The sequence below is a fragment of the Geospiza fortis genome, unplaced genomic scaffold, assembly GCF_000277835.1.
Source record: "Geospiza fortis unplaced genomic scaffold, GeoFor_1.0 scaffold53, whole genome shotgun sequence".
NCBI classification, from domain to species: Eukaryota; Metazoa; Chordata; class Aves; order Passeriformes; family Thraupidae; genus Geospiza; species Geospiza fortis.
The window spans coordinates 5,511,698-5,582,163 of NW_005054305.1; the positions used below are offsets into that span (position 1 = coordinate 5,511,698).

General features: G+C 38.1%; 1 protein-coding gene across 1 annotated transcript; it reads left to right on the forward strand.

The window, feature by feature from the left end:
• Positions 1–37,596: 37,596 nt before the first annotated feature.
• On the forward strand, positions 37,597–59,612 carry DSG4 (desmoglein 4). Its single transcript, XM_031066619.1, has 16 exons — positions 37,597–37,792; positions 44,407–44,442; positions 44,828–44,956; positions 45,615–45,770; positions 45,904–46,051; positions 47,008–47,171; positions 47,421–47,555; positions 48,127–48,312; positions 48,483–48,742; positions 49,676–49,818; positions 49,967–50,185; positions 51,322–51,816; positions 53,912–54,060; positions 54,550–54,610; positions 56,004–56,212; positions 57,678–59,612. The coding sequence occupies exons 1-16, from the start codon at positions 37,745–37,747 to the stop codon at positions 58,647–58,649; spliced, it is 3,510 nt and encodes a 1,169-aa protein (XP_030922479.1). The 5' UTR covers positions 37,597–37,744; the 3' UTR covers positions 58,650–59,612.
• Positions 59,613–70,466: the final 10,854 nt, after the last annotated feature.

Genomic DNA, 70,466 nt, shown 5'->3' on the forward strand with positions numbered 1-70,466 from the left:
CTTAAGCATTTGCAAGTCTCACATAAGACACAAGACACAAAATAGAAATTATCTCACAACTGAGAGTTTAAAATATTTAAGGTTTTTATTTATTTCAAATAACATTATTTCTCCATCCATTCCAAGGGTATATTTGTTAGGATGAACCCCTGGTCTAATGAATCAAGACAATCTCATGCACCCCTTCCTGAGATCCCAAGTAACTTCAACTTCCTCTTCCAAGATGATCTCACTTACTGAAGTTGTTCTGATGACGTCATGAAGAATCATTTTGAATGTGCTGTTTTCTGTAGGATTTCAAGAAAACTGTACCCTTGCCAAAAGCCCAGATGTAACGCAGTGAGGAGAACATGCATATAAGCACATATGCAAAATGTCAGGAAGAGTAAGCTATTATAATTTGAATTCTTCTACATCATATTGTTGAATTTAAAAAAAATAAAGACACATTCTTCTGCTCAGAATGTGATAGAAAGTGCCATTCAAAATATAGTAATACAATACTTTTCCAATTACGTAGTTCATGCATCAGAACTGAGGAAGGAACTAATTCATTGATTTAGAGCAAAAGAGGAATCTTTCTGGTCTTCTAATCTGATATGAATAGCCAAGATCATGCACAAACTGAACAAAGGGGAGAATCGCACCTGGAATCAGGATCGTCTTAAAATACTTTACTTGATTTATTACAACTTTATTTTTACTCTGCTAAAACATCATACAAATCCTTCTCATTGGTATCAAAAATATTCACTGGATTTACATTTCCACACATATTCCATTATCCTGAAAGGCTGAATCCTGCAAAGCCACAAAACACAGGAACAGTTTCTGTTTACCTATCCGTGGGAGTTACAACCACCCAATAAAGTTAATGGACTAAAATGTTGCTGGAGGCCAGTCTTTGGTGACCTCTGGTTGTGCCAGAGCATCCTGCCCCGTGAGCCTCTCTCCATGCAGTGATAGCCCTTAATAAGCAGATGCAATATTTTATGACAGGTTAATACATTGAACTAGACACAACATCGTTAGCACAACCTTTCTGATCCCAGTAAGAGCTCACATAATCACTCATGCATATTTATCTTTCCTCTACTAAACTATCTGCATCCCAGCTTATGCATAATGACACCTTCCTTACAAATGTATTTTATTGATTTGTTGATGTTTACAATATTAATAGAAGATGATATGTTCTTCAGATTTCCTCTAGTGCAAAATTGTAACTCATTCCTGAGTCAGTTCCTGGAAATTGTATTGTTTTCCAGGAGAATTTTTTACTGAATTTTAATCGCAGCTTTTATTGCCAAATTCAAATATCTATGCAAATAGACTGCTTAGCTTACTTACCTCTTGAAAACCCTAGATGTGATAGATGTTGACACTTTTCAGTACTATCAAGGCATTTCCAAAAAAAAATATAGAAATACCAGAATTAGCAGAGAATAGAAAGAAATCTCTTTTCAAATGAGAGCAAAGATAGGCTGGACAAGTGTCCCCACAATCTCAACTGTTAAAAGAAAAGAACTAATTTGTTTAAAATAAATATTGGTAACCATTTTAGCAAATGGGTTTCTAGTACTGAGAAATAAATTTTATGTTCTCTATAGAGTTAATGCTCAAATAATTGAGTGAGACTCCTGAATGTTTCAGCTGTACTATTAAAAGGAAATTCAGGAGAAAAGATTGAATAGAGCACTGCAAGAAGAAACAGGATTGTCTCTGCTTGTTTAGCTTCAACTCTTCAACTTGGTGCCCAGGACAGACCTATTGTCTCTACAAAAATATCCTTATTTTTCTTTGCTAATCCTCTGTGTAGCTATGACAAGGACAGACAGTTGAAATAAATCTTTTGTCTTTTCTTGATTTAGACTACAGCAGCCTTGATCACAGTTAGTGACTCATAAGTAAATAGAGACCATCCTTAAAAAAAGATCTCTGAAAGTGGTTTTTTAAAAAATGATGATATTTGATGCATTATCAAATAAGTTTTTGTATGTAGCATAATGTTTCACATGTTTTGGTCATGATCAAAATAAATATTTTTGGTAGGCTTGATCATAATGAAGTTAAAACATTGAGCCATCTCTACAGTATTGTGCTTTTGCCTATTCACTGAAATTGGTTTTAATTAGAGCTCAGCATGAGCTCAAGTCCTTGGAAACTCCTCTCTGCTTCTGGGCGCCAAAATTACATTCACATGTAATCTGCAGTTTGTTAAATATCTCATAAAATCTGTGAAATTGTTTTAGATGCTGTAGTGTGTCATACAAAATAGCTGAGCTTAGGTAGTGTCTTCTCTAAAATGTCTACCAACCAAAAGGTAAACCGGCCTGACAGGTCTCTAGGGTGGGGACTTTTTGTGAATAATTAGCCTTGAGCAATGAAACTCCAGAGCCACACCTGGGCTGAATCTTTGATCTGTCTTTATACAGCTAGAACCAAGTTAGAGAGTTTATGCACTATCTTGATGTTGCAGGTGATAAAATCTTTACTCTTGCATACATACTGCAACAAATACACTTGTGTGTATATGTATACATGTGTGTGTATGTATATGTATATCATAGATGTATGTCTCTGTAGAGTAAAAATGGATATTAAGGATTACCATTCAATGGTGTTTCTTCATTGTTCATTCTGGTGTGGCTTAATCACTTTAAGATTTGTTATTTTTTCCTTTTTTCATGTAAAAGATGAGACTTAGTGACACATTCTGTCTTGATAGCATCAGAACAATATGTACAACAATCAGTGTGCTGACAGAGCAGAATCTTTACCTGACCTATTTAGTAGGCACAATTGTCAAAGACTGTAAAGTAAATCAATCATTTGCAACATGTAAAGTTTGCATTTTTTTATAATTTTTTTTTCTTAATAAAAGTTTTATTAAATAAGAGAAAGAGTCAGATTGTTTCATGTATCTGATCTAGCTGCATGTGGTCTTTACTGGACAGTCTACAGGAAGTGTGAACACAATGAACCATTTTTTCCTCCATTTTAATCTTTGATGCACTTCCAGCTCTACCTGAGGCTTTGGGCAAATTTCTGAATTTCTCTGTCTCTCTTACACGTGAAATAAGAAGAAACAACAACAACAACAACAACAACAATAATACTAATACTAATAATAATACTAATACTACTACTAATAATAATAATAATATAATTGGTTATTTGTTTGTCATTTTAAAGATTGTTAGCTGCAGTCTTCTCGTTTATATTAATGCCATATCCCAAGTGAATGAATTTGTGACTGTGTAATTTAGAAAAATTCAAACACAGATTGTACCCTCATGCTTAATGTTGTACATTTCTTATATCATTAGGTTCTGCAATACACATGGGAACTGAACATGTTGTTTTGAAAACTCCCCAGAATAAAAGACTTTACATCTTCCACTCTGTGTAGTTATAATTGCTTCTGATTAAAAAAAGTAGCCCATCAATAAAATCAACATGTATCTGCACACCTGGGCTGTTGAACTTGCTTTAGTCACACTCCTCACACAAATATTTAGATTTACTAAGCTGCTGTGGTTGATACCACTAAGTAACCATCCCAGTAGTGGACATCTCAGTACTGAGATGGTTACTTAGTGGTATCAATCACAGCAGTGGTTGATTTCTACTTAGGAAAGTACCTGGGATTTCTAATTCTTTCATATGTTATGGATGTGCTGAAAAAGGCTAACTTACACAGTCATAGAGAAATTCAAGATGAGGGCACTTTATTTTCATCTTGCTTTCAATATTGACATATTAAAAGAGTAACGCGTTACATACTCTGACTTTTTATTGAAGCTAATCTATTTCAAAAGAAAATATTTATGAGCTGGATTCATTCAGACTAATAAATAACCTTTCCCTTCTATATTTTACAGGAGTTTTAATAAAATAAGTGCTTTACAGGCAGGAAGAAACAGACTTTTAGCAACACTGTCTGAGCATTTTGTAATGACCAAATTAAAATGCCTCTGGTGAAAATACGCTAATATCATTCCTTATAGACAAAACCAGAGTTGCATATACTCCTATTTTCAGGTAAAAATCATTAATATACATGTATTTCTCTTCAACAAAGCTTTTATGTGGCTGTAGCCAAAACATGGCATGGTTTATTCTCTGATGTCAGCTACAGACAGTTCCATACTAGGCTTAGACTAAATATCTAAAAAGGGATTAAAAGCATAAAGCTACTTTAACACATTAACTTTCATCTTCATTTAGTAGCTAATTTCTCAATTGTTCTGTCCATATGCATCTTAAAAAAAAAATCAAAAACCAAAAGACACTATTCTGATGACCAAAAAAAAAAAACACCCTGATTTTCTCCTCCCATTGATCCCCAGACACTCTGATAGACGACTTTCCCTATTTTTAAACTTCAAAAAAGCTGTGAATCCTTCTTCTTGCACCCTTTCCTTAGCAATGATGCCTCTACCACAATGACTCTCAGGTTTGGGGCTTGCCAAGGAAAAGTTGAGCCAGGAGGATATCCTGGGTGGGACCCTTGACTTACATTCTCTCATACCTGGGCTTGTTTTTGTGCTCAGACTCATGGCTGATTCCCTGAGAAAGTCCAACAAATCTCACATCTATGTGAGGTTTTAGTCAAAACCTCAAATAGCATTGGTTAGCAATGTTTACAGTGCTGTGGTTTCAGCTACAGGCTGAGTAAACAAATACTTAATGGGCAATAAAATTTTTAAGATACTTTAAAAGTAGGGGAATGTGGTTTTGCTTGGCTGCATGCTGTGTCTCATGCTGAGATACCAAGCAAAATGTTCACTATGTGGTTTCTTTTTAAGCCCCACGCAAGATGATTTTGGTAAGCTCTTACGGGGTTAAAATTCACTTAATTTGACACTTTAGTTTGGGACTCCTATTCAAGAACTCTAAAAGTTTTACTAACAGCATTGATGGCAACAGAACAGGATGATCAGATGATTTTCCCAGTCTATAGCTCAGAGGCAGAATAGTACCCAGTCTTCTCATTTTCCTTATTTCTAATCACACTGCACAGCTCTTCTGTTAGTCCTCTGTGCTGCTGTGGGTGTGTTGTACTTCCCTGTATCTCAAGGATGGTTTTAAAAGCTGTGACTCCAGCATGATCTTTTCACTGGCATACTTAAAGAATCACTTTTCCTTTATGTTGTTCTTTCCCCCTTATTTGCACTGTTCTGCCTAACCCCAGCCTACTGCGTCAGTAGGACATATGCTATGGCAAGAACCCTGAACAAAACACAATTCCTGCTTTGTTATGGGTTTGAGAATGATGGTGCCCGTCAGCAAAAATTCCCAGTGGTAAAAGATGAGAAACCTCCATAATCTATAAAGAGCAAGATAACAGGTGTAAGAATTCCTTCTCCCCTCAGATTTCTCACAGTCAGCAAGACTGGGCCCATGTTTGGCTGCTGTAATTCACAGTCGGGTGCATTGGCCAACATCCACTTTGGTTGACATTACAGCGCTGGGCTGTGAACTGCCATGCCTGAGGAACTGGTTCACATCCACTTCTGTGACCCAAACAGAAGCAGAAAGGTGGGGCAGACATACCCACTGCTATCCTTCTAAAATGTCTCAGCACCCTTTTTATTTTTTCTTTTTAACATAAGGTCTTGTACTTCTAGAAATGGCCAAAAAAAGAGACCACAATAGCAGTGAGAAAATACAGGAAAAGAGATTAAGGTTTCAGGCTTCAATGTAAATGTTGCCTTTTACTCTAAATAAAACAGAACTAGTTAAACAAGTTAAGCTGTTACTTTGTCCCAGCTGTTTTTTCTCTAAGAGTGTGAAATAAGATTCACTTTAGAAAGGGCAGATTGTACCTGCCCCACTGTGGTTAGTTAGGCCACACTCTATGGCTCCTCTTCGCATATTCCCTTTGGTGCAATGCTGTGATCACCTCTGTAAATAAGCAGACAGAGCTGATTGCAAAGGCTCTGATGATGTCTGCAGATGAAGGCTTCTGACCATTCACAGGAAGCTCAGGTTTCACCTCTGTGGTGGTAAAAGCAATTCAATCTTCCAGCTGACATATTTGTGATGTTTTATTCCTTAGGTGGTTATCACCTTCAGACAGTAAATTCAGCATGTTGGTCACCCGAGTCAGTTAAAATTAGAAATATTTTCATATTTGTTTGAAAATGTGTCTTTTACATATGTCTTTTGTATACTTATGTTGAACATACATGGGATACATGTGAAATACATGGGAATAAAATCACAAATAATATTACAAGTAAAGTATTTCCTGCATACTTAAATACATGCCCATCTGAAAAAAATAATATGCTTTGACTGGTAAGCTGGAATGATTTATTCCAGAAGTATTTCATGCAGTTTCTTCATGAACAGGAAAAATTTCTTCCAGAAATATTTCTCTGCAGTCAGGTGAACAAAAGGTCTTTATTGTTAATACCATTTTATAGGCTATTTAAGACTGATAAGTTGATTGTATATTAACACTCCTCCCACTCCATTCCCCAGGGTAAAAGCAACCTCCAAGTTTTCACCAGGAAAGCGCACAGACCCATGGCCAGCTTTGTCCTAGCCCACCTGAGGTGCCAGAGCAGGGCTCAAGGCATATTAGATGCTCTGTCACCTGATTGCTTAGTGTTGCTTAGTCCTAGGGGAAAAAGCTCTACATTGCATGTGCAGAGAGCTAGAAACCTGGGAGAGAGGGATAGGAAAAATTAAAGAACACTCAGCAAAGCACAGAGCTGCTTTTCTTATCAGTACACTACCTGTTTCTGTAAAAGTTGAAGTTCACAGAAATAGTAAGCAATTTAGTTATTTTTTAAAGAATTAGTAATATAGATAGCAGAATGATTGAGTCCCCCAGCCAGGAAATAAAAATTCAGTGTTTCTACAAATGCAAAGATTATGATACTGCAACTTTTTAATTGTGTTTTGGATTGTGCATGTAGTTCACAAGTGTGGATTTTCTTTCTCAATATAACTGATGTGGAAGCCCATCAAATTCTCTGTGCTTTTCTTGAAAGCAATTGGAATGTGTCTCAAATTGGCAATAAAAACATATGAAGAAATGTTTTATACTCTTTCTGTCGCTAAATAGATAATGGATGTAAAAACGAACTCACAGTTTCAGTCCTTTGTGTAGCATTCTTACTACTTCATATACTTTTTTATGGCATAGTCAATACTAATATTAATCATTGAGAGTATTTTTTTTCTTTAGTACATAGAATAATTTTAATACAATTTTTTGTTGTATTAGAGATTAGTGGTCAAAGTTTTTTACATAAGCTTGTAAGTAATTAATTAAGCTTGCATTTCCTGCAGGAAATCTGACAGTTTCTTTTATGTTTAGTAATTGCTGTGTTCCAGTTATTCAAAAGATAAACATGCCTGTCAAAAATTTATTTTAGTGTTTGTCTGGTTACAGTCCAGTGGTATTTCAGTCCTTATCTGTTGTTTGGTTACTCTTTATTAGCCTTTAAGAACAGTTGTTTCTCAGCTGAGTTTCCTGGGGCAGTTCTGAGGCTCGAGGTGCTGTCTTTTAGTTCCAGTCATATTGCTAAACAGAAGATTTTTTTTTTCTCCAAGTGTGACAGCACACTCACTACAAACTGAAGCCAAAAATGGTTGGTGGCACGAACATGATCAAAGAAGAAGTCTCTCAATGGAAGACTAAGTAGAATAGAATAGAATAGAATAGAATAGAATAGAATAGAATAGAATAGAATAGAATAGTTCAGTTGGAAGGGACCTACGATGATCATCTGGTCCAGCTTCCTGACCACTTCAAGGCTGACCAAAATATAAAGTGTGCTGTTAGTGTCATTGTCCAAAAGTCCCTAAAACACTGTCAGGTTTGGGCTGTCAACCACCTCCCTAGAAAGTCTATTCCAGTGTTTGACCACCCTCTCAGTAAAGAAATGCTTGCTGACATCCAGTCTGAACCTTCCCTGGTGCAGCTTTGAACATTGTATTACAAGATTATAAACTCTTAAAAGTGTTATATTATATGTTTAATGTTTCATTTAATTATGGTTAACAAAGATAGTTTATCTAAGAAATTACTCTTAGGAAATAGTTAATTACATGTAAGATTTTGGTAACATATTTTATATGAACAATACCGGCTATTTTTGACCTCATTTTTAGTATAATTACCCAGGATAATGCATAATGAACAATTCTGAGCCAACCAGCAGCACTGTTCTGCACACCTACTTTATAATCATGATCATGTTGTGTGTCATTTGTCATAGTAGTCTTTCAGGCAAGGAATGTTTTAAAGAATAAAAAGGAAGTTGTCTCCATAAAAATTCAACTCTGTTTGCAGCACTCGAAAATATTTTGATTGACACAAAAGACCTCTAGAATAAAGACCTGTAGATTAGGTGGTCATTTTTTTCCTGTGGAAAGTGCGCAGAAAATAATTGCAGTCATAGAGATTTGTAATATGAAATATATAATTGCTACTTCTCATTTTATAAATGACTCTACCAGGAAAGAGAGAGGAGAGAATAAAGGAGTAGAGAATAACAACTTAATGGCACCTTCAGTGAACAACTGAAAGCACAGTGGGCCTTGTTTCCTAATTGTTTGCTCCTTTTTTCATCTGCATAATACTGTTGATCTTTTTGAAATAGGTCTTGGTAACACTGATAACAATGATGCGAACTGAGAAACAAGCCTACTCACTATCCTTCAAAAACATTAATATGCATGATGGAAAACACTGGATTGCATGCCAGTTAAGTAGAAAGTAACTTGTCAAGACTATTTTTGTGTGTTTTCTTGGACTCTATTATTCAGTCAAACCTAAGCAACAGGCAGTATCTTGTTCTATATTTAAAGTCTGCATACCATAAGCTTCTGCAAAATCTCTGAGGTTCTCCAAAGCTTGCTGACACATTACTTTGCTATTTACCATATTTACACCATATCAAAGCACATGAAACCTGAAGAAGACAACTTTTCCTTTTCACTGCTTATGTTTTCTTTGTGTGTGTAACACTTTCATATAACCATTCCCCCAAAGATCATACAAAATCCAACTTAGATATGAAACACTTGATTGTCCTTTGTGCAGTTAAATGAAGTCCAGGAGGAAAGATTTATTGATAAAATCTACCTCCAGGCACTTTGCTGACCCTTATTTTTATTTTTTCTTCAAAAACCCAAATCAAAACAATATTATGTTTAAACAGTAAATGTATTCCACCTTCAGGAAACTATAAGGACTGAAAACATTTTTTCCTCTTCCTTTTCCTTTCCTTTTTTTTTTAAATGATGTTCAGATGCATTGCACTTCTAAACAAGGTTAATAGGTACTGAAAAGAGCAAGGAATGCTCTGATCCCTATGTAGTGGAATGCTATGAAACCCAAGCTGCAACACGCATGCTGTTGTACAAATGCATGTTATTAACATGATTTGCAATAGCAATTTATTAACATGATTTCCACATACTCAGGTACTCCCACATTCAACTCACATCAATACACACAAACGCAAAATACACACTGAACTTTACTACTAGAAAACGTCTATCTATGGAAACAATTTTGTTTGCGTGTCACAACAGTAAGTGTGGCTTTAATATTATTCAGCAATACATGTAGTTTTAAAATTTTGATAAAGGTAATAATTTGACCCAAGTTATGTAAAAAAATATTCTGCTTTTTCATAAAAAAATACTTAGTTTTACAAATAAGAGATGAACAATGGCAATCTAAGCAACAAAAATGCAGAATAGGTTCCAATTTTTTGAGGACCACAAGCTAATTTGCATCCAAGGCTTTCAACTACTGAAGAAAAACAGCCTGTAGGAACAACAAAATTATCATTATCCTGGTGTCTGTATATATATATATATATATATATATATATATATATATACAGAAGCACTGTTTGTAAGACATAGAACCCAACTTTCTGACTTCCTAATCTCAGAAAAGACTGTGGGATGTTTGTAAGATGCCTACACAAGAGATACAAGATTGATCAAAGGCCTGGGAAACTTGGCATGTGATAACAGCTTGACAGAACTCATGTTAGTCCAAAGAAGAGGAGACCTGGAGGAAGAATCCTAAAGTGTTCAAAACTTCTGCAGGAGGACGAGAATAGAACAGGAGGAAGGTAATTTCAAAACAAGTGAAAATGTGAGTGGATCCATGCAAGTGTCTATATCCAAAGGCAAAGTGGTCTGGAACAAAACAAAGATCTTTTTTTATGATATTTGTATCTCCCAGGTCCTCAACATGGGCAATACACTTGTCCAGCTTTTTTGCCCTACCTTCACCTCCCTGGACCATCCCTCCCATCCCTCCCTAACTGCCAGAGAGGTGGAGCTCTCCAAGGTCACCACTGGCCACACTTGACATGGGAACAGCTTCCTACTTCTAGTCACTTTTCCTGGCCTTGTGCTTTGCTCAGCCAGGCAACAAAATTATCTCTCGGTTTTGGAGAAGAAAAAATCTGCACAAAATATTTCTTCCTATCAGAAGATACTAGAAACGAAATGGTTATTATTCCACAGATTTTACAGCTGATGTATTCCTCTGCCATTTCCATCTTCACTCACACTGCTTTTCTTAAATTCAGTCACTAAAAAGAGTAAAAACAATGCTGTTACACCTGAGGTACAGTACTGCCACAACAGAAGTTGCAGTCAAATGATAAAGGAAAAGACAATATTTGAAAACTTACACTGTAACATATTTGTTTCAGATCCAGAAGGGGAAATATTTGAAGGTGAGGCTGCATTTGTGTATTTACACCATTAAGACTCTTCCCTTTCAGTTGGTAACTGTCCTGTATCTGTCTCAGGTTTCTCTCAAGATGAAGCAGTTGATGCCTGATAGCATCCTCCCTTTCTTTTCTGGATCCAGGAAAATTCCTACTGACGTCACAAGAAAAAAAAATCCCTCTGACTTAAACATGAAGTTAAATTGGGCTTTCTTGTGTTTGTGGTGTAGTCTTGGACAAGACATAAACCCTCTGTCCCGTAATTAACTTAACTGCATGCTGCCTTTCAATACTCTAACAAGCCAAGTCATTAGCACATTTGGAGTGTGCAGTTCTTTTATGCTGCATTTCAAGCAATTCAAAGCAAAGCCTTATTTTAGGTAACCATATATAATTATAAAGCTGTGATCACCAGATGTTAGAAGCAGATAAGATCTGGAGGGTATACAAGGATATTCCAGTGTTGTTGAGGTTTTTTACGATATTATCTGGAAAATTGAGACTATATGATAGGGACTGACTAAAAATCAGTAATAATAATTTTCATTGTATTTACATTTTTTTCCTTTATAATAACTTTAAACTTTATCATACATGGATGCCATAATACTGCTTTACATTAAATTTTTAAAAACTGAAAGCAAGGAAGGATTAATTCTACTTTTGATAAAAGAAAAAATACTTTTCATAAGCTAAAAGCCTTTTTTTCTGACATTCACTAAGTTTCAGACAGGGAAGTTCCAATTTCAAGAAGATTTATAGAAAAATAAGTAATTATATATTTTTATATGTATATCTGCACAATTTTTATTTCAGCTAAAAGACAATTTAAGGGAAAAAATTGGGACAATACTTGTGTCTTGGTTTAGAGCAAAATTTTGGGAGAGAGAGTCTCCAGAGGGGCTCTAGTAGGAAGATAAATTCAATCGGCCCCTCCCCCCCCGCAACCAGTCCGGGAGAAAATACCTCCTTGGAGAAAAGTGGAAAAAAGCTGTTTATTAAACAATAGAACCTAACAATATTAAACAATAAAACCCCTTGCCGCTCTAAAAGAGATGACCAACTGAGAAAACTTCCCGGGTTGCAGCCCAGCTCACTCAGTCTCTTATCAGTCCTTCGGGTGCTGGAATTGTCGCAGGCCCGGCCCGGCCCGGCCCGGGCCGGTGGGCCCAGGGAAAGGAGAGCTCTGTCCCGCTGTCTGTTCATCAACAAACACAGTCCAGGAGGAATGCGGGGGAGTAAGTGCAGTGTCTGAGGGAAAAAAAAAACTGTGTGATTCTTCTCTTTCCCCTTTCACTCTCTGCAACAAGTCTTAAAGGTGCAAAACTTACTATTATTCAGCATAAACAAATGAGACGATTTGGGGATAAAAGCATCATATAGTCAACCCAGGACAACTTGCTTACAAATACAACTTGAAGCTATATCCTATAAAGATCTTATTAATCAAATAGAATCGGGTCTGTTTGATTAGGAGGATGGGAGAAAATTGGTTCAGGAAATACTTAATTCTAGTTCCCAGGCACCAAAGGTAAGTATCATAACCAATCCCTCAAATTTCGGTAATGTGGGTAATTGTCTGAGACTCATCTGACTAAATTAATGTTTACTATAGCAACACGAACATATGAGCTTGGGTTCTTTTATAGTCAGCAGAGATCTGGCCAACAATTGATGGATATCTCATCCTAAACTCAGTCCCTACATTTGGTCAGATTAATATTTCAGTATGTGGCATTGATTGTATTTATTCTACTTTGACTGACTACAGGTGGTGTCTAGGTGACCCTGGGTTACCTGTGTGACTGGCTCAGATGTAGACATCTACACCTCAGACATCAAAAGTTACACAAATGAATATTCGTCTTTTGATACTGCGAGCAGGGTTTTTGTAAGGTTCACTCTTATATCAAACAGAACTAATACCAGAGCAAGGCACAGTTTAAAACAGCCAACTGATTGGGTTATTTGTTGAAATAGGAAAGATTTTGGGACGAATCTGTGTTCTTAAAAACTCAAAACAAGGAATGAAATCAGCATATTTTACATTCTCTCAAAGTCTACTAATTATGGGACTACTATAGTTACTATTCTGATGTAAATGACCTTTAAAATTTTTTTGAAGGATCCCCTTTTCATTCCCATGTGGTACAGGACTCATTTGAAAAGCTCTAATAGTACAAAGGGATGGAAAAATGTGTTTTGTGCATTTTAGTTCCACATCATTTTTTCACTTCAGTGTGTGCCTCCAAGGCATAATTGAACATCTAACCCTTTTGTTCCATCTGGTAGAATATATATACAGAGTGGGACTAATTTAAAAGGGGTTTTGATTGACTGTAATTTACACATTCATATAGCTTTTTGCTGTCTGCTTAACATGGCACACCCTTACCCAGTCCCTTGGCACCCTAATTAAACCAGCCTTAGATTGCCCTAGAATTTCTTACCCTTAGAAGACAACAAAGGATAAATTCAGAGATGGACTATCAGATGAACAGAGGATATAAAGTGGTTTACATGCCTGGCAAATTATCTAAACTGAGATTACCACCAGAATTATTTCATTTTACAGCTGCAGTTACCTTAAATTTACACAAAATTTAATTCTTGAAGGTGGCAGAATCCTGGCTAAACCTATATAAAGCTTATATACATCTTCAATGCATGCAAAACCCTAGAACATGACCATGAAATTATAAGTGTTAGTTTAGCAGTAGTGCCACATATGACCTTTTAACACATATAACTGGGAGTATGCTCTGTGATAGCAGTTTGTTCAAGTATTTCCCATGTTTTTCTCCTGAGTTGTAAAACTTAAAAAGAAAATTTTTTTCCCTTGGATGTCTTTCAGCATTTCATGCTACTGGTCTTCATTCATTACAGTAAGCATTGCATACAAGAAACTATAGATTTGGAATATTTTTGCCTGATTCTTGGTTTTGCAAAGGTTATTTTACATTACACAGGCGCTGTAAAAGGAGCCACAACACAGAAGTTTTGTCTTCTATGCACACTTTAAAACTCTCTTCATAATGTGAAATGAACACTATAGGGAGTCTTTATTTGTCTGCAAGGGGCTTTGGTTATTTTTTGCTGGGTTTTTTTCCTCCACTTTATTCTTTGTAGTTACTACCTATGCCTGTGTAGACTGACTGGTTACAGAAATAGAAGGGACAAGGGTTTCATCCACCCACGTCCCTATACATACAGAGGCATGAATCAACCATTTTTACATAAGAAAATTTTTAAAATTTTTTTAATTGTTAAAAAATTTTTAAAACTGTCTTTAGTAACAAATACTTGAGGTCATGCTGAAATCAGGGGGGAAAGGTTCCATTAAGATTAAAGATCATGGGAAAACTTTTTTTTGGCTAGACTCAGAAAAAGCAGAGAAGGGTTACAGGTTGCTGTTGCAAAGACTGCAAAGACCCTGGGACAGCCAGAGGGAATTTCACTCTGTCCCCAGAGGAAGACAAGCTCTACTTCATCCCCATCTACTCAGAAAAAAACAAGCTTTTCAAAGAGGGTGAGTCCAGCCTTTCACACTTGGGTAAGCAGGGCAAACTACCCCATGCAGGATGGCATTGCTATGGCAAGGTAAAGCAATATGTGGGCACATTCCCTTGTGCTTCCTCCTGGAAGAATTTACATCATTCCTTAGTAACAGCTACACCTAAACGTTGCAAACTACCCTCTAGCTCTTCTTGGCCATTTTCTGGTATGCGAAGCATATTTTCCCGTCTGACAGGACCTTCTCCCTGCTGTAGCACAGACTTTTGGTTGTCAGGTTCCTGGAGCAGAAACCTTCAGACCAGTGTTCTGTATTTGGGTTTCTGCCCCAGGAACCTGACAGCTGGAGTATCCTGAATTCCCTGTACCTCTCCCAGTGTGCTGCTCTCTCAGAGGCACCCAGCAGCTGTCCAGCTCCATAATGCATATACTATTTAACTAGGAAAAAAAAAATCACTTTGCAGAAAATGTCTTAAAAAATGTTTGAAATAGTATGAATAACACTTAGCTTACCTGCTCGTCACGTTTTTTTCCACACCAAAATCCTTTTGAGGGTTTGTCTCTGTCTTGCTCAGTCTTACATCTCTCAGTGATGAGATGGATAAAATGCCTTTTTGGTCATGTCAGAATGGAGATTTACCACATTTTCAGCTTCTCCATCTTCTTACACTTCCCAAACCTGACCAAACTAGTCTAAGCTAGTCCTACAGGGCAATACTTCAAAAGGCATTTTACTGCTTAATTTTAGTATTGCAATTTACCTTCATTATTTTTAGTTCCTACCACAAACATTCTTTGCGTTAACAGATAAGTCAGAAAGACTTTAACCATCAGTAAAAATGTGTATATAACCTCAGTAAAGTCAGGACAGTTGCTATTGAATGTGCTCTGCTCTTATAACATCTGCAATACTAGCACAGATGAAATTACACTGGGGCTAGTGGCCTGATGATTTGTGCTGGGAAGTTTCTTATGCAGGATTTCACTCAAAAAAAATTTTATCAGTTCTCTCTGGCAAAAATGCAGCTGTCAGAGATCCACTGCATTACCCCTGGCCCCAGCCAAGGTAGTATTCTGCCAAGGCAGAATTAGCTCATCCCTCATGCGGTTGCATGACTGTCAGTATTATACCTGTGGTTTAGTCTTCACCTTGGCCACTTTGCCCTCCAGACGTGCTTGGAGACTGAGATATGAAGACAACATGTCAGAATGTGAAGCAAAGAAAACTGGAGTAGCTGAGAAGCATTACCTCAGCTGATGGCAAATGTTACTGACCTGCCATTCTTAGTAATCATCCAGATAAATATAATTATTTCAAGAAGAAAATATTATATATAACAAAGAACAAAATTAAACTGAGTGGAAACGAGGCCTGTGACTTCCTTATGTTTCTGAAATAAGCTGAGACTTGTAGAAGAGCCCTGACTGTAGCAGGGATTATAAACTGGGCTGTGCCCAGACACAGCAGAGTCGATCACTAGAACAAAATCCTTCCTCTGCACCCTTCTGCAGGGGCAGCTTGTCTGTGTCCTGCCTCTGTGTCCACTCATGTGTAATGACTGTCACACAAAGAAGGGGAGAAAGCCCAGCTCTTCTCCTTCCACTCCTTTCTCATTAAAGAGCAATACTTTCAGAAGTCTGTTTTCTCTCTACCTTAAGCTTTCACCGAGACTATGATTAGATAAGCCATAAATACTTTACAGACCGTTCAGATCTAGCTGAGTGATATGAAAGTTTGTCTAGCTAGTTGTGTAAAAGCCATTCCAAAAATTGATTTAAATCTTTGTAATTTTGAATTAAAGTTTTGCCCATTTCACATGCTAGATGAAACTCCGACACTGTGCATGATATGGCTGGGTTAGAGTTAGTGGCTGGGGTGGAGTTAGTGGCTTCATGGTGGCTGGTGTGGAGTGTTTTGGATTTGTGCTCATCACATTTTGATGAGCAGAAATTAATCTGATTTATTGGGAAAAAAAATCAACACAATTGCACAGTGAAGCTTTTCCAGCATTCACAGGTTAAAATATGTCCATGACTGTTTTAAAAAATGGTAAACAGAAATGTACATGATCTCTTAGTTACAAATAGAAAGCTTTACCTTTACACTGGATTGCTGCATCTACAAAAAATATTCACAATATTTTTCTGACAATGTGAAAGCAGCTGGAATTTACCACTGAGGTTTTTCCCTGTTAAAATTATAAATGACATCTTATGAGAAAAGAGACTACAAATACAATGCAATCTTCACATAAAAAAAATTAATGCAGGTGCTTGTTCTTGATGATCTAATACAGATAAACAGATATTATCCATTTGTAAATATTTCCTTTTATTAATTTGGAAGTAACAAAGTGTACTGCATATATATTTGTGTTTAAAAGCATGTCTGTTCTTCTACTATTACAGACTTAGTGAAAACCTCCATAGGAAATGCTTCAGTTGTATCTGAATCTCCAGTATTAAATAGATATTAGTCTTTCATGGGAACTGAGAGCTTCAGAAAATGGCTTTTAAATCAGGGTGACTTGACTTGGGAGTTTACACTGGCTGCCATCCAAGCAGAAATATCCAAAAGAGCAAATTACACCTCCACACCCAGTTAGAAAGTCTTCAGGTATTAAGTTGTTTGTTAAGTAGAGTCATTGCGTTAGTAATTTTAGCTGTGTTTGTTCTTTGTGGAAGGCAACAGGCTCTTCCAGATAGTTTCAAAACACGGCAGGGCAAAACTTGATCTCATTAAAACTAAGTTTCTACATGAACTGTTGTTTCTTGCTTCACAGGTTTCCTCTGCTCATCTCAGCCGAACTTACTGCTAGTGTATCTTCCTCTGTAAAATATTTTTTTCACAAGCATTTGTTTCAGAAATTGCCTTAAAAGTCATTGCTTTAGGGAAAACAAACAAAATCACAATTTTCACAGCAGACTCATTTGTTTGTATTTTTAGCCTTTGTATTTTATGGAAGAAAAACCGTGCCTCTCTCTTGCAGAAAAGTCCTGTTACTTTTTTTCAAATTTAAAATTAAAAGGTCGATAAACCTGATAAATGCTTTTTAAACTTGCTTAGACTTCTAAATATAATGTACTACTTAAAGCTGTAGCTCAGTTCTTATCAATGAATACCTTATTATAGAAGTATGCTAAGAATTATTTTCTGAATATGTTTGTCTTCAGAAAGCAAGGGTGACTTAATGACTACACTAATAAAAATTTGTTTCGCTTGGCCTTTTGCTGTTGTACTCGGAAATTTCTCTTGGAACTGTCATCTTTCCTCTACATCAGCAATGAAACTTCCCAGCTAGTTTCAGTGAAGGGCAAGACTTATTCTAACTCACAGAGGAGCAACTGGAGGTAGAGTTCAGTTCAAAGGCTGATATATACGCACCCTACAAGCCCAACTTGTTCCTCTGGCTGCATGGCACTCCTGGAGGAGGAAAGGTAGGATTGTGTTTTGCAGAGGGAAAAAGTGCTTTAACTCTTAACTGTATGAAACCACAACGCAACCCAAAGGAAGTCTGCTGTGCAGTGCCTGGTGAAGATAACCTTCCCAACAGAGGACTCCAGTGCAATGCCATGCCATCAGTCACCTGTGTATCTGCAGGATGTCTGCAGACTACTGACATAACCTTGTGAGAGACAGAGCTGTGGCAACCAGACATGCAGGAATTGCAGGCACAACTCTTTCACACTTCCTCTGCCTTGCATACTGCTGCAGAATTGCCGTGCAGGCTCCTTTCCCCTCACCAAGGAGCTCAGCTGTCCCTCAGGCTCAGCGACTATTGCTGACATCAGCCAGGCTGGTTTGAACTATGCCAGCTCTCAGGGGTGATTCATCCTTCTCTTGTCCATGTCTCAAAGCATGCTCAATATCAGCATATTTCAACTCACATACAGTTTCTGAGCCAGAAAACTTTCAGCTACCATTGCTCTGGCTCTTATGGTTAATTTCTAAGTTTAAGAGACACGAATGCCTCCTTGTTGGCTGGATTTGTAATCTGCAAATGACAGGATAGGTTTTCTTTTGCCTTCTCAGACCTCTGTGGAATTTATTGTAAATTCAGCTGCAGCATAGACACCAGAGCTTGTTTTGCAAGATATGCAGAAGAGGGCTGGTAGCATAACTAAACACAGTATAAGCCTTGAGGCTTCTTTCCAGCCAGCTGTCAAAGCTTTGAAACTATCGTGTGTTCAAGGCACTGAAAGGACCATGGAGCATGAGCCTGATGGAATGCATGGTATTCTTTTATCTCTGGAAGTTTACATGTCCTGCTTGATGAATTAGAGCTATAAAGTGATGAAGTGATGAAGTGAAAGACGAAAGAAGCTGCAAAAGAGTGAGTTACAGCAGTTATAAAAACTGCTTGAAAACTTGTATTCACCAAGCAAAACTTTTGATTGAAAATACTTTAAGGGATGAACAAGTGATCTTGTACCTGACCAGATTGCACCCTGATGGTTCTTGACTCCAGTATGATTTCTAACAACTGCTCTGGAAAAGGACAGTATTTCCCATTTAATGGATAGTGTGAACTCTGAAGTTGAATCATGAGTAGATGTCTGACCCTGTGTCATAGGGGAAGGTAACAGGAGAGGGAATGAGCCAGAAGTACTCCCTAACCACAAAATCTTCTGCTTTTTTAGTCATCAGCTGTAGCTCTGTGCTAAGTGTCCACAAAGTTTTACAGACGACAAGGCAACCAATTTGCAGCTAATGCTGTCTGTAAACAGCCTATTCTGCAAAGGTCTTAAGATTTAAGTGTGGTTTATGCATTCGTGTATTTGCCAATTTAATTTAGCCAAAATAGCAGTCTGATTCTGCAAGGAGACTGCAAAAGCTGCTGAAGAATTCATTTAAGCACCCAGAAAACAAGGTTTAGCAGTAGATCTGCCATGCAGCCCACTTAAATCATACAACACTGTTTCCATAGTCACACCACGTGGAAAAACTTCTATAAGCTGAGAAATACATGTACAGTGTATTTCTTGAGAGGGATGGAAAGCCAGCTCACTGCAGGTCTCCAGCTGATGCTCTGTCTTGCTGAATGTCATCACCCTGTGATCCCTCTGTAGTCACTGGGAGTAGATAAGCATCTCCAGTAAGTAATTGAGAATTTAGACGCTCTGATTCATCATCTACAGGAGACTTCCTCTCCAGTGGCTGCTCAGGGAGGCAGTGATCCTATTTGCCTTAACCAAGTTAAGTGTTTAAAGTTAAATATGCTAAAGAGTTCTCCAGACTAGCCAGGGAAATCCCAATGCTTTCTTCCATCTTCATTTCCTTTTCTGTCCTGGAAAGTAAGTTACACAGAATTTGTATTTAAAATATGCACATTCCCTTCTGCAAATGAGAAAGGTATATCTAGACTGCCCCAATATCTTTTTCTCACAGAAATAATCAGGTTTATTTTACTTCTTTTTATCCCCAACTGCACAAAGACTTTATCCAAATGACTTTCGGAATGGTTTGGGCCTACTCAGCTCCTTTCCTCTTTAGAGGAAATTAAATTTTATGCTCCTACAGCTGGATGGATTTAGTTTAGGGCGTAGAAGGAGACAAATAAAAACCTACTCCTCCTCAGATATGCATATTGCCTTTCTGGTTACAGCCTCCTGGGAGAAGTAGCTCCTCTGAGGGACCACCTTTCCAGTGAAGGGTTGATTGCATGAGGAAAGGAGAAGGATGAGCAAAGCACACTGTGGCCTTGTGTGCAAGGGATTTATGGTGGGTAGGAAGGGAATAGCATAGGAGTGTTTGGATACCAAGTCCAACATCCCCTCATCAATCACTCTTTGTCACTTACATCAATAACCAGTTACAAAGAGTTTTTGAATGACTGTTGACCACCTCTTTTGCTTCTCTCCTCTCAAAGTCTGTTGTTGGTAGCATGTAATCAGCCATCTATGTATTTAAATCTAATTGCATATTTTAGATGCAAAGAAGAGGAAAACTGGGAGCTCTTGATTAAAAGATGGAGATGGCTTTTGCAAACAGAGACTGAGGAAAATGACTTGCAGCTCATGACTTCCAGGAGGAACAGCAAGTTGCGCCTGTTGCTGGTGTTACAACTTGTGACTGGGGGCAGAAATGTCCATAGATCTTTTCGTGGGCCATAATTATGTACATGAGTAGAAAATTTGGTCATTAGAGGACTCTCTAACTTCAGTAAACTAAGCAAGAATCCAAAGCTGAAAACTGTGTACTAGAAAAACACCAGCTGTAAATGCAGTGCCAATTTTCAGATGGAAGTAAAATAAACATTAAACAAATAACCATGGGGAGCAATGGAATATCCAGCATGCAAAAGCCTTGCATCAGGACCAGATATATTCTGAATTATGTACTTTGTTTCTAATGCATGACAAGTAAAATTATTGTAATGGTCCCCTCTAGCCTTAAAACTATGAACTGCTTCCTCTGGTGCAGCAACTTCACTCAGCAAGCTGACAGGAGAAGGAGTTTATTGCACCAGCCACTGCTCTTAAAACCACACCCCAAAGGAAAGGTGCTTGTGAGGAAATTGGTGTGGTAGGTTAATGAAAGGCAGCAGTGACCAGCACAGAGAGAGGATTCATTCATCCTGCTCTCTGAACAACCACAGTTTGCACCAGCTGGGGCAGGACGACCAAGAGAAGCATCTGGAAAATCACAACTGAGAGTGAAAAGTGAAATTCAAGACTGTTCTTCCACTGGTGTTGGTGTTCCAGCTCTCTAGTTTTGCATTCTGTGTCTGTGCAGAGACTCTATCCAAGTGCCATCTTTCATGAAGGTGGTGCCTTTCTTCCCTAGGAAAAAGTTTCAAGTGCAAACTCAGCTTCCAGCACCCACCAAAAAGATCCCTCAAATTTTCCTTCCTCCTACTCAAAAACTGGTTGAGCATGAACTGTGTACTTTTCTGAAGTAAGAAACAAAATCAGATGTGATTAAGAAAAATATGAAGGTTTTTATTGCCTTTCTTAAAACCATTTAAACTTTACAGTAAAATGTTAATTTTTTCCATAAAATGAGAAACTCCAAGATTGTGCCAAGAGTTATAAATGCATCAGATAAGATTTTTCTAGCCATTTCTGGTGATCAACAGCAAAGAACAGCCAACATAGCATCCATAGTGGGAGCTGGCAGGTTTGGTAGAATTTCTTTTTGAAGTATTGGCCTTTTATTCAAGATAAATCATGGCTGAATTTTAAGAGGATTCTTAGAAACATTGTTCCTCCTCTAATCTATGGATTTGGTATAAGTGGAAAGAGCTGTGCCTGTTAAAGAGAATGACAGTCTGCTTTTTGCTTACTTAGCAATTTCCATACCAAACTACCAACTGCATCACTGTCTTTCTCAGCTGCTTCCTAAATCCAGTTGGACCAGTACAGTGAGGTTGACTTGCTACCCTTCTTTTAGCTTTTTTGACAGCTATTAAGAAGAAGACTATGAATGTATTTTAGATGACCATGTGTTTCACACAGAGGGAGCCAATAACATTCATTATATACAAAGCTCTCCTATAAGCACCTGGTCCCATAATCCAATATATTCAGCATTGCTTTATTCTGACAGAGTTTTTTTAATAGATTCTTTACATTTCTGGTTTTGTTTGCTGTTCCTTTCAAGTCTCAGCAATTTCAAATCCTTTCAAATATCTGAGCAATTGCTTGGAGGGGAAAAAACCCCAAATATTTCTTTTAAAGAAAGAGTCTATTGCACACAACACAAAATATTCATGTTTCCTGGGCCAGAAGTTAGACTCAATGATTCTTGTAGAACCCTGAAGGTGATTTTATGATTTCCCACTGTTATTACCATTATTAACAATATTGCTACTGTTATAAAACAATTATACAACACTGTGATTTTTATGAACATGACTAAACCCAAGTTCTCTTTCAGAAAGAATTAGAAAGAGGAATTAGGGATGTGCATATGTCTTCAGGCTATGGTCTTATTGGCATCATGGAGACCAGAGGTGTGGTGGGATGGCTTCTATGACTGGAGTGTTGGAGGGGAAGGGAAACATGCAGGTGCTTTAGAAAGAGCAAGTAGGAAAGACAAGGAGGTGGTGTTGCACTCTAAGTCAGTGACCAGTTGGAGTGCATGGAGCTCTGCTTGGGGATGGATGAAGAACCAACAAAAAGCTTAATGGTCTGGACTAAAACAAGGGCAGGGATAGGTGGTTTTGTAGTGGGGGGTCTGCTACAGACCATGGGGGCCAGGAAGATTGGTTTTGTAGTTTTGTAGTGTAGTACAGACCATGGGGGCCAGGAAGATTGGAAGATGAGACTCTCTATGAACAGCTAGGAGCAGCCTTACATTCACAATCCTTGGCCCTCATGGGGAGACCTCAGCTGCCAGGATATCTGTTGGAAGGACAGCACAGCAATTCAGGAGGTTCCTGAAATTGCTCCAATAGAGAATTTCTTCTCCAGGTGACAGAGGAGCCAACAAAAAGAGGTGCTGTGCTGTACCTTGCTCTACAAAGAGGGAGGGGCTTGCAGGGAATGTGAAGCTCTGGGGCAGCCATGAACTGGTGGCATTTGAGATCCTCATAGCAGTGAGGAGGGTGCACAGCAAGTTCCCTACCTTGGCCTTCAGGCAGATTTTGGCCTCTTCAGTCAGCTGCTTCATAGAGTGCCAGAGAATAAAGTGCTGGAGGGAAGAGATGTTCCAGAACAATGGTTAATATTCAAGGATAACCTCCTCCAAGCTCAGGAATGATGCATCCCAGTGAAAAGAAAGTCAGGCAAGAGCACCAGAAGGCCTGTGTGGATGAACAAGGAGCTCCTGGACCACTCAAACATAAAAAGGAATGTGGATAGACACAAGGAGGGGTAGTCTGGGAGGAATAAGAGAAATTGTCCCAGCAGCCAGAGATGAGGTTAGGAAAGCTAAATCCCTGAGAGAAGTAAATCTGGCCAGGGACATAAAGGGCAACAAGAAAACCTTCTGAAGGTCAGTTGGAGACAAAAGAAAGACGAGGAAAAATGTGGGTCCTCCCAAGAAGGAAATGAGAGATCTGGTTCCCTGAGATATGAAGAAGACAGGTGTACTCAAGGACTTTTGGTTTAAATCTTCATCAGCAAGTTCTCCATCCACACCACCCAAGGTACTGAAAGTAAAGGCAGGAACTGAGAAAATTAAGAGCTGCCAGCTGTAGGAGAAGATCAGGCTCAAGAACTAATGAACCTGAAGGTGCAGAAATCCATAGGATTTGATGAGATACATCCTCAGCTCCCGAGGGAATTGGACAAGGATGTGGCTAAGTCACTACCCACCATATTTAGAGGTTCTGGCAGTCCAGTGAAGTTGTCACTTATGGGAAAAGGGAAAACATAATCCAAATTTTTAAAGAGGTAAACAAGAAAGACCTAAGGAACTACAGGTCAGTCAATCTTACTTCAGTCCCCAGCAAGACCATGGACCAGATGCTTCTGGAAATTGTGATGAGGGAAATGAAAAATAAGAAGATGATTGATAACAGTCAATGTGGCTTCACTAAGGGTAAATCATGCCTGACAAATCTAGTGGCCTTCTACATCAGGGTTACAAAGCTGGTGGATAAAAGAAGAGCAACAGATGTCATCCACCTGGGCCTGTGCAAAGAATTTGACACTGTCTAGCACAACATCTTTGTCTCTAAACTGGAGAGACATGAATTTCATGGATGGTCAGTTGGTCAATAATGAGTTGGCTGAATGGTCACAAATGAAAAAATTGTGATGAGCTGTGGCTTGATGTCTGCATGGAGGCTGCTGATGAGTGGCATTACTCAGAGTTGATACTGGGAATGGCACTGTTTGACATCTTTGTCAGTGTCATGGGCAGTGGAATCAAGTGCACCCTCAGCAGGTTTGCTGCTGACACCAAGCTGGGTGGTGCAGTCAACAAAGGGAAGGAATGCCATGCAGAGGGACATGGACAGGCTTGAGAGGTGGACTCATGTGCAACAATGCAACATGCAAGGTACTGCAAATTGGATCAGGGCAACTCCAAGCACAAATGCAGGCTTGGCAGAGAATGGATTAAAAGCAGCCCTGAGGAGAAGGACCTGAGGCTGTTAGCTGATTTAACCAGAAATGTGCACTTGTAGTCCAGAAAGCCAACCACAACCTGAGCTGGATCAAAAGCAGCATGGCCAGAAGTTCAAAGGAGATGATTCTGCCCCTCTACCTGCTCTTGTGAGACACCACCTGGAGTGCTGGATCCAGCTCTGGGTCCCCCAGCATGAGAAGGATGTGAACCCATTGGAGAAAGTCCAGAGGAGGGTGATTACTATGATCAGAGGGCCGGAACACCTCTCCCATGAAGACAAGTTGAGACAGTAGGAGTTGTTCAGCCCGGAGAGGAGAAGGCTCCAGAAGCTGACTTATGACTGCCTTTCAGTGCCTGAAGGGGGTCTGCAAGAGAGTTATAGAGGGACTTTTTACAAAGGCATGTAATGATAGGACTAAAGGGAACGACTTTGAACTGAAAGAGGTTAAGTTTAGATTGGATACATAAAAAATTCTTTTCTGTGAGGGTGGTGAGACACTGGAATGTGACTCTGGTTGCCCAGAGAAGTTGTGGATGCCCTATCCCTGGAAGTGTTCAGGGCCAGGCTGGATAAGGCTTTGAGCTACCTGGTCTCATGGTTTCCTATCCATAGCAGGGAGGGTAGAATTAGATGATCTTTCAGGTCCCTTTCAAGTCAAACCATTCTGTGACAAGGCGCTTGTCATTAATTAACAAAAAAAGATAGAATACAGTTACAGTCAGATCATAGTCCAAAGTTGGGAGGGCAAGAAGGGTATAAATGGCTAGCAGAGTTTCCTATTCTTGCAGAACACACAGTACCCTCTGTGCTGCTTCCTGGGGTTGCACTCTCCTAGTCAGCTTGAAGTCAATGCTTGGTTGAAGTAGACTTAGGCTTTACATACCTTTCTAAAGCTAGTTTGGCAGACCTACACTTCTCAGGTACACAGCTGAACCAGTGGATGAAGTGTTCTGCCTTGCTGGAGTTCAGCTTGTCACCTTGGACGCGGGGTACAGAAACTGTTTATCACTCAGTTTCCTGAGTGACTGGTTGTTTTCTTAGGTGTGTGCCAGTAGTCAGTGCACTATAAAGCCACACCTCTCCATTTTCACCACTCTCATTCCTTGTCTAATTACGTGTGCACCGTCATATCTTGTGAAAGCAACTAGATAACTTGCTAATATCATGACAATGCTTCCTTCTTCTATTTTTTGTTGTTGTTGTTGTTGAGGCATCAGTTTTATATTTAACAGTGATTGAGACATTTTTAGCGTTTAATCTTTGCTTCTTCTGATGACATAATCTATGCATCAGAGTCATAAAGATATAAATTGCTGGTAATGATTTACTTTTTACAGAACAAAACACTAGTGTGAGATCCAATATTTGAATACTTATCCTTAATACCTGTTTTTCTTTTGTTGGCTTTACCTACCCACCCCTTTGTGTAAAAGAAACTGAAATCGTTTCGAAGTGCCCTGGAAGCTCAAAGATGACATGTGGGAGGGTTATGTGTTTTTTCTACTTTTGCTACAAGAGGCAGCTTTCTCTCAAGGTCAAAATTCAGAACGTCCCTAGCTGAGAAACAGATGGAGAGGAAGGGCAAGAAGGAGATGACTACAAATTAAGTGAAATGGCAGACAACTTAATTTTGTCTGAAGTTGCATAGGTACCTCAGCATCTTTTGGCAGATGCAAGGTGTTCATACATTCCCACCATGTTGATTAATTTCTGAATGTGTGTTCAAGCACACTGTCATATTTCATTCATGGATTAGATATATCAAATGATCAGAGAATGCACCTGTGCATCTTCCATAGCAGCAAGGGAGCTCTCCTCAGCAATGACACCAGAAGAGTGAGCTGGGGGCTGGGAAGGGTGGAGGGCATGGTAAAGGCCCGGAGAATGAAAATCCCCACTGCAGGTACCAGGGGAGAAGCTATCACAGTGATGAGGTCTTCCCCAAGGGACACCTCTGAGACAGCCCCTAAGATGCCACAGGGCTCAGTACCAGTGCCTGCAAGGACTGAAAATTTGTACTGCCACTGGGGGTGTGTATCAGGTACTAGCAGAAAAATAGAAAAATAATAGATTTATATGGCTCAGGTCTGAAACATGTTAGCCAAAATGGCATGCAAACAAAATTAGGAAAAATCCATATCTGCTGGTTTTAAAGGGTTTTCTAGAGGCAATATTCCCACATAAACCACCAGAAGGGGGGAAATTGCAAAAGTCCCCCAACCAACCAACCAACCAAACAAACAAACAAACAAAAACTAGATTAATCTGCATGGAGAATACCTATTTCCCTAGATTTTCTCATATACCTAGAATGCTTGTTCAAATTATTTAAACTAAGCATGACTTAAAATTTTTCATGTGTCCTTTAGATATCTTACATAGGGTGAGTGAGAACTTGGCATCATCTGCTCCCCCTGTGCTCAGAGGCAGTGCCGTCATCATCATGGGCGTTGGGAGCTGTGGTGTCTGTAAAAACTGTGAGTAAACAACAGAAAGCAGGGAGTTTTCACAGGTGCAGTTAAAGATATGCCAATTAAACTGGAGAGCAGTAGGATCTGAAACTATTTCTTCCATGTGATGGTGACCAAACCAGAAAATTAGTCTCTGAAGATTCAAATCTGGATAAAATGCAGAACTTTATAAGAAATCTAAATCTCTGCACTGTATTCACAATTAAGGCAAATTAATAGACAAATATTTTTGTAAGAAGTATTTTTAAAATGAAGCTTCAATAAATACCAAAGCGGATATTTGCTTGCACAGAATCTTGGTTGTACATGTAATCCCAGTAATTGCTTCCTTTTAATTAGGCTTGTAATTAGGTACCCAGCCCAGTCTAGATGTTCTTCAACAACTTGTCTGAGATGTCCATGGGCCAGATTGCAACAGAAGCTGACAGAGGGACAATGGAATAGCATACCATGAGCCTGCCCATCATCAAGTGACCAGCACAAGGGTTGGTCTTATCTTCAGCTCACACAGAGTTTGGAACTCAGGCATAGATAAATCCCACCTGGCTAACCAAGTGCATGCCCAGTAAAGGCACCACAGAGTGTGATGCTAAAAGCACAGTCAATTTAACTTTCTGAAGAGTCAGAAAGAACCATCTCTGGAGGCTCATCTGTGAGCTGTCTGGAGCATGTGACACTCTATTGACAATAGAAGCATTTGTGATGCTTAACTTAAGCAGGTGACATGAACCCAGGCCTTGGAGGGAGGTAAGGGAAAGCTGGTCCACACAGCAGGTATGATAGGCATGGGAAATAGTAGACAGACAGCTTATTAAATGCTTCTCCTGCCTCAGGTGATCCCCCTTAGGCCCTGGGGGGATTTATTTCTTGGACTTAAAGATGTGAGGAATCTCTACCATCTGCTCTTCAGTGGAGAGTTTGCAAAGCCTAACAAACTAGACAGGTGTTAAAAAGTACCTGTGTCAAGAGAATAAATGAAAAGCCTGACTCACATAATTTAGGACTACAGCTTCATGGATCTGGATTCAAACTTCCTGTAGAGATGCTTCTTTCTATACTGTATATGAGGAAACCCATTTCACCTACAGAAACAGATTTTCTCTCATGGTACCTATTCCAAAGTTCAGGAAAATCAAGGATATCCATTTGCATGAATTAAATAATCTCTGGGTCAGTCACTTCCCAGAGATAAAAGACAGAATCCAGAACAACTGGAGAGATAAGCAAGCTGATCTTTATTTCCAGCAAGGCACCACATTAATCCTTAATGGTACATAATGATGGTTATTTACAGGGGAGGCTTACTCTTGATTAAAAGAGAAGTTTAGTCGTGATTCTTAGAAGGTAGGCTCTTTATTTTATTGTGTAAGGCCCCATCATTCAGTAGGATGCCAGTAAATGACCTGGAGAAGGTGACTAATGAACAGCTCCTTATTGCCCTCATAACAGAGTGCATTCAGTGAAATAATCAGCTTCATGTTTAAAACAACAGAAGGAAGAAATTTTTCACATTGCACCTAACTAAATCTGAGGCACTCACCGCCACAGGGTGTTTTGGTGGTGTGAGATTAATGAAGAAAAGTGCATCAAATACTAGGTAGGTATAACTGTATGGATGCAATTTCCACACCATGAAGTTCCTAACCACCAATGACCCTCTTCCATCAGCTCCTTTCTGAACTTGGCTATTACACCAGGCAGTTGCTGTTGACCACTCTCAGACTCAAGCTGTTAAGTTAAAGGGAACTATGGTCTGATATCTATGGCTAGTGATGTGATACATTTTCATGTCATTAAAATGACACCATATTTTTATTAAGACATCTTCTCACAAGTTCAGTATGCAAGTATAGAATATACAAAGATCTGCAGTCAGACATAATACTTTACAGGCTTTGTCTAAAACATAAAAAGAGTTCAGAAGCCAATGATACTAGTGCTCATATAAAACCAGAAAATAATGTCACCACACTAAAGAAGGTGATGTGTAATATGTTATGTAAATAAATGTAAAACAGAAGTATTACATTATGGAAAATATTAAAATATGTATTCCAAGGCTTAAGCCTAGCCATTGGTTTTTTCATCCAGAAAATTAATTTAAAATCTGATATCTTAAAATATTTTAATCTTACTTAGTGATTTTCATGTTTAATTACTAACATTTAATAAAGTACTGTGTTAGAGAAGTGATTTTAAACTTGCTGGTTACTGTTGCCAACGGCAATACTGTAATGATGATTGCTAAACCCACTTCCACTTTCTTATTGATCCTTAACACCCAGATGCAAACCATACCACAAAAAATATGCCTTGAAAAAAATACACAGGTGTCCATGCACCAAAAGAATTTGGAGGGGCAGGGCAGCACTTGAAGTCACTATCAATGTCATGACTGAGATGGTGAAAAACATCCAAGCAAATGGCTACCTCTTCAGGGACCTAGTTCATACTTGAATAAGGCTGGATTCAGAATATCTTTGGCTATTAGTCATGCAATTCACACAGCAATCACTGCCTGAGCAGTCAGATTAGACAAGAAACTGCATGCTTTTCTTGTAGCTCACATACCTGCACTATAAAGTCAGTTGAAAAGAAGTAATCACACTCCCAGTAGTGTCCTGAGAGCTGGTTTGTTAGTGCTGTGGAAGTGCAAATGCTCCCTGAACCACTGCAAAGGTAGCAGATGGAGACTGCTGACCATGTCCTGCAGCAGCATCTACAAATACCTGGACCTTGCTATATAAAGGCTGCACTGGGACTTCTCCAATCACTGTCAGGCATATCTATTAATTAGAGCACAGGCTCTAAGGGCTAGAAGGAAAGGCACAGCTTTCCTTTCTCTCATCTCTCCTTCCTTTCTTCACAGGAAGAAGGGGAGGTTGAGGGATTAACTCTCCTCACACCACATTTGAAGACATTGCAAGGAGCATTCAGCCAGCAATACTACTACCCCTCCTCTAGCTCCACTGCAGTGACAGATGGGCTGAGCAGGCCTGTCTGTCTGTCTGTCTGTCTGTCTGTCTGTCTGTCTCTCCTCTGCCCATCCTGCTTAGCCATTTTCAGGAGGAAGGAAACATATCAGAGTGTCAGAGAAAAAACAGTCGTCCTTTAAAAAGGACTTTGAACCAAAATAGGAATGTGACGTCTCTTGACAAGAATGGAAAAAAGTTGAAAGCAAAAGCAGGATGAGAGCACTATGCTGCAGGAGTTTATTTGCTTTTGGGTATTGAAAGCATTAAGACTGAGTAAAAATATTGTTCAGGGTTTCAAATCCATTAATGTTTTAGTATAATATACTTACAGATGGTAAGTTTCTTTGTGTTAGTTTAGACACACATTCTTAGCTCATTTGGGACCTAAACACGAATTTGGAATTATATATTAAAAAATCCATGTAAATATTTATCTAAAAAATCTGAATTATCCTGTCATGGAGGTTGAGCTTCTCAAGCTTATACCCAGACTTTAACTTTGCTGTTATCTTCTTACCATGTACAAAGAGTTAGCAAGTCAGCTGAGGGAGGAACACCAGAAGAGTGAAGCAGGGCTCCAGACACAGTTTTATAGCTTTGCCCTTTTTGCCCTGCTGTTCCACTTGTCCATTGAAGCCAAACCTAATGAAAGTGATACCTAACTTTTCACCATCTAAATCAAATTCACCTTTAACCACCAGAAGTACAAGGCTACAGCTCTACAAGCCAAGGTTTTCTAGTTTTTGGTTTGTTGTGGTTGTTTGTGGTTTTTAACTGACTGCTGAAATTAGATTACTTAAAGCTTCTTCTTTTGAGGTGATGCTGTGATGCTGTTACCCAACATGGTTTTCTAATTAGCAGGCCTGATTTTAGCAGCATGAATCTGGTGGTGTTTGACATGTTTCAATGTCATACCACTTAGATGCTTGCACGTGAGTTCACAAGTCTGTTAGGTGGTAAGAGTTTTTAGAGATGTTACTTAAAGTTCAGCCTCTGCTTGTCATAAAATTAGTCCTGGGTAGCTCCATATTGCTCTTATCGTCCTAGATCTTTATTTTCTTGTCACGTTCTCCCTTAAATCTAGGATTATAATTGTTCCTTGTCCCAGCACAGAGGTTCTCTTCTTTATCTGTAAGCAGGACAGCTCATGAGATTTCTAATTTTTTTTTTTTAGTTAAACAAGATATACTGTAAAAGCAAAATTTCCAAATTAATATTATTGATTTTATTCACTAGGCAAAAAAAATTTGAAAAATTTTAAAAATTTAGTCTAGACAGTAAAATATAGAATATATTTCAAACATTATGCCAGAGTTTTATTTATCCACATTGCTTTAGCCACCCTACTCTTCCCCAAACCAACCTTAATTTCTCTTTCATGTAATTTACTGTTCTTTTTCTGGTTGCCTGGCATTTTTTTTTAAACTTCTGTGGATAAAATGTAATTTTTGGCATTATTTAAATGCCAGAAATGTTATCAGATACTGCTACGTTTCACATAACACCGATTATTTTAAAAACTGAAATAAATAATTAAAGATTAACAGATTAATAATTAAAGATTAAAGAAATAATAATTAAAGATTAACAATGTTAAAATATTTGCAGTATAAATAATAGATTGCTTCTGGTTGCAGATGAATGTTTCACTAACATTACAGTATCATCAGTTCTGACAATTTTTCATTATTTATCTAGCTGCCAATATGTCACAGGTACTACGAAGAATAACTTTTCAATAGCCTGAATGAAGTAAGGTATTTTATTAAATAATTCCAGAAGCAGATGGGGATTTCTTACCATGTTTTTTTTACAAAACTGCTTTTTTACTTTGTCATGTGTTTTAATGGCAGAGACCGATTACTCTCCAGTGCTTCTGAAGTCAAACAAATAGCAGTGTTCCCTTTGCTCCTGAATTGTGAGTGTGGTTCTTTGTCTCCAACCTCACATCCACATAGAAATTTGCAATGGATTATATTCAGATCTTCAAAATGCTGTCCAGACATTGTCACAGCACAGGGAAGTACACTAATTTCATCCTTACCCAAAGCAAGTCAGGCCAATTATCAACTGAGATACATTTATAAATTGGCTGCTCTCCATATAAAATTGGTAGATCGATGTCTTTTATTAACAAGAAGGAAGTTAATTATATGTTGCAAGTGATGTTTTAAACATTATGTTTAAAATGCAGTGATATAAAGCATTTATTTTGCACTTACATGACCTTTGCTTAATGTCTGAATTGAACAGATTTCCTCTCTCTTTTGTATCAGAAGGTTTCATTTTTATTTCTTTATTTAGCAAACTAGGACAAAGCAGACCAACATACAGGCAACTTTATTCTTACATGCAGCATCACAGATATGAGCAACCTGAAGTAAAGCAGCACACAGGTCCTGCAGCAATGACCTTTCTAACCTTCTTGACTAAGACCATTTTCTCCCTCGAGTAAGCAATGAGTATGTTTATTGTTTGGTTTCAGTTCCTGGCTCCAAGGATGCTTCCCCTCATACTTAAACATCTTCAAAAAAAGCAGGTCTAAAATCACCATCACAGCCCAAAGCCAGTGAATGTATGGATTCATGATTACTTTGTTAATCCCACCAGGAATACAAGATGTTCGTCTTCCATTATATGAACCATAAATTTCAAGGATTATTATTTTCTGTGATATTTGAGCAAAAACTGCAGATTTCTTTCTTTTGTTTCTCCAGCACTTCTGCATCCTGTCAGAGCAATGATCCTGGGACTCTCTGTTGCTCTCTCTGGTGAGAGTGAGATAAAATCAAGGCAGAGTCCACTCCCCACAAACCGATACTCTTTCACCAGAAACAAAAGCAAATTCTAGTCTGGACAAATACCAGAAATCTTTTATACACAACTGTGTCTACTGTTTTTGAGACCCAGGTTGCTACAAAGCCAAGGCCAAGCATCCTTAGACCTTGCTGGAGGGAGTGGGAGCAGCTGCATCTTGTTCCTGAAAACCAAACACAGAAGTAATCAATCAGCAGTAAAATCTAGAAAAGGAAATTAAGGTGATCATCATCCCCATCTTTAAAGGAATAATTTGTGAGATTGGCCACTGTGTATTAAACTCACAACCTGATCAAAGTTCTCTTTGATCTTTACTGCTCCTGGATTGCTGCTGTTTTCTAGAGGCTATTTGATCTTTATTGCCCTGCCTTCAGGTCTTCCTTTCTAGGCACTGAAGATAAGCTAAGTGAACTCAATGAGAGATGAAGAATCTACTTAGCCTCTTTTCCTCCAAGAGGTAAAGAAAATGAGGAAGCTTGGGACAATTTCAGTAGTAAGTGAATTTTACCTTCTCAATTAAGTCTTCCTTTTTAGGACATAATAATGAATGGCAGAGGATAGCTTTAGGCTTGAAGACAGATGGGGAGGGCTATATTGTCCAAGACTTTCTTGGCTTTCCAAGATGATACTTGAAGGCCTCTGAAGAACTTCTCTGGCCAGCACCTCGTGTATTCTCTGGTATCGCCTCCCAGATGTTGCCATGCCAGTGAACATTCTATTTTACACCAGAAGTCTGTGATAGTGCTCTGTCACTGTAGAGCTGCAGACTTACACAGAAAACTCAAGGGAAGTAGCATGGTTTGGACATGGGTCTTGGACAGTTCCTGGGCTGTGCAGTCAGGCCCAGGAGCTAGGAAGTACTCCCATGATTGTAATAGTACAGAGATAGCAAGACTGTCTTTCAGTCGTGAGACTCATCGTTTAGGGGGAGCTGTGGAGTAACTCATTCAGGCATCCATATCCTGCATGTAAGCCTAGGCCCTCCACTGAACTGGGCTTCAGCAGAAGATCAAACTCACTAGCTGTTCATCAAAAATAAAAGGAAAATTTTACCCCACAATGAGAGAGTAAGAAGTCAGCCAAGAGATGCTAATTGTCTGAAAAAAATAACGGGTGACTGCCACTCAGGGCTCTTATACATCCAAAATTTTTCTGTTGCTGTTGAACTCAAAGGTTTGACAGCGATGACAGGAATAATCTCCGAGTGAACAATTTTGTGATTGCATTTCTCTAGTCATTTTTATTTCTGCACACTTTTTCTTATATACATTTTCCAGTTTAGATGCAAGACTGTCTTTCTGATTATATTCCTAGGTTTGCCCCACACAATTTTCAGCAACTCAGAAATAACATTTTTGTCATCATGATTATTAGTATCAACAGTCTCTAGAAGCAGTAAGCTGAATGAATAGGCTGCAAAAGTCATCTATTCTGAGGAAAATGAAAATTGCCTGCCAAAATCAAATTTTAACATTCAATTTCATTCCCAAACAGATGGGTTGATAATATAATGAGAGAAATTCTTTTGGACTGATATGTATGCTTAGCAATCTAAAATAATGTTGACAGGAGAAGCCCATAGTGCATAAAAGTTTTCCCAACCTGCTGTGGACCTGCTGATATTTAAGTGAGATTCCCAATTTATATCAAAACATAAGTATATGATGAAACATAAACCTGTGTATCATAAGCATTGCAAAGTGTGTCTGTGTGCCTTACCTGTCAAACAAGTCCCAGGAGCTTCATTTCCATAAATGTAAAATAAGCTATATCAGAGGTGAGTGCATTGCCATATGCCACTCATAAGTTATCTTCAAGTGCACCAGGTGAGACAGAGTGCTGCCCCTACTTTGTTGATATTTCAGGCAAGTCACTGCATTTTGCTGTGCCTTGGGTTCCTCAAATTAAAACAAAAAACATATTAAATCTTACCAACATCATCACACACTGCTTGCATAGAGCACATGGCATTTTCCATTTGCCTTCTCTTCATATTACAGAAACTCTCCTTTGTAGCCTTGCATATAGGTCTGAATATAACACGGATAAAATAATTCAAATCCACATTCCTGGGTGTTTGTCAGAAAACCAGTAGTTCAGGATTTAGGCTGGATTTCCCTTTCAGAATGGAGAGAAACTCTTTCTTTGTTAACTTAAGTATGACAGATTCTCCCGGTAATTGCTGAGTAAACCTACTTCCTTTAATCAAGAGGGTAAAGCTAGAGCAGAAAAGTTTAATTGTTTCTGTTGTTGGGGTTTTTCACTTCCCACACAGGAAGGTTAGTTTGAGAGTGCAGTATTAGGGTGTGTGTTCATTATTATCTCATGTAGATACAAGACCCTTGAGGGGGAAATTGCTCATGGCTGACCTGGATCAAACACCTCCTCTCCAAACCCCAAAACAGGGCCAGGCATGAGTCATTGTGGACTCTGTGCCAGGAGGGGTACAGGACCACATATTTTCCTGTGAAATGTTCAGAAAGCTGACTGAAATGTGTGTATATGTATATATTTATCTGAAAGTAGACTGCATCAAATATGGATGAAGCAGGTCTGAAATCAGCTGCAGATTTGGACTTTTGCAATCTTGGAGACCATTTTAAAAAATTACTCAAGAACTGTGTTTTAAAAGTAACAAGACCGCTGCCATAGAAAAAGGGTGCTTTCAGAAGCAGTCAAATATGTCAGCTAATTCCTTAAAATGGGAGTCACTAGGATGTGGACTCTTAGCTGGCTCTGTAATATCCATAGGTGACTGGTTGAATTTTCAGATACCAAAAACTATATTTGGAAAATCTTTCCATGAAAAGAAAAGTTTTAATTAACCACATTATACACCAATTATATTTTTAATTATGTGCCTCTGTTTCCAAAATGATCCATGGCCCTTTTCTCTACTGTTTTGTAAGGTGCTAACAGGGGTAAGAGAAAAAACATAAAAACCTTCATTCAGAATATAAAGGAGAGAAAAGCACCAAGATTACAAAATGACTGTGAGGTGAATGCCACTAGTACTGTTTTATTTACTCCCATACTCCAAAAGGGTAATGGTCAGCAGATTAGGATTTCTTCTCCAAGATGCATCAAACTACTGTACATTTTTCAGTCATTTTCAATTAGACAAAACTATTTTTTAAACATTGTAAATGTGCAAGTTACAATTTAAATATTTATTTGGAAGTCCTATTTGAAATTTCATTACAAGTTTTCCCATTGAAGAATTGTTCTTATTTATCTTTTCTCATAAATCCATGTGCACTCTTCATAATGAGATTTGGCAAAGAAAGATGCAGTGCAACAGCTGGTAATTTTGTTTTCACTTCAACTGGGGCTATTATTGTTGTTTGAGGCATTTTATCAGCTTTTGTAGATCAAATTATCTTCTTTTATAATAAAAAAATTGACTCAGCAAGGGATATTTTGGTCTGTAATAAAATATGCCTATTCTGCAGTTGCAAGAAACAACTTCTTCTACCCAGTGGTCAAAATAGAATTTCAGCATTGCCAGGAGAGGTTTTGAGTGATACATACTGTCAGACTTTCTTGGCTATCAGTCTGGTATGAAAGAATAAAAGATACAAAAATAATGTTTCAAATTCTGCAAACAAACAAAAAAAAATCTATACAAACTGAACAACTGAAAAATCTAAAAGTAAAAATGTTTCAAAGTTGACTTTTTAATATATGATTAGGCAAAAGTTCTGAAATAAGATACTTGGGTTCATAAAAGAATATGCATATTTTATATGTACAATTAACTTCTTTCTTAAGCCGAAAGCAAATTTCAGATTGTTGAGAATTTCCCAGAAAAAGGAAACCGCAGATAGAATCCATTTAACATTGCCTGCCCCAGTGTGCCTCACTGACTCACTGATGGGCATGTTGAGCTTGATACCAAGGGCTGAGTGACAAATGGGGACGTGCACGACTGGCTTTGGCAGCCCCAGCCAGTCGCAAGACAGCAAAGTAGCCATGCTAAGTGGCATGGAGATGCGGCGTGCTGCAAAGCTGCTTACCCAGCAGGAGCATGGGACCTCATCCTGGCAGGGGCTGGCAGCTCCAGAGGTGCTGAGCACCCTTTTCCCAGCTCAATTCCAGCCCTGGGAGATGCCAAGAACCATGGAGGGCTCAGCAGGCTCAGGAGCGCACCGGTGTTATTGCACTTTTGGGGTGAAGTATGTACCCCCTCCCAGCTTCAGTCACAGAGCAGAAGGCCACTCTAACTTCTCCTTGCCCTTTAAGGAGTGGTTCAGGTGTCCCAAAGACATGAGGAGGCATTTACAACTGTGTTGCAGAGCAGATAGTAAAGTGGGGAACCCTCTGTGATTCCTTTGTCCCCCACACAACAGTGCTCTTGCCGTTAAAAACGAGGCCAGAAGAGAGCTTTGCAGCACGTCCTCTCTCTCCTCCACTACCTGCTGTTTTGAGCAGCTCCCCAGTTCCTCTAACACGGTGTCAGCGAGAGCACAGCCCATTGGAAGGGAAAGGTATGGCATGAGGAGGCTTTGCAGCTCGTAAAGGCAGAAAATCTTCCTCCTCTGCTTCAGATATTCTTGCAGTCTCATGTATAAAGCACTATTTTTTACCCCAAAATTAATATGATATCTCTTTAATGACAGCCCCATTCTGCTCTGAGTGCTCCATTCTGTGAACAATGTGCATGGAACTCACTCCTTTGTGCCTGGAAGAAAACAAATGAACTACTAATTTAAATGAATAATTTTTTTAATTCCAAATTCTTTATCGTAATATTCATTTAGTTCTTCTATTATACAGGGTGAGGAGAGAAAACTAGAAGTTGCATTCAAAGCAAAGATAAGTTACCATTTTAATGATTCCTTGTGTTGTGAGTAATTTATAAATCACCCAGTATCTTCTCAGCGAAGCTTGCCTCTGTTTTTAAAACGTACCTTTTTGTATCCAACAAAGGGTTTCAGTGCAATAAGAATTAAGGTGTGTCTCTTAGCTTTTACCTGCAAGCAATAATGATGTTGTCAAGCATTTCAGGTGAGACCAGCCCAGGATTTTGGGGTGGGGAAAGACACTCTGTTATACAGCATCTTCAGTTCTTCCCTCAGAGGGAGGCAGAGACACCTTGAAGGGCTGAGTATAAGGACATGTACAGAGTGTCTTTTTAAATAGCCACCAGAGCTGGGGGGGGAGGGGAACAGGAACACGCTTGTAACCATAACTCTGTTGGACTTGTTTCTGAGAAGTCAGATGCCATGGATTGGCTCCCTCACCGAACGGCTGCTTTTCTGTTCCTTTTGTTGGTAAGTCGGATTTTAAAACAATATTTGTAAATGCTGTGACTACACCAGTTTCATCTTCCTCGGCAGACCATTGCGTTTTACAATGTAAACTATTCCCCAAAAATATTTTGTGAAATTTACCATAAAGACCAAAGCTCTGCTCATTTTAAACAGCACTTCTGAACATTCTATAAAATCAAATTAGCTTATCATTAAATACTGACAAATGATTCTTTTTAGACTTTTGGCGATCTGTTGATGTTCAAGATGTGACTTTCTATGTTTACTGCATGATTTTTCAGGCAAATGTTTTCTGTGGCTGCTATTTAAAGGTCACAGTTATTAACAAAATGCTATAATTATAAAGATTTTAATGGTTGGGTATAATTTGGTTCTATGTCCTTACTTTTTATCAGTTGAGGAAAAACCTTTTTCTAAAAATTTAAAATGTCATTTTTCTAAAACGATTAGCAAGATCATTTCAGAGCAGACCAAATCCTACAGCTATTTTCAAGAGAGAAAAAAAAAGACAAAATTTAGTGATCTCAGTTAAGTAAAAATCAAAACTTGGCCTATTATTTCACATTGCAAAGGATTCCTGTGTTGTTGTGCCCTAGTGTCTGAGCCACCATGTGCTAAGCAAGTGAATGCATGATGAAAGTGTTGCTCTTTGGGTTTGTTTTTCTCACTGTAAAAGGAAAGTTGTGGCTATGGTCAGGTGGCATAGTTGTTCAATGTGTTCATCAAGGCATGGAAATTACCCAGAAGGGACTTAAAAGGGCTATGGGTGTCCTACTGCTCCTGCAATCTGATTTTTGTGCGGATGCATTTTACTCATCTGCGCTGACCTCTTGAAATTCGGTAGAGGTTTAAGGCCCTGAAGATTGAGAAGAGCAGGATTTCTGCTATAGTTCTGTCCTGTGGTTTTCATGAAATTTTACATTTCGCACAGTGTATTAGTATGTGTAAATGTTTGTTAACTTCTCATTACTGACTTCTCTAGAAATCCTGTAGTCTGAGAAAAAGTTTGTGTTATAGGTTAAGAAATCCTAAAACTATTATGAAAATACAATCCATTAATTTTAAGTGACAGCTCTGCAATCAGTAAAGTAGAACTAATTAACACAGAGCAGCTGCCAAGCAAACAAGGGCAAAACTTGGCAAAGGCAAGTTATGGTTCGGATAAGTTCCAGCTTGTTCAAGGCAGCAGAGAGGTGTCTGAGACTGGCCTGTTGCACATCACACTAACACTTCTGGATTTTCATGAAGCACCAGTGACTATTCATTTCACTCAGTTACCTGGTGATGCACACTCCCAGTGTGTCGAAGTTCAAAATGCTTGACTGTTTTATGTCTAAGACCTGTCCATTCAAAGGCATTTTGCTGCTTTACTTCTCCCAGCAGCTCTGGAGCCATTTTCATTCTATCAGTATATTGTTGTTGCAATTGCAAGTGATGGAGGGTAGGTGCTGGGTCAGAAAAAAAGAGCGATTCTGGAAAATGCCATTGTGTTTTGATGACTACCAAATATTTGAACTTTTACTATCCAGAGGAAACCCTTGTTCTTGTTATGTGTTCTTCTGCCCAGCAATGTTCATGATGGCCTGTACCACTTAATAGCATCTCTCAACTCTTTAAAGAAAGGTGGCAGACAAACTGTCGAGATCAAATTATACATTTACGTATCCAGTTTTAGTGTATTCTGAGAAAAAATTTTGGCTTTCAGCTTAACTAATCTTTCATGAAAATCACCTGTCTGAATGGTGTGTCTGGTTAGTATATTGTTAATAAGTTGCATCAAATAAAATTAACATGGAGTTATACATATTTTAGTATACTACTGCATTTTCAAAAAAAAAAGGAAACTTACCAGCCCCGAAACAAATAATTTTCTCTATGGATTTCACCATTGGTGGGACTGATTCTGCAACCTTTGCTCATGTGACTTCAAAGACATTATTCTCATGAGTAAGGGAGTTCTGTTTGTGATACTAGCACAGACACGTTTTATGGAAATAACCTGTTTGATCAGGTATGACTCTTCTCCTGCCAGCTATCATGTGACAGCCAATAATTTTAAATTCACCTCATCTCTTATGCACTTTTGTCTGGATACATTTTCCCATATGTTATCTAGGCTTATTTTTTCCCCCCCAGTCATAAGGCTATGGTTACACATCCTACTTGTAACTTGATTGCGTAAAAATAACGTAAAAATTGTCAGGAGCTACATCCTCTTTTTGTATATTCATGTGAAACATCTGCCAGGATTGAATCAGGAACCTGCAGGTTCTTCTGCCAACTAATTCTGTTGTAGAAATATAAACTAAAGCAATTCCACGTCCAGGAACTATCACTTAAGATAAGGTACTCAAGCCTGCAGTTTTACATTCCTAAGTAAAATTGCCATTAAGCAAACATGCATTTGCAGCCAGAACACTCTAAGTCATATCAGAATTCAGGTTTTATTGAGGAGATTTATTGAGGGCACTTAGCATGATTAATTTGAAAAACTCAAATTTTAATGATAATGGCATACACCCTATATTGAAATTACTTTTCTGTTCATTTTTCAAATGGTTAAGCTCAGTTATTCTATGGAAATCTATTGTATCTGTATTGTATAATAGAAGATACAATAGCAGAACAGAAATAATCTCAGTGGAAATTTTCCTAAAGTTGTCAGATCTTTGAATAAACTTCTTTTAAAATAAATAAAACTTAGAAGTAGATTCTTCAGCTTAACATGAGCATTGTCATAATTCCTGAATTATTCCTGTCACAACTGTTGAAAGAGTAATGGATTATCCATCCTGGGTGCAACTCAAAGTATTGCTAACCTAGGAAACACCTGACCTCCTCTGAATTAGAAAACAAAATGCCAGGAAAATAATCCAGAAAATCTTTCCCTTTAAATTGTATGAAGTACATTCATAAGTGACATATGAAAAAGTGAAGTATAGAAAAAGAAAATCATGTTGCAATGTTTAAAAATGTGATAAAATGGCATATTTTTAAAACATGAGGGTTTGTCTTATATTTGAACTCTGCTTTTCATTATTTCATATGTACTGATGTATCATTTTTTAAACAGATGCAGAATTAACAAAGGGGAAGGGCTCATTATTGCAACCCTTTTCTAGTCAGGGCTTTGGATGAGTAAGAAAGATGTAAAAGCCCCAAAACGCTGACAGTGCCAGAGCTACCACGGTAGCCTGATGACTAACACAATATGTGTGAGTTCTCAGCACTCCTCCCATCCAGGCCAACAACAATGCCACTGTTGACTTCAAAGAGAGAGAAGCAGATCCCATATGAATAATGCTGGGAAGATGTTAAAGGCATGTTCAGTCATTTAGATTTGAGTAGGTGGAGAAGGGAGGATTCCGTAATTACGTATGATATTGCTAGGCACTCAATTAATGATTAGTTAATTCTTGTTTGTAAATTGCTTTGAGGGTGCAAAGAACAGTAGACATCCTATGGGCCTAATTCTGTCCCCAGTTACATCAGAATAAATCCAGAATAACTCCAGTGTGACTCTAAGGTGTCATTTTGGACACAATGTCCAGGTATCATTACAATAAAAGACAAGCTTTCAGACAGAACACTGTGCAAATGACAGAAACCAAGATGACTTGTTTCCTGCCTGCCCATCTCCCAGTCCATAACAGAAACAGCTTGTGCAACCAGCGTCTAGATTCTCTGCAGCTTCCTTTTTTTCACAGTCTCTCAGAGACTGACAGGACAGCAAATCTTGACATCATTCTGACCAGCTTGCCTACCCCAAGGTCCTCAGGATGCATCCCACACATTCCAGTGACTCCTATTGCTTTAATTATTGTTTATCCCTGTGTCTTTGGAAAGTACTGTACTTCAATATGGGTTTAGAAGGGACTTTTTTTAATAACCTAAAAATTTGCAGGGGTTAGCTGCTAGGAGGCAGAACTTATCTGCTGGAAATAGCACTAGAAACAAAAAGGTTGTATCTCAGATAAATATTAGAAATAGACAACTTGGTTAGGGGAAGACATCTAACTGCTGGTGACAGTGGAGAACCAGAAGGCATTAGTTGGGGAGGGGGAGGAGTCTCTATCCCTGAATCCAGTAGGATAAATGTAATTTCAAAATCGTTCAGATTTATCTGGTGAACTAGACATTTATGTCTGATGTCTGCCTGCCCTCCTTCCTATACCACAGCTATAACTGAGAGACATACCAAACAGAGCCACCATCGGAGTTCATCAGATCAGCCTTTTCAAATAATAACATGAACTGTACTAAGGACTCTGAATTCAAGATCTTCCATTACCAACGAGTAGCAAAATGGGGTTTTCCTTCACTATCACTGCACAACTGTGAAAATACAGGGCCTAAATTTATAATCCCCAGCATCACTAACTGACAAATTCCTGATGTTCTCATTACTGGTGCTCAAAAACAAAGGATAAGACTCCAATGTGAAAAATATATTTTTCACTGCTTGAAAACAGAACTCCCTATAGGCTGAAATCAAGAGATTTATGAATGCTCATGTCTTTAAGTAATATAATTTTTACAGGTATAATTCTTATTTCAGAAAATCTCCGAATAGTTTTTCAGAATATGAGAGTGATGTGGCTGGGTGTGAGGCATAAATCTCGCTGTTAAGTAACAGGAATAGGCCACATGATGCAGACAGCAGACAAGATTCACTAGCATTGCGCTGGGAGGTGCATACCCATGCTTTGCCGGGTCAAGACAATTGTTTGCATGCCAGAAGGGATTTCAGTCTAAGGGTGGAGAGGATTTCATTGTGCTCACCAAATGAGGTGGGATAGACTGATAAGAGACGTTCAATTAGTGTTATTTCTGGTGGACCTCATCACTCAGGTTCTCTCGTGAGGGTGTAGTCTTCCCCTTTGACTCTTCCATGTTCCCCCGGGCTCCAAGGGGGATTATAAAAGCTCCCACTGGGGTGAACAAACCCTGCCATTCACAGGGAGTCTGATATTGTCCCTTCTCTGAGATGAGGAACAAAACGGCTGCACATGAATTTGAACCCTAATTTTCTGAAGCTAAAAATTTAAACAGTCATAAACCCAACAAAAGTTAAAAGATGTATTGGTACTTTTAGCACAACATGAACATACTGTAGTGATTCTCCTGCAGAGTACTTTTCTTAATCACTTATGTCAATAGCTGGCTCAAACAAGGAAAAAATCCTTACTCTGTGAATAGTCAAAAAAAATTCAAGCTAGATATGAACATTAAATGGGCAGATCCAGTCTAAACTCCTCCATTGAGAAGCAGATTAAGTCATCCATTATAGGCCAAGATCTCAAGGGATGTTTTGGGTAAAACCAGATCACTGTTTTGTAAATGACAGATGGTAAATTCCTGCAGCATAAAGGTAAATGGGGAAGAGAGAGAGAGAGAGAGGAAGGAGGGTGAAGCTGCTGTTCATTAATCTGTTGCATGTAAGAAGTTGTCTTAACATGAAGTAAGTGGAAAAAAATTTGTGTCCATGTTCTAGTCTTGCCAGTACAATGCAATAAATTTGAAGTGAGGAAAGTCCCATGATGCAAGGATAAAAGATGCCAGATTTTATCCAAGTATAGCTGACATAAAGCCCCACAGATACATCAGACAAAAAACAAAGAAACCAAAACAAAACAAAAAGCTATGGGAAACTATAAGGAAGTGAAAGACTTATAACTGCAGCTGTTAACATTTGTTGAGAAAAGAGAAACACTGCAATAATTTTTGAGTCACCTGGATATTTTGTATCTTCCAATGATGAATGAAACATGAATCCAGTTCTGAAAATCCCATATTCTTCACCCTTTATTGTCTGAAGAGAGCCAAAGCAGATCCTAAACCTGAAATAAATGTTCCGAAGAAAGCAAACTTCATTTTCATACCCTATTTAGGAATAAAGTTAATTAAATTGTGCTGTCTTTTAAATTGTGCTAATCAAGAAATTGAGGCTACTCTCATTTGAGTTTTAGTTTTAAACTAATTACATACTGCATCTGATCCTGCTACCTTTATTTACTCAAGATTAGTTACATAGTTGAGTCTCAAATCAAAATCAACTGCACTCCAGGTAAATTTGCCTGAAAACTTCAGGTGGGTTTCCATCTTACATTGAATCTCTTCAATCTCACTGGGAAGTTCCAAAAAACCCATTTTCATTCTTTTTGGTTAAATTACATAATTAAGTACTCCAGGGTTATTGTCAACTTTCTAAATTGAGAAAAAAAAAGAATAAATTATTTAAGATAAATACTTCCCTGGTTTCCTAGAGTGTTTGGTAAAAACTCTTGCAAACACTTCTCTCTCCAGCTGAGATGTTAAAAATCTGTGTGAAAGCTTTATTTTGATGAAGGTATAGTTTGAAAATTGCTCTGCATATCCATTCAAGTTCAAAGTTCCGTCTTGAAAGACAGAATGGATTTTGAAGATTTTAACTCTCAAGGAATTTATGTGTTGGATATAGAAAAAAATTAATTTCACAAACTCATTTATGGAAATCTTGCAGCTAGGTAAGCTATTGCAATAGGCCTGCAGTATAGCAATGTCTTGCAGAGGGGTTTTGCTTGCTGCATTTTGCCTTGCATTTTTACATGCGACTTTTTTTATTGTTCTTGCAGGTAGTCTTGGATTTCAGCACAGGATTTCATGTAGAGGTAATATTTATTTATTTAGAAACTATTTTTCTGTTTAAACAAAATATAACAAATGAAAAAATCACGTGGAAAATACTCAACTAAGACACTTCTGAACCTGAAGATTGAAAGCATATTTAAATATTAAACAGCTGCAGGTAATAACCTGCTAACCCTCTCAAGAGAAATTCACCAAAATCTAAATTAGTATCTCATACAAATGAGTAATTTTAAAATAAACATGTACAGTCATAGAGTTTGGGACTCACAGACATGTAAAAAATAACATAGTAAAAAAGCACATGGTCTACAAAAATATCTTTTCTTCTTATTGTTGGAAATTATAATTGTCTGTATTTATTTAAAATGGACTGAGGTCACATAATACTGGAACTCTCTGTCAAAGGTAAAAGAATGGAATGAAAATGGAACGGCAAGATGGAAAACCTTTAGAAGACAAAAACGTGAATGGATTAAATTTGCTGCAGCTTGTAGAGAAGGAGAAGACAATTCCAAGAGGAATCCAATTGCCAGAGTAAGTAGAAAGAAAAACAGAAGTATTCACTGACAAGGAAATTTTGCCAAAGACAGGCTGATAAAAGCAGAGAGATTTAAAAATACGTATGCTTAGAGCAGTAAAAGCGAGGAATGTAGAATAAAAGAAAGATGATGCAACATTCCCAGCTCTGCTGAGACACTCTCATAAGATTAAACCATGTGGCTGCTGAGGAGTAACCAGAGGCTTCTTAGAACATTGCCATGAGTCTACTTCCCAGACAGCTCCAACCAGTGACATTCTTCTTCTCTCTCATTCTGAGAAACCCCTGAGCAGAAATTCAGAGACTGTAGATGACCTGTGGGAAACAGAGAAGAATAAATACCTTCCTGTTCTCTCACTGTGACCATGCATTTACTGAGTTCCAGCCACAGTGTTATACCCTTGGAGGTTTCTCCATTTCCCTGACAGATTTAAAAGAAGTAGAAGGCCCATCCATCCTTTAAGGGGAGATGGATGTCTAGATTGATGTTTTGTAGAACAGTCTTCCATTGATTTTGTCAACTGAACCTTGTAATAAGTGGTTGACAAACTGAAGTTGCATAGAATTTTTTACAGAAACTAGGAATAGAAGAAAAAACCATGGAGGTGTCCTCGGTAAACTGGCATAAATTATTATTATTATCTGTTACTGTAGATCCGGTCTGATTGTGAAGAAGACAATCCAATCACATACAGCATCTCTGGAGTTGGAATTGATCGTGCACCGTATGGAATATTTGTTGTTAACCCAAGAACAGGAGAAATTAATATAACATCAATAGTGGATAGGGAAATAACACCAGTATTTGTTGTAAGTACTCCCCTTTTTGCTGACCTTTATAATGATGGATCCAGGGTGGGGCAGACAACAAATCTGTCTGTTTCAGTTTGCTACTTTATTTACTTAACTTTTGGTCTTAAAACAAGTAAATCTCTTTATTTAGATACGTTGCTTTGCTAAACACTCAGTGACCGGTATAGATTTGGAACCACCTCTTGAACTTCGAGTCAGAGTCCTGGATATAAATGATAACCCTCCTGTATTTGCACAAACTGTATTCACAGGATCTGTTGAAGAGAGCAGCATGGACAGTGAGTACCTGTGCTATGCCTTCTTCAGTACTGCTAGTGAAGCTCACAGAATACAGTTAATATAAACCTGGGGAGCTCTTTCTGCTTTTCTTAGGCAATGACATAAAATGGTCAGGGCCACTGCAGAGGAGGGAGCAGCAGATGCTTCTCCAAGTGCTATTTGAGCCAGGGCCTGGGCTAATTGCTATAAATTAAACAGCAATGCTTCCTTCTCCCTTTCCTCCCACACACGAGTGCTGAATGTTCCAGTTTCTAACCATACCACCATGCAAATTCTTTCAGATGTGAAAATGTAAAAGAAATAATTTCATTCCTTCTCATTGGAATAAAAATATCATTACACTTATTTCCTTGGAGGGTATGTAAAATACATTTTCCCCCATTTTTCTCTTTCAAATATTTGTACTTGTAGCCTGTGTATTTGCAATTGCAGCAGAATATTACTAAATAATTCTGTGCTTAAACCATTAAAATGGTTCTTTTTACCAAAAGTGCAGCAATCAACATTAGACATGCAAATAGCACTGAGGCAATGGTGCATAACACTCATTTTCTTCTCTCTAGAAATTCTCATTTAAAGCTGTGATTTCTTATAGTGATCTCTACAAGCTCAGTACTTACTGTATTTGCATATTCCCTATGGTGATAGGGAATTTAACTTATTTAAAGAAGTTCAGTGAAAGTCTGCATTATTCTTTCTGACTTTGATTTTCAATTCATTTGAAGTCATTAACATTGTCAGAATCAGTACTACAAAATTAAAGTTTTGGTTTTGTCTGTGAATGTCAAGGAATAGATAGCCTTCTATCATTTTCATACACTGTTTTAGCATTGTCTTGATGAGTTGTTTGCAGGAACTCAAGAGATTTTCTTGGGGATTTTGGTTTGGTTTTTTTTTTTTATTGTATGTTTTGTGGGGGTTTTTTAATTACTATTATTTTTTAATTTATTTTTAGACACACTGGTGATGAAAATCATTGCAACAGATGCAGATGAACCTAACCACTTGAATTCTAAAATTGCCTTCAAAATAGAGAGTCAGGAACCTTCTGGTCCACCCATGTTCATTATGAATAAATACACAGGAGAACTCCATCTTGCAAATTATCTTGACAGAGAGGTAACATTTTCCTTTCCAAAGCTAAATAAAATTATGCTGTAGTGTATATGTGCTATGAGAGCGAGAAAAATATAGAAGAGAGAGAAAGATTGTGGTTTTTACAAATATTAATGGAGAAATGCATGGTTTTGATGTGTCGCAATAAAATGTCTGAGTAGAATTCCTGTATTAGGAAATAGTAGCAAGCATGAGTTATTTAAAAGATGCACAGATGGTCTTCTAACATACTCATTTCTCTTTTTGTGACAGCAACATAGTAGCTACACTCTGGTTGTGAAGGCATCAGACCGGGACGGGGCTGCAGATGGAATATCATCCCTTTGTAGCTGTAACGTGAAAGTTATTGATGTTAATGACAACTTTCCAACTCTTGCTCAAAGCTCTGTAAGTTTCCAATAACAAAGGCAGCAACACTGATTTAAAACCCCATTTAAAAACCCCGTCGGTAACAGAGCCCTTACTAACCCGCAGAGAATGTTCACATTTACATGCTCCATGGGATTTACAGGATTGTTCCCTTGAAGAGTGCTCAAAATACAATCTGTCGTTTGTGCAACAATTCTGGTAACATACACATAGATAATTTTTGTATTCAGAGATGTAAATCCTGACATTGTCAGGACTGACATCTTTGTACTAAGAGAAATCCTGTCATACAGGTGCCCAGATCCCTGCAATATGAGATTATGTAGAATAACCCAATCCTTGGAAGACCATTTTCTATAGAAAGCACAAAACTTTTTCTTCTAAGATGCCTCTGCAAATCTTGGAGGTGACACTTGGAGATTTTCAAATCTGTAATCATAATCACAAGTTTCCCAGAACACATTGTTTTTATTAAAAAAATTTATTCTGTGCTCAGAACATCCTTCAAAAAAATCTCTGCAGACAGCTGTGTTTTCCTGTTTTCCAAACATTTTTATGTTTGCTAATAGGTATTTGTCTGTCATTTCAGTTTTCAGCAAGTATTTCAGAAAATTCACTCAGTTCAGAACTGATACGAATACAAGCTCTGGATGCTGATGAAGAGTTTACAGACAATTGGTTAGCAGAGTTTTTCTTTATATCCGGTAATGAAGATAACTGTTTTGAAATTGTTACAGATCGAGCTACAAATCAAGGAATCCTTAGAGTAATTAAGGTATGGATAAATATTGTGATTCAGCTCTTGACTTAAAATTTTAATTAATTGTTAGTAGAAATAAATAGGCAGTAAAAACACTGTCACACAACCATTTAAAATAAAAAATATTTTTAATATATTAAAGGAGCTTTTATGTATTATCTAGCTCTCTGTGGTTTACCTTTTAGGAGCTGGATTTTGAACATATGCGAACTCACTCACTGATGATCGGCGTCAGGAATGTAGCTGCATTCCACCACTCTGTTGCACATGAGTACCAGATATTTGGGACACCCCTCACAGTAGAAGTAAAAAATTTGATTGAACCACCAAGATTTCACCCATCTTCAGTTGTGTTTTCCCTGCCTGAAGGCGCAAGAGTGAATTATGTTGTAGGAACATATACAGCCATGGATGAGGACACTAGAACCGTTGCATCAAATATTGTGTAAGCTCTGCTCTGCTTAACTCCCTGGATGGAATAATTCTTTTGAGATTTCAATGGGATGAGGAATACGTATTTTAAAGGATGCTTTAAAAAACAATGATTATTGATTAGCAATAGAAAAATGGCAATAGAATAGTACTATATAGTATCATACATTCTATGTTATTATGGAATAGTATATACCCCATTTTTGTCCTTTTCTTTCCTGACTACTTTTCTTAGCCTTATGCAGAAGACAAAGAAAATATCACTTTTCTAACAGACTGTAACTTAAATAGACTAGAAGAGGGTTTATTTTTTTTTCTCAGCCTAAGAATGCTTTTTCTTGAAACATTTCCTACAAGGAGGGAATTTGTTAACATCTCAAGAAAGCAGGCAGAAAATCCCAATAACAGTCAATATTTTCCAATCAGAATAGAATAAGCCCCTACTAGCTCATTGTCTAGTAAAAAAAATTTACACCTGTTTCTCTTGGAATTAACAAGAATAACTGAGACTATAATTTGCTTTTCAGTGCATGTAGAAATAAATACAGCCTATTTACAAATGGTTGAAAAAAATTCCTAAAACACAGAAATGCGTCAGCAAATACAATTTTAGAATGTTATAGGAAGAACTGTGGATTTAACCATTGCTATGAACAAGGATTCTAGTAAAGGTTTACAGGATCCAGGAAAGTTTTACTTTTGGACTATGATGCCACTTCCAAAATAAAATGAGTTTCTATGCATTTGCTTTATTCCTAATTACTTTTCTGGTCTACATTCTTTGGAGTCTACATGGATTTTGCTTGAGCTAGGTGAAATGCAATAGGATCTAGCATAGCTGAAAAAAAATGTCAAAAAGAAAAGTGCGAAATTTTATTTGCAAAATAAATATGTAATACATATATTCATAACGTAGCACTGAGTATTTTTCCTTCACCAAACACAGATATAGTATAGGACGTGATCCAGCGGCCTGGTTCAGAATCAATCAAAACACTGGTGAAATCACACTGAACAAAGTTATTAGCCGAGATTCTGTCTATCTAGTCAACGGGCAGTACCAAGCTGAGGTTCTGGCTATCACCAGAGGTAAGAAAAGAGATTAATTTTTCCAAAATAAACTCATTGTGTTCCAGATTTCTCTAAATGTTTTTTGCTGTTTCTAGTTTTCCAACCCTAACTGCATTGTTTATAGTATCACTATTCCCTCCTGACCACAAATACCTTCTTTTTACAGGGGTTCCTCGATACACTGCTACTGGCACCGTTGTGCTTTCACTAGATGGCATCAATGCCAATTGCCCAACTATTAATACTGAAGTGAGGAAAGTATGTATGCATTCCCCATCAGTGGTTATCTCAGCAAAGCCTAGGGATGGTGTTGTCTATGCTACCCCCTTCACATTCAGCATACATGGTGAACCTCAGACTACATGGATTATCAGACGAATAAATGGTAAATTAACCTGCATTTTATAACAGAATAAATGATAGCAATAAGCTATTATTTAAAATAACTGATTGGGATGTTACTTTATTAGCAAACAAAACAATTATTAGAATCTATTCAAATCTCAGTTAAATACAAATCTAAGAAGTTACTCCAAATTTGAATATATGCATGCAAATATTTATATATTAGAATATTTAAATCAGAATTATTACATGTGTTATATTTTAAAGGAAACTGAAAATTTACTAGCAAAACTGTACTTTGAATATAACTATGACAAGAGCCTTTATGGGTCTAAACATAATGAAGTAAACCAAAAGGAGTAATTTGCCACTTTTTTATTTCAGTGTTATCTAAAAAATCCTAAGCATGTATCAAATCTCAAATTTTTTTATTAAAGTATAAAGTTTATAGTTAGCAGAGCTTTACTTTTATGAGAGGCATATGAAAATGGTAAATTAAGATTACAACTTTTAAAATTTATTGTACCAGTCACACCTACTTGTATTTTAAAGAAAATTGTTTTAGTCAGTGCCCAGTGAAGCTTTGACAGTTTCCTTTAATACGACATAACAAAATAATGAATTAATCAAATCCCATGCATAACTAAATGACAGAATTTGCATAACTTACTGTTTACATAGAAGACTACATTATATGACAAGTATCACAATTGCAAGTATTCTTCAGTCTCCTACCTGTTCTAAACAGTAGCAAATATGTAATCTTAAATATTTTAAACCTACTGAAAAACTTTCTGAAAAACATGCATGAGTTCCTTGAGAGAGGAATAAGAAATGCATAAAACTTTCATATTTACCATTGTGCAAATAAAATTCAGGAAATTCAGCAGTGGAAATAAAAGATTTCATTTTCCCCTTTTGTGTTGCTCAAGTTAAGAAGTGATAACTAGACTCATTTGGCTCAGGTTTTACAAGGAAAAAAACAAGCATAGATGAGTACTTTATGTTTCAGCTTTGAGTAAATAATGTAGATGCATAAGTAATTGAGGCGCTTAGAAAGGGAACACTTTCATTCTGTTCTATGAATATAATACACAAGTAGTTATAGATTTCTAGAACACTTATAGTCAATACCTTCATCCAAATATTCTTCTCTTTTTTTTTTTCCCCTCCAAGATTCCTCTGCGGAATTAGTGGGCCAGAACATAGACTTTTACCTTTATAGGATCTATGTCGTTGTAAGGGATAGCCAAGGCCGGCGCTGTGCTCGACCACACATAATTCCTGTGCAAGCTTGCCAGTGTGATAGTCGGAACTACTGCACCAGCGGGGCCACAAGAATAATTATCATCGGTGGTGGTGGTGGTGGCTCTGGTGGTGGCACTGGTGGTGGTGGTACTACTGGTGGTGGTGGCGGCGGCACTGGTGGAGGAGACCGGGAAGATGGAGGACAGCAAGGTGGTGGTGATTATGGACCTGAAGGAGGATATGTGGACCACACAGAGTGGCAGGGTTACACTGATGGCTACGAAGGAGGTGAGGAAGGATATACTGCCTCCACTGATGAAGGTTACAATGGAAATGAAAATGCTGGCAGGCAATTAGAATCAAATACCACACTTAGTGGTGCTGCCATTGGCCTGATGTTCCTCGGCGGATTAATATTTGTTTGTAAGTATGAAACTAAGAAAACTGTTTTTATTATTTTTCTAAATAATGTAAAAAATTAATTTTTCAATTCTTCTAAAATAAGGTTACTTTTTCAGTTGGTTGTTAATCCACTGGCTGCTATTTGATAGAGAAAAAAAATTGTCTTTTAAATGAAAAGAATTTCCATAAGTTTTATGTTATACCTAGATTTTTCATTTAAAATTAAGCATTTTCTTTCTAAGACTTCTAATTCCAATTCTTTGTAAGTGACAGAGCTGTCCTGTCACTTACATTTTGCAATTTCTACTTCCATTACATTACTAGAAGAAATGGGCAAGTATCAGCTCCGAGTTGGGTATGAAAGGATTTAAAGAACAAGATTCCTTTGAACTCAAAGCCAGATTTCAGTAGCAGAACAATAAGTCATAGATTTTTAAACTTTTGGCTACTCCTTCCAAACATTACATATAATAAAAAACCAGTAGCATTTATGAAACCAGGATCAAAACAGGATGTTAATTCATTTGTCCTAGTATGTTCATGAAGAATTATGAGCTTTATGGACTCAAGTTAGAATTTATCCAAGAAATTATTTCTCAGACTACCACAATCATAGGTGATCAACTTTCTTTCATGGCCTGGGCATCAAGTAATCAACATCTAAAATTTCCCATTGCAGAAATACTGACTACCAAACCTGAGGAAATTGATTTTTTTTTCCCCTGATTTTTTGAGGAGGGGGTTTGGTTTGGGTTTTGATCTTTGTCTAGTAGGAATCAATAAACACAAAATTTTGAAGCTTCAAAAGGCTGTGCAATTTGTAGTCCTCAGATGGTTTATCTTACAGGACAGACTGTCTTTCTGCCTTTGTAAACTTCCCCTCATAGTCTAGAGTAAGTACATCCTTACTCATGCTGTATGAGGCAGCACTTTGTACATAGTATAGTCCTTCCCCCTTTTCATTTCACTTTGATGTTCAAGTAATCAGAGGGCTGGAGCAACTCTCCTATGAAGACGGGCTGAGAGAGTTGGATCTGTTCATTCTGGAGAAGTTTCCAAAGGAAACCTTAGGGCAGCCTTCCAGTTCCTAAAAGAGTCCTGCAAAAGAGCTGGAGAGGGACTTTTTAAAAGGGCATGTTGTGACAGGACAAGGAGCAATGGATTTAAACTGAAAAACAGTAGGTTTAGGAAGCAATTCCTAACTGTGAGAGTGATGAGACAGAGGCACGTGTTGCCCAGAGCAGTTGTGGATGCACCATCCCTGGTTCAAGGCTGGGCTGGATGAGTCTTTGAGCAACGTGGTAAGTGGAAAATGTCCCTACCCATGGCAGAGGGATTGGAACTAAATGGTATTTAAGATCTCTTCCAACCCAAGCCATTCTATGATTCTATGAATTAATATTGCATCGCCTTTCTAAAATAAGCAGTGTTTTTGATGCTGGCCATTGCAAGCATTCTGCAATTTCCAGCGCTGAGTTCTTTAAACAACTAAGCATAATACAGCACTCTGGGAAACCTGACTCACTCTATGTAAACGTTTGGTGAAACTAGAGCTTGGGGATTGCCCCTACTGCTTTTTCAAATCAAGCATTATGTATATGTAATGTACAACTGGAGCCTTAGCCAATGATCATTGTAGTCAGGTGGACTCTCCACTGATTCTCATATGTCTATTATTACTAATGTGTATTTCTTTTCAATTATAATACTTGAAGAGAAAAATGTATGCTCACATATCCAGAAAGAATAGCACTGAATGCTATACATAGCAACCCCGGTTTTGTTTGTTTAATTTTAATATGTATGCAACTTATATTGGTTCAGCTGAGACAGATCAAAGTCTGTTCCCAGGTCTATAAGCATAAATTTAGAGTAACAGCCCCACCCCTGTGCTGCTGTGCCATAACTAAAGGTACAAATTATTCTGAATTTCCAAATACAGGTATCTCCATAAGCAGCAAATGATTCTGAAAGCCAGACTTACAGGCTGCTTGGTTAGAAACATTTTAAAGGCATATTTTCAAAAGTTCATGAGCATCTGCCCTCTGGGGAGAGCAGCTATTCCTGCGAGGAAGAGATATGCTAAATCATTGTTTCCTGTTCCTTTCCTGGTTAGTGATTCCAATTTTGATGTCAATGAGCGACTGTTGTGGCTGTGGACCTGGTGCTGCAGGTGGAGTTGGAACTGGATTTGAACCCGTACCTGAATGTACAGAAGGGGCAATTCATCCATGGGGAATAGAAGGTGCACAGCCTGAAGACAGGGTCAGTACATCCAATGTTTCTAAAACCAGAAGTAATTCGTGAGTAAAGGCTACATTTTTCTATGGAAAGTGATAGTAACACTGTGTAATCTAAAATGAGTCTGGCATTGTCAACAATTGCAAGGCAGATATGAAAGGTGATTCTTAATTAACATTCCCTGATGGGGTTTATGTGTTTTAAGCAGTGGTAAGCTAGTTTGGCATAACAGTTTGGTGCCACTGTTCCTTCAGATGAAGCATAACAACTAGCAATCTTGTTCAGTGAAGTTTAGGAGAAGGGAACACAGATCATCTTCACTGATTATTGTTCATGTTGACAAGGAAAAAAACTTGTAATCTCCTTGTTTTGTTTTCTCTGTTAATGGAGATGGTGATAATGACTATCATTAACAGTTTGGACTGCTAATTCCTTAACATAATTCACAAAGTAGTGGTCTTCATATGGAAATTTCAAGGTAATCATTCAAGGAGTCAAAATGTTGTTTTCCAGGATGTCTCACACATTCTTGCCCCAACAACCGCTGCAGGAGGTGATTTTTGTGAACCTTCTGGTAAGCAGATCCTTAAATCTTCTATGTTATGCTGTCATAAAGCTGTCTTTCAGAACTTCTTGCCTTCAGATTCATGGAGTCCTTTGGTTTCCCAGCTTTAATCCAACCCTTCCAATCTCACATCTGCAGATAGTCAAATTCGTGCTGGTAGGACCTCCAGTATGAACAAAAATCTGGGGTTTGAGCTTTTGAACAGATTAATTTCTGCAAACTACACTTATTTTGAAATAGCTGCCAAGGCTTTCAAATATCAGGCAATTTTTCTTTATCAGCACAGCTACTGAATGGAGGGACTTTTCAAGACATCAGTTTTAGCAGAAATCAATCTTTAGCCAGAATAAGGATATTTCATAACTTGGGTAAAATCTTCAGTTTTTCCCAGTTTCCTGCTTCCCACAAGGGAGCATGTCAACTAGCTAGTTAATTATTGACAATTTGTGTGTTAACCTAGACAAGCTGATACATAACACAATAAATGTATGCTTCTGAGATAAGGTTCCTCCAGGAATTCAATGATGATAGAGAATAAGCACAGCTGTGCAGCACTACTTTCTCCTTCTCCCCCATTCCTTACTTCAGAAGAGGAATGGCACCGATCCATTTTCCCTAGCTTCTGACAGGAAGAAATGTTTCTCTGCTGACTATTTATTTATAGAAGAACATTCTCAGATTTCTCATTTCATAAAAATGAAAAAAAAATGCAATTTAGCCTATGTTTCCCAGCGTAACCACAGTCAAGACTACTTTATGAAATTCTTTTAATATATGCTGATCATTAAGAAAATTCTTTCCTTTTTATCATGTATTAAAAATATGGAGAAGATAAAATCCTGTAAGTATTACTTCATAACTTATTATAAAGCCATTTCCATTATGCATTATAAACTGGTAGTTATTATGATCCATTGTTGTTCTTCCCTAAAAAATCTAGAAAATGTGAAAACTCCTCATTTTCTAGGATTTACAAAACTCTTTATTTTCTAAGTGTGTAAGGGAAAAAATTAATGCAAATGTGATCATAAATATGCATTTATGTATTTGCATAGACAAACATTATCTGATTTTCTAACACAAACCCCATGACAGCATATATATACACTAGACAGAATAATCTGTCCAGCCGATACCAAAATAAATCACTGATTTTCTAAAACACATGCACACAAGTTGCCTAGCCTCAAGAATAAAATCAAGCACTTAAGCGTCTGTTAATACGTATATAATTGTTACTGCAGTTTCAAAGTTTGGTACCTTTGCATATACCTGTGACTGAGACTGGTCTAAAATACCTTTAGAAACTCACAAGTGCCATTATAGCATTTGTCAAAACAATGGACAAATTGTGTGTAAAAGTTTCACAGAGCACAGGAGCAATAACTTTTTCTGCTTTCAGACATATATAATAACACATATGGAGGAGGAGGAGTAGTAGCTTCTGGTGTTGAAGAAACTACAGGTGTTGGCTATGGCACTGGTACTGGCTACGGAACAGCTGGAGGAATTTCTGGAACAGGGGAAGCAAAAGGGTCAATTGGAGGAACAATAAAAGAGTATCGAGAAGGAGGAGTGAACATGGCCTTCCTAGACAACTATTTCTCTGAGGTAATTAGATGCTGTTCTTTGAGTTACTACTGTGAGTAGGCTTTCTGCTAGATTCTCCTTCCCAGGTTACACAGTGGAAATCCAAATTAATTCTACTCAAATTGAAACTTCCATGCTAAAACACTGCTGTGAGACCAAAGCTGATCACACTGGTAGGAAAAGTTACAACACTAGTAGTAGTAATTTCTTAGAGCTGCTGCTATAGTAGATATATTGTTTAACAGCCTTTTTGTAAAAGTGATGGACATAATGTGGGTCGGGGTAGGAAGCAATTAAATGATTTCATAATTACCCACCAAATTTATGTATTTTCAACCTTTCTCAGTGTATAAATATTGAATAATTTTTTGGAATTGTTCACTCCTACTTCCAGTACAGTTTGTTTGATGAAGTCGTTTTAATCCTGAAAGAACTTTAAACATCAGTTCTTCCTTATTTTTATCACCATTTCTGCTCCCTAAAAGACTTGTGAACTACCAGTGACACCAATATGAAGTTTTTCAATTGGCAACACCTAAATTCGCCTTTACATATGGAATTTTAAAAAATGGTATGGAATTTACATGATTAATGATTTCATGGGCTATATTTTTATTCATATGCATGAACTGTGAAGCATAAACGTTATAATTGCATGTCACCAAAATATCAATTAAGATATAAGGATTGCTATATTTCAAAATCTAAACAAGGTTCATGGAGGAGAGAACAGAGCAGTCCTGACATCCTGAGCATGGATTTCTCCCAGACTGCAATCTTCCTGCCTTGGTCTGAAGCATTATGTGTTAACTGTCTGCCTGCCATAGGCCTCCACATACTACTGCTATCCTCCTGGACCATCTCAGTTCCCAAACTCTTTGACTCTCCCTCCCAGGCCTCCCCTTCCATCCTTTTCTCCTTCCTCCAACCCCACTCAGCACTCACTTTAAATTCTCCTCTTTCCTGCCTGATCTCTTTGCAATGACCATGCCAGGATCCAAAACATTATTCCTAGTTGGCAAATTCCTTCTTGCTCAAAATGGACTCCCCTAGTCTCCCCCACTGTGGACAATCCTCCATCCCCATCCTCCTCTTTCCTGATTTTTTCATTGCTCCCCGTGCCACTCTGCTTCACTCCTCTTCCTACCACCTTGCTCAGATACTGCTGCCCAAAGAAGGCAACTGTTTGCCTGTCCCTTTTGTCCCATAGACAGAGACATTGATGACAGACCAAATTTGAGATGCTACATGTCGGCAGAAACAAGAATAAAACAAAGTACTATTTAAATAAACTTATTTCAAGGTTAAAAAATGTTGATGGTATAGTCTGTCCTGTTGATGTCCTATTTTTCAAGTCAGGTGGGTCTTAGTGTGGTTAGGGAAACTTTACTGTGGTTTGAGTATTCATGGTTAAAAACTTGACCAAATTCACTCTGTTATTCTGTTCTTTTTTTTTTTTTCATTTTTTTGTTTTTTCAAACTACAGAAAGCATATGTGTATGCAGATGAAGATGAAGGTCGGCCGGCAAATGACTGCCTATTAATTTATGATCATGAAGGAGTTGGTACTCCTGTTGGCTCTGTGGGTTGCTGCAGCTTTATTGGAGAAGATACAGATGAAACATACTTGGATACATTAGGACCAAAATTTAAGACCCTAGCAGAGATCTGTCTGGGCAAAGAGATAGAACCTTTCCCTGATGCTAACCCACCCTGGCCAGGCGTCAACATTCCCTTCCCCAGTCCTGAAAGTGATCTAAATCTCCCGCCACCGGGCACCACCATCATTGTCAACGGAAGTGCACCTATGCCTCCCGCCGCTGGCACTACAACGGTGGTTACTGAAAACACCTACACATCTGGGACAACCATACAGCCCCCGAGGCCCATGCCGGATCCCTTGCTCCATGGCAACATGACAGTGACCGAGACCTACACCTCCAGCCAGCCCACTGTTTGCGTTGACCCTCTGCGTGCATCCAACGTCGTTGTGACGGAGAGGGTCGTGGGGCCTGCGTCTGCCTCTGATTTGCGTGGCATGCTAGATATCCCTGATCTCACAGAGGGCTCCAATGTTATCGTCACGGAAAGAGTAATTGCGCCTAACTCCCGACTCCCGGCATCTCTGAGCATTCCTGATTTGGTAGATGGGTCAAATGTGGTAGTGACAGAAAGGGTGTTCAGGCCTGCCTCCGGCATGCCGGGCAGCCTAATAAATATTCCCTCAGAGTTATCCAGTGCCCACAACGTAGTGGTCACAGAGAGAGTAGTGTCAGGGGCTGGGATGAGCAGCCTAGGAGCAACAAGCATGGGAGGAGCAAATCTGGGGAGCCTGAGCAGCACAGGTCAGATGCTCAGTGCCGAATGTCATCTTGGTCAGGGAATGGGCACGGCATCTCCAGGCACCTCCCGGAGACGAGTGACGAAGTACAGCACCATGCAGTACTCCGGCCAGTAAGACCTCTGCTGGCACCCCTTCCTGCTGAAATCGCCATTTGCACCGACACTCATTAGCTGCCACCCACCAAGAATATTGTTATTATTTATAACTAAGAAATAGCGCTAAAATTTCAGGGATTCCTGCTTGTGTGAGGATCTCTGACGGGTGCCCCATTTTGAGGTCAAATGCACTTTGTCAGTGAAGGGAAAACAGAAATTAGCTTTAAATGTCTTTCTTTCTCTCCACCTAGCACTACAAGTGTATAAAGAGACCAGTATTTTTGAAGAGATATCTGATTACCGGGGACAGCAGTGAGAGGTGATCCTTGTGTGCACACAGCATGAATTAATATCATACAAAAGCATGTTAAAATAGTGTACAGCTGAGTGATCTCTCACGATAAGCAGATTTGGGTTAATAGGCCCTCACTGACAAGAGAGGGAAAGAATGTAGTTAATAATTAGTCAACTCAAGACTAAATAAGCACTTTCAAACGCATCATTTAGTTTGCATGTAATTCAAGAAGCGCTACAAAACGGCACTTTCAACCATTTCTCCCATCAACAACAATAGTTATAAATAATAATTATATAAACATAACACACTTCCATTGCTTTCTGAAGTTCTCAGTAAACAAACAAACACCCTGACACAGCCTGCCATGCTGCTCCTGTCATGGCGAGAAGCTATTTGTCACAGCTGGTGCTGCCACGTTGACATTGTCACCCAAGAAGATGTTGGCTTCATCCTTTCTCCATTGCCATTACAGCTTTGCTTAAATCTAAAAGGACTTCAGTGACAACCAGGAACTCTTAGTCATATTTTTGTGCCAAACTATGACTACCACTTAAATTGCCAGTGTCAGGTTATATTAAGAGGTCTAAATATACTGTGCCAATTCTCATCCCACATACTGATAAGAAAAGAAAATCTTGGAAGCTTTGTGATGTAAGGAGGCAATAGCAAGTATTGTATTACTGACACTGGTAGCTGAAGTCTTCCTGAAAAGAAAAAAAAAACACTTGGAAGCAATATAAATTTGCTAATAAGCAATGTGGAGAATTTTTATTTCATATGTCAATGTATTTTGCATTGATATTTTGAAAGTTTATTTGAATGTATTAATTGAAAAAGTCTTTATGAGTTTATAAACTTAATTAAATCTGGCTTTTATTTTCCCACAAAAACAGCTCTGCTGGACTCTGTTATTCTAATAATACCTTAACATGTCTTAGAATATGATCTGAAGGACCAAAATACTGAAATATATCTTTTATCTCATTTTATTTCTGTATCATATGTATAGTAACCATAGTACACCCAACATTGCTTCAGTGTAAATAAGAGTTATAGGGAGGGATTAGCTTTTTTTGCTAGACCACCAAATCAGTAGTTTTCCTGAAAATTTTGCTTCTTTGGCTTTGACAGATAAGTTAGTGAAAAGTTTAAGAGTTGTCTGTGAAACTCCTACTCTATAAAATGGAAAAGAAACTCAATTGTGTATCCAGACTAACTTACCTCAGAAATGGATGACCAGTTTCTGAGTCTGATACCAAGAAAAGGTTTCTTAAAAGATGTTTTTGGAAATTCAACTAGATCTGCTGTCAACAAAGCCTGCAGTGCCCCCTGAGTCAATGCCACTGTCAACATCAGTAATCCCCAGAAGTCACGACCACATCCAAGGCTACCTCCAAGAAAGGTCCCTTCCATAGATTCAGGTTCTTTTCTACAGCAACTGAGCATGCTAGATGCTCGCCCCACAAAATCTGACATATTGCTTGTTTTGCTTTTATCTGTAGCCTTGATTATCTTAAGTAACACTAAAATTGCATTGACTTGATTAGTCTTCCCTGTAAATTATGTACCAACTGTAATTATGGTTCCTGGAACCATTCTTTAAAGAAGGAAAATAGGTACTAATATATAAAGCTATATCCTTTTACATCTTGAGAATTTTTGCAGAAGTTCACTAAAATGCTGACAAACTCCCTTTCATTTTGCTAACTACCTGTTTACATTAAAAAACAAATATTTAAAATACATATTACTATCTGGTATATAAAAAGCCTATGTAATACACCCAAACCCCACTAGAAAATATTGTAATGTAAAAAAAAAGTTAAGTCTAGTGTAAATATTTCCATAATCATCTTAAGCAAATCAGAAATACTTTTCTGAATTGTGTTCAAAGTAATGAAACTAGTCTTCAGGAGCACATGCTTAATTCCTTGAACAGGAATGCTGTGTGAAGTATGAGTGTCTGAACTATGGTCTCTTTCATGTCTAGAAATAGGGGAAGAATGAATAGGGAAAAAATAGAGAAATAGAAAACTAATAGAAAAATATAGAAAAAATGTTGTTTCAAAGGAGAGAGTTTGGTTTTGTGGTGGTTGTCTACTTCTAATACTATCTTTCACCAACTTTTTAATTATTAATTGTTATGTAATACAACTTATTGAAATATTTCTAGCATCTTTTTTTGGTTTCTCACAACAAGCAGCAATTGCATTATCCTGTGCACTTCTGAATAGTAACTCCTATTGCTTTGTAATTTTTACAAACTTCCTAAAAATTGTTTTCTTGATCAATTGAGGATTCTTTTAGGTTCAAATCTTTTAGATTCAAATTGTGGAAGAAAAAAATGCATGTGGAGATGTGAACAAATACTTGGTTCATTAAAAATTCTGTTCAAATTCTTTTTCTAGCCTTATTGTTTAAAAAATAGCATATAGTTTAATTCTGGCCAGCAGACATTAGTTTTGTTTCTTTTCTTCCAGTTGTAATTTAAAAGCCTGTTTGCTGTCTCACCTTTAATCATACTGTTTAATAATGAAGAAGGAATTATTTTAGGGAAGAAAGACAGTGGTGATATCAGTTCTGCTCTAAACCACTAAAAAGAAATGCTCTTACTTAGAGACAGCAACCTGTAATACCAAGTGCATGGCTTGCTTTTTTTTCTTTTTAACTCGTGTTTATTTGGGAATAGGATCCTACAGTTTTAAACAGGCTCAGTGAGATCTTGGCATGATGAGAAGTATACTGACATGGAAGAAAACAGAGTCACAAGCTGAGCGTCTCGTTAGATTTCTATCTTAGGAACGCTATCTCAATTTGAACTGCAAGTTTCAATATTTTTTACTCTGTCCTAATTCTGTGGTAATAAATAACACTTTTGAACTGTTGTGAGCAGCACTTACTATGCGCAATATGAAAAGGCCACACAATTTAAGCAACAATTTTAAAAAATTCAACCATTTTGCTTGAATTAACATAACTGCATAATTCAAATGCTCCTCAATGTTGAGTCACCAAATGCATCATTTTAATTTTATTTAAAATATAAGTAATATTACTGTGGGCTTGTGTTTTCATAAATAAAAATATTAGAGGTTTGTTTGTAATAATTTCGGAATGGCACTGAAAAAATACAATAAATGATCATTTGGAACATCATGTTTTACATAGAGTGGCTCAGAATATTTTTTTCCATTTATCAGTGGGAAATACACTTTCCTTAAAACTGATGGGGATTTTTCAGAAAAAAAATCTCCTTCTTTCATGAAAAAACAAAAAAAAGAAAAAAAGAAACAGAAGGTTTTGATTTAGAAAGCCAGGTAATTCCAAAACAAAATTATTTCATGTGTCAAATTGACTACAATACTTTATTTCAGGTTGTCAAGCAGAAATATGTGTCAGGTCTCACAAGAATTACAGTACAATTTCTTCAACCCATCATTCTCTGCATTGTTCTCCCTCTTTAAACAGCCTTTTCTGTGATACCCTTCTGTCCTGCAACTCTGAAACAGTGCTTCAGAGGAGCTGTAAATTAATGCTGGACTACGAGCCACAGAGAGAAGGACAGCAAAAGTCTCTAGACACATGGTATTTGGGCAGCACAGGTATCACAGATACATTCACTGCATGTTGGTCAGAATGAATTGAACCAAGGAAAAGAACTTTGGCTCTAAAATCAAATTTCTTTCTAATATTCCAGATCAGTGTTCACGATAAAAATTATTTTTTGTACAGAGATTTTTTAAAAAAGTTTTATCTGAACTCAGTAAATTACTGCTTTGAAAAACAGTATCATGTATCAAGCAAATGTCATCTAATCTTTTTATTTTGCCTTAACACTTTGACATCTTATTTTTGCAGTTTCATACAGAATTATTATAGGCACTCTTACATATTTCAGATAATGATTTAAGTGTCTTTTCAGGAAATTAAGTTAGAAAAAAAAATTGTCCATCTTCAAATTTATAGCAACTTTACTATCAGTCTGATGATGCTGCTAATTCCAGTGCAACAAAGATAATTTATCATTCATCTTTAGTGTATTTAGAACCTGCCTAAACAGAAATGAACCAAATCTATGTTACACATCAGTTTTTATGCTCAAGCAACTTGAGTTGAAATATATGGGAGTAGAGATACAAGTCAAAAATGGGTCAATAGAAAATGTTATTTCATATTCCAAGTGCACTTAAATTTTTGAAAGAGAAGAATAATGACAAAATTACAACTGGTGACAGTTTTCGATGCATGTTTGTATAACGACCAATCTATCATGTTTCCTTATTGCGACCATAGGTTAAAAAGCATCTTGTAATTCAGGATACAGTGAAATAAGTTATGAAATAGAACAGTCACAAAATGGCAACTTAGGAAACCAAAGCTGCTTAGTTGAGACCCATCACATATCCTGACTTCTGATGTTAATCATGTACTGTTGGGCCTACCTGCAAATTTAAATAGTTGCCAGTTTAATTTTTTTATTTTTCTACTTTTTGGGAAAGCTCTAAAAACCAACAACAACAACAAATAATATTTCAGGCCTCCTCCCAGCTCCTTCATTAAAGATTGGTTTCAAGCCAGTCAAAATCTAGGTAAAACAAATGGAATTTTTTACCTGCAGGCTTTGATTTTACAGTTTTCCAGTACCAAAGGTCTAGGTGAGGGTCTGTTCCTCTGCCGGTCACTGCAGGCTCAGGCTGTCAAGGAGGTGAATTGTGCCACCAGAACAGGACTCAAGAGACAAAGGCTCCCCAGAATTCCCTACAGGATCTCGGTAAGTTGACTAATTTTTCTGAATTTTCAATAAACTGTCCTTGAAAAGGGGGATTGCAACTTAATCTCTTGCCCTTAGAAATATGATTACAAATTCATCAATGATTGCAAGATGCTCAGGTGATAAGGTGTTTTGGTAACCCCCATAAATACATTGTCAGCCATGCGCCTGAAGCACATATGCAGAGGGACATCTGGAGTCTTTGATGCTAAATGTCTACTATATGAATGCTATTTGACTGTAAAATCCACTCTAGATCAAATGTTTGAATATAAATAGCAAAATAACAGCTATTGGACACGCAAAATTTATAAATACTAGTCGGAAAGTAATGCTTTTCTTGTGTTGTTTCTAGATATGTACATCTGACTTTTATCTTTGTGACCTTCTTAGTTAATGTATTACTGAATAAAAGACACCATGGTAAGCTGTAGGTGCCCCAAGAGCCTTAGAAAGGGACTGGAGAAATTCATGTGTAACAGATCAACAAATACAAACTAAACTGGGACAAAAGGAGAAAAGAGAGGGGGGAAAAATTCTAATTCTGGGAAGTGCTTTAGACCACAGCACCATCCATTCAAGTAATTACAAGAAAAAATAAGTACATACAAAGTTATAAGGTCAGAGTTTACAGCAGCCTTCCAGTACCTGAAGAGGGCCTAGAAGAGAACTGGAGAGGGACTTTTACAAGGGCATGTAGTGACAGACAATGGAGAATGGCTTTGGACTGAAAGAAGGTTTAGATCAGATATTAGTAAGAAAATCTTTTCTGTGAGAGTGCTGAGGCACTATGCCCCATCCCTGGAAGTGTTCAAGACCAGGCTGGATGGGGCTTTGAGTAATCTGATCTAATGGAAGGTGTCCCTGCCTTCTTTTGCAGGGCTGCTCTCTGGTCTTTCCCAGTTTTCACTTGTGCCTAGTTTTACTCCATCCTAGGTGCAGAATCCAGCATTTCAACTTGTTAAATTTCATTCCATTAATCACTGCCCAATGTTCCAATCTATCTAGATCTCTCTGCAAGTCATCCCATCCAAGGAGGTTGAAACGGTGATCTTTAAGGTCTTAAGATTTTGTGATTCTACACCCCCAATCACTAATAAACAGCACCTGACTACATCAGCAGCCCCTCTCATGTCACCAGGAGATGCTGAATAGGAAAGCCTGGTACTTTAAAGGACTGGAGTTCACTGTCCCATCTAACTTGTTTATGTTTTATTCAGTCTAACTTGCTAATGTTTTATTCAGCCTAATGCAAATGGGAACAGTAGAGACCAAACAGATTAATTCTAGCACTATCTTTTCTGACAAATGGCCATCCTAACCTTAAGAATTTCCAGTAAGGAGGATTCAACAGGCTCCCAGTTGTCCTTTTATTCCTACTGGAAAGTTCAACTGGTAGCTTACTTCAATCCTCCTTTCTTGCAATTTGTCATTCTTTGTAACTTCAGAAGAGCACATAAGTCCTTTCTAATGTATCTTTTAAAAATCATGGAATCAAAATCAGGGATTGGTTTGGAAGGCCTCTTGAAAGATTTTCTAGTCCAGTCTCCTGGGCTTGTGATTACTGCCTTGAAATGTCTTGGAGCCTGTAAGCATAAAAGGGAACCAAGATTCCCTTTTATCTTCAGACTGACCACTTTATCTTCATTAGCATGAATCATGTTACTACTCCTGAGCACACATCTCACTTTATATATCAAAGACTTCGAAAATTAGAGAATATGTATATATATATTGCATCTTGAGGGTCTTTTTAGTTAATATGGAATTATTAGTATATTATATTATTATTATAGCCCAATCTAGTTGAAGACGTGCCTGTTCATTTCATTTGGCTAAATGACCTTTAAATGCCCCTTTCAACACAAACCATTCTATGACTCTATAAAAAAATGTGAAGTGACCTTCCTTTATCATCACCAGTCCATTGATAACTGGCAAACACATTATAGAGTCTCTTCTATGAGTTGACTGAAATCCGCCCAAAAATCCATTGAGCTCTCATCTCTGAATTTCCAACAAAGACACTCCAAACTCCACAAATCTGAGTTCAACATTCCTCCAATTTCCAGCCTAAACTTCAGGTCAGTTGATATCTCAAGAACAACTGCATTGTTCTTCAGTTGGAGCCCTCTTTTTTTGCTAAATCAGCCCCTTCTAAGGTTACCTGCTGACATAGCACACAGGCACACACAATAGTTTTAAATTTATTAGCTGATATACCTCAGTTATGAGAGAAAAAAATAATAGAAAAACAGTCTTTTTCTTCTGAGACTGGGAATGCCACATTCCTGAATCTACAGTCCCTGAAAATTTACACTGTACCATTGCAGCTAATACTGGACTTGACAGATTAGAGTAAGATCAGCAGAGATTTTTTGCAGGGTGCAACTTTTCAAAATTATCTTCTGTTGAATACAGTTCAGTTGTTCAGCACTGATGAAAATTCACAGACCAAAAGGAGGCTAATATTTCTACTTAAGCCCAACACAAGTATAACATGGGAAAGGAGTAGTTGCAGAACAGCCCTGCAGAGGGGTATTGGGGGTGTTGGCCAGCAGGAGGCTCAGTGGGAGTCAGCATTGCCCTGGCAGCCCAGAGGGCAACCTGCAACTTGTGGTACATCAAACACAGCACACCCAGTCAGTCTTAAAAGGAATTAAAAAAACATTTTGCTGTGTTCAGTGTTGGTGTGGCTTCACTTGGAGCACTGTGTGCAGTGGCCCCACACAAGTTAAGAAGGATGTGAAGGTCCTTTAATGTGTCCAGAAGAGAACAACAAAGGTGGTGAAAGGGCTGGAAGGAATGTTCTGTGAGAAGTGTCTGAGGACTATGGGTTTGTCTAGATTGGAGAGAAGAAGGCTAAGGGGCCACCTCATTGCTTCCTATAGCCATTTAAAGAGAAGTGGAGAGGGAGGTGTTGATCTACTCTCCCTGGTACCCAGTGACAGGACATGTGGGAATAGCTAAAAGTTCCACCAGGGGAGTTTCAAACTGGACATCCAGAAGCATTTCTTTCATGAGAGGCTGTTCAAACACTGGAACAGGCTTCCTAGAGAGGTGGCTGATGCCCCAAGCTACCAATAGTTAAGAGGCTTTTCAACTGTGCCCTTAATGACATGCTGTAGCTATTGGTCAGCACTGAAGTGGTCAGGCAGTTGGACTGACTGATTGTTGTAGGTCTCTTCCAGCTGAACTATTCTATTCTACTCCATTTATTTTATTCTATTCTTCTAGCTGCACAGCAGAGCAGACATTTATTTGTATCTACCTAAATGCTCTCTGTCGTGAATTTTCCCAGAAAGAGAGCCACACCACTTTGAAAAAAGTCTACAGGCAATTTCAGAGCAGTGCCAGTTCCTACGCAGAGGAAAGCAACAAAAGGGTTACTCTGCCACGCCTTGTTTCACACAAACATAAAAGACAGTATATCACCCTGTCAGTAACAAAACGCCTGTGTTCAGGGCAAGGATCTGGCCTGGCTATTTTACAGCTCTGCCAATCCCACAGCTCTCAGCTCAGCAGGCTTACTCATTTCCACAACTGCACCTGGCACGCTGAAAAGTTAAACAACCTGGCCACGCCAGAAAAGAAAGAAAAAAAAAAAAGAAAAAAAACCCCAGGCAACTAGCAAATAAGCAAATAGAAGAATGCATATAAGGGAGAGAGCTGAACAGAAAAAGATAAGGAGAAAGCAGTTAAGTGAGAGAGAGGAGGTAATGCAAAAGAAAGGGGCGGGGGGGGGGGATTCCTGCTTGAATTTGTTTAAGTGCATGACAGGAGGCATGGAGAATCAAAAACATTGTTCACCCACACAGGAACAACAATGACTCCATTTTCAGAATGCCAAGTGTTTGTTTGAAGTATCAAATCCTGCTGTTAATCTACTCTCCTCAGCTAGTGCATTTTTGCTCTCAAAAAAATGCAGGTGCTTGGTTCTGTGAGCACTTTGAAGCTGGTGACTGTACCTATTGTAATTGCTCTGCTCTCAAGAGCTCTTTGGGTGTTAGAAACCCTCTGTGATGTGCATAATTTTTTACATATTATGCATTATCCATTACCTATTTTAAATAAATAAATGTTATTTTGATATATCTGTGCAATGCCTTGATACACTGCTTTCTACTGGGATCTCTTCCCAAAAAGAGTGGCATTTGTGACCACAGTGCAGTAAAGAATCTGTAAAAAATGCAGAAAAGATTAATGACAATCTCAAACAATGCAAAATATTTTTATAATAGATTCATGTGAACATAAATGAATTTCAACATTTCATTACTAAGAATATACACTGGGTTTTCCACCTTAACACCATTTGCTAGGTACCACACTTATTTGGTTGAATCACTTGTCAAGAAGTAACTATATTGTTTTAGAAAAAACAACAAAAAACACAATTATAAAGTTAACCTTGCTTTTGTAAGAAGCAGAGATGGACTCTGGTGGTCTAATCAAGCTGGCTTCCCTTGTTCTTCACCCCAGGGAAGCCAGAAGTTTCCAGGCACTGCTGTAGGGAAGATTAGTCAGCATGAACAGGGAGCGGCAGGCAGAGCTGGGGGCAAGGCAAGGTTTCAAAGGAGTCACCAAGATCCAGCCACTATGGCAAGGGTGTGATAGTAACTTCCTAGAACACCTGTGCTTACAACAATTATTCCTGAGAGCAAACACTCTCTGTCCTGACAAAAGTTTGGCTGTTTTGTATGATAATTAATTGCAGTTAAAAGTTTATCAAGAGAATTTAGACATTTTTTTAGATGTTTGTACTTTGAGAAAACAGCAACCTGGTGCATGCCTCACACCATGAAAGCCCCTCTCCTCACCAAGCACCAAGAAGGGCTCAGCTGCTTTTATGGTTTTAAAAGCACAGATTAACTTTCTCTTTGTTCTGCAGTGTCAGTGAACTCTGAATTGCTGCTGTCCCCACCAGGGAAAAAAAAGATCTAACGCTCAATGGATCCTCCCTTGCAAACTGATCGTAGGGACAGAACTGCAGCCTAGTTGTGGGAGGAGTGTTTAGCTGCTGCCAGGTTTAAGTGGGGGAAAGACAGAAAGAAATTCAGCCTCAGTGGTTGCTAACACACTTACTAGCTGTTTAAAAACAAAATTGACACCGTTTCACATTCTTTTGTAACAGCAGGATAATTATTTTTGTAAATAGGGATCACAGAAGTTTTTCATACAAGGCAGCCAAGTTAAAGAGAAAAAAAACAACAAACAACTTCTTTATAATAGCTGAGGTTCTTGTAGGATGTCCAAGACATGTAGCTGGCCCACACTTAAGCCATAAACAACTTAAGAACAGACATCTAAGCTCTGGCAAGATAATTTGCAGAAGAGCTCCTGTGCTATTGAGCTCTGGGAAAAGATTATTCTATTCATTTCTCTTGTAAGCACATATGACTTAAAAGGGAACTCAATGCTAAGAATTTTTCAAAAGAAATTAATTTAGGTTTTTACTCCACCATATCAGCGTTTAAAGTTGGCAAATAGTTGTAAATATATATATATAATCATCTCATTAACAGTGTGCTAGATCGGCAACAAAAAAACTGTTTCAGAGTTCCACAAAGCAACCTGCAGATTGAAAAGAAAGTTGCAAATCATGGCTCTTCTTTTACAGCCTTTGGATGTAAAGATATACTTGACCATCAGTCTAGGAAACATAATATACATCTGAAAGCAGAATCTACTTCTAAATCACCAAATTAAAAGGGTTGCAATATGAATGCTCTCCAAGACATGCTCTGCCTCACTGATCTCAAACAGGAATAGCTAAGAGAAAACTTCCCAGTACTTCTATTACCATTAGCTGCAGTAGCTACAACAGCTGTTAAACCTGGGCCAAAATACACCCCTGTCCTCCAGACCCTGAAGAAGAATCTTCACAGGATCTCAGTGTGTACTGCTGTGTGAACATGCATAGTTCTGTGTGGTTATAAAGTGATCAGTCCAGCACAGTGGCTCAGTGATAGAACAAAGAAGGCATACAAAAGCCCTTAATGCTGTGCATTTCACATATATTGGCTCATTTATGGCTTTTGTTTTCTTTAAATTAAGGCAACTATTTTTATGTAGGGGTATCAGCAAACTCCATAAAGTGGTATATTCTAAGTAAATAACACAAACAGATAGATTTCACTTCAGAAAAACTTTTGAGGTAAAGCTCTTCCCCTCATGATGGCCATGGAAATTATAATTGTTGCAACTAACATTGAATATTTATTGTGCATTGTTACAACGTGCAATAAAGGTACATAATGTGATTGGAAAGACTCCCCTAAGGCTGGTTCCCCTCTCCGACCCCAAAAGTATCAATAAAAAATAGTATCATAACCAGCAGCTTCTGAAGTTACTCACCACAACTGATTGTGATCCTGGAAAGATTAACCAGGTAACTGCCTCAGCAGAGAGGATGTACAAGAAAGCAAGTTTAATTGTTTCGCCATCATGAAGAAGAAGTTCTGCCTTCGTAAGCATCAATTAATCAGGTGTATCCAGGAAAGATCTCTGCCAGATAAGAGTAGGAAGAATATGGCTCGGAGCGTATAAAAAATGAGGATTACAGGGAGGGTTGTCATAAAAACGCCCACAATTTTATTTCCCCGTGAGACTGCGCTCCCCCCTACCAATTACTCCTCAATGTATCAGTTTGTTGTCGCAGCCCTGCGCACCTCCTGCACGCCGCGGCTCGCCTCCCTCGGCGGAAGTGGGGCAAACAAACCAAAGCAAACTTTAGGCGCCCTGGGGAAGCCGGGGCCGGGCGCTCC

What these genes read in the sequence shown, in the direction of transcription:
- DSG4 (XM_031066619.1), top strand. Translation starts at nt 37,745, where the DNA reads ATGGATTGGCTCCCTCACCGAACGGCTGCTTTTCTGTTCCTTTTGTTG. An exon ending in AAATAACACCAGTATTTGTT is followed by an intron (nt 45,771 to 45,903) that starts GTAAGTACTCCC and finishes CTCTTTATTTAG; the next exon opens with ATACGTTGCTTTGCTAAACA. An exon ending in CGGCGGATTAATATTTGTTT is followed by an intron (nt 51,817 to 53,911) that starts GTAAGTATGAAA and finishes TTTCCTGGTTAG; the next exon opens with TGATTCCAATTTTGATGTCA.